Source organism: Lepidochelys kempii, chromosome 11, assembly GCF_965140285.1.
Source record: "Lepidochelys kempii isolate rLepKem1 chromosome 11, rLepKem1.hap1, whole genome shotgun sequence".
In the NCBI taxonomy this organism is placed as follows: Eukaryota; Metazoa; Chordata; order Testudines; family Cheloniidae; genus Lepidochelys; species Lepidochelys kempii.
The window spans coordinates 35,963,271-36,035,359 of record NC_136390.1 but is presented as its reverse complement, the minus strand read 5'-3'; the positions used below and the strand labels follow the sequence as shown (position 1 = coordinate 36,035,359).

Sequence of the window (72,089 nt, the reverse complement as noted above, 5' to 3'; positions counted from 1 at the left end):
CTCCATTTCTGACTGGCAGTCAGATACTAATATACTGAGTGACAGAAGTAACAGCTGCTCTTCCTTCAGGTTGACTGCTGACACGCAAATATCAGTAATTCATACCTTGCTATTTCCCCTCTGAGTCTCCAATTTTTAAAATTGTTTAGAAATAGAGACTTCAAATTTAGTGTAGGGGAATTACAAGACTTTTTTTTCTTAACCACAAAATTATATGCCCAGGCACTATATAATGGTATGAAGCAGGCTGAGTTGAAAAAGAAACATATGAACGTATTAAATAATTCAGTATAATAGAAATTTGGACTAAAAGTATCAAAAATTCAAAGTTCAAATTCTCTTGAATTAGGATAGGGCCCTTCTGCAAACACCAATATAATTCAGAGAAGATTTAGATGTAAAATGGTGCACTGTCTGTCGTCAAAGGGGTTATGATCTGATGTTCAATATAATGTAATAAGAGAGTATTAAACTGGTATTCTGAGGGAAGAATAATGCCCAGCTGGCCTACAGCAGCTCTAACCTGGACTGAGTCCATGATCAGTTTTTGGTTCTCAGCTTCTCCTTTTCCCTCTTCTGGGCTACCATGAGTGGCTGACTGGTCAGGGGAGGGAGCCATCCTGTGGTAGATGCTCCTCTAAAATCAGGCAGAGCCAGTTAAGTTCTTGTTCTGCTGTCCCAGGGGCTCCTGTAGACAAGCAGGCTATAATGCAGCCACAGCTACTCTCTTCTTTATCCTCTGAAATGCCACAGGTGGCCACTCCAGCAGTTGACTGAGCACTAATAGCCGGGGAGGGAAGAAAACAACTGCTCCTGGCATAGGCATTTCAGGAAGGGGTGGCTTATATCTCCTCTCTGCAGTGATAAGATGAGTTCCAATACTTAAGTTTAAAAGTGGCAGGGTGTGGCTCAGGGAGCACATTTTCAAGTCATAATTAAATATAGAATTTTTTTATTACTACATTCATCCTCAAGGGCCACAATTCAGAACCTTGAGAGCCACAAAGTGACCCTGGACTGCAGGCTGGATACCACTGATCTAAAAAGTTACTGATTTGTGCATACTTCAGCAAGCAAACCCCAGCATCAATACACCCAGACTACAAATGCCAGTGCTGAACCATATGTAAAACCATGCTGTAAAATTATCCTCAACTCACCAAGCACACACAGATCTCATGAAGGAAGATGCCTTCGAAAGTTCAGAGCCTGGAAACTTTTCTGCAGGTCATGAGGATCCCATCCAACCAAACAACTCCCTCTTCTTTATGCAAGGCTGCTGACTTGACTTTGTCATCCCTCACTGCTAAAAAACAAACACACAAACTGTAACCTTCCTGAATCCATGGCTGTAGGCCCCCCTTTAAAATCAGATACCTACCTGTTTGTGGGGACTTTACTCCTCCTAGTGGTTGCTGCCAGGAGTGGGGGCCCTCAGGCTCTCTCATTCCTTTCTACCCCAGCTGCTGCTGTGCTCAATAGTTCTCCATTCCGTCTTGTCAAACTGCATCAGCTCCAGCCCATGGGCTGCTGCATTTTTAAGGGAAGAAGACCAAACAGTCACTTTGACACTCCCGCACCTTTTGTGAGAACAGCAGCACATGCTCTTGTTCTGGAAGGAGGGCTGCTGGGTCTGGAGCTGCTCCCCTCCTTGCCCCCTCTCTCAGGAGCTGGTCCAGTGGGAAGAGATACATAGATCTCTCAGGGTTTCTATGAAACTGGGACAAACAGGGATGGCTTAATTAAAACCAATCAAAACAGCCCCTCTAAACTGGATAAATCCCAGGAAACCAAGACTTTTGATACCCCTAAAATAAAGCATTGTTTTGGGGAGAGGGCAGTTATAAAATATGTGGGATATGAAGGAGTAGTACACAGGCATTTCCTGCTACTGACAGTTGTTTTGTTGCTTACTGGTTCAAAACAAATACACAGCTACTATTTCTAAGTAAATGGATTAAAATGGCTTCTGTTAAGTTAACTGTCCTGAGCATGTGGGGTAAGCTCTGCCAATCATAGATTCAGAACCAATACCATGTGACCAATAACTAACCAATCCAGCTCAAAATTGTAAAAAAAGTCACAGAAAGATTGTGTTTATCCTCAGTCAGAGCAAAAAAAAACAAAAACATTTTCTCTAGGAAACATCATCATACATCTTTGAATTTTTGCTAGTTTATATATATTTTAATTTTAAGGTATTTTGCATACTTGGAAACAGTATTTGTTAGAAATATTTCAGCCATCTCTACTGACTGGTAATGGAATTACTACATTACACAGTTTAGGTGAGAAAACAAAACTATGACAACCTTATATTTTAAACATAAAAGTTAGGAAGTGCAAATTTATAACCTTAATTTTGCAGCAAGATAGTCTTTTGCATTTAATTTAAAAAAGCAAGAAAATGAAAGCAGAAAAGAAAAAAAACAATACATCATGAAATTGTGAGAACTACAGCTGCTCAACTCTACTTGTTTTAACACACAAAAGTCTACACTGTGAACCCAAAACTGCAGCTGAAGTCACACAAACACATTTTGGATCCCCATTAAAGTCAGTGATGCGCTATTCAGGTGCAAAGGCTTCCTAAGTGGATTCGCTTGCAGGACTGAGGCCAATAGAAGTACAAAACCCCTAGCTGTTACCCTATTATCTCTACCATAGCACACATATGCTGCAGGCAGTAACTATAACCTGACAGAAATGGAATATTTCACCTGCACAAAAGTGAAGATATATACACTGCAACCTAAATAGCTTGCACGATCTGAAACTTAGAGCATCAGCCAGTTTCCTTTTAACTCCCCAGAGTTTTGCCTTTGATATCTCCAGAGGCAGATTCGGCTCCTATGACTGAAGTTGGAGCGGCAGGGGAAGTTTAAATTTCAAACCTCGCAAACTCCCTCTTGAGAAACACTCACCAGTAAAGCCTCAGCTTCTAAAGTTTAACTGTTTTCTGTTTTTAAAGATGTGACCTAATAACTCAAATGAAAAAAAAATTGTTCCTGCTATTTTTATGATTAAAAAAAACCCAAATAGCCATTTGAACATAGCAAAGCAGCTGAAGTTGTAAGTTAAACAGAATTCCTGAGGATGTTATATACAAAAGTGATAAAGAGGGATCCATGGTGAAAACTTCTGAGAGTTTATTACAAGCAGTAAAGACTAAATAACACATAAGGAATATCTGGACAATTCACTGGACCAGATCCACAAAGGCATTTAGGCCCTTAACTTCTATTGAAATCAATAGGTCTGTGGATCTGTGACCAACAGCCTCTGAGCCATAATGGACTCTGCAATATAGCTCAAAGGAGAAGTAAAGCTACACAGGTGATTTTAGTTCAATTGTTTAGAATTCATCCACCAACTACTCACAAAAGAATAAAAGCTTCTATGAACAAAGCCCTAAAAAGCTTTCAAAACCTTAAGTAAACATTGGTCTCAAACCTTAAGTTCTTGTAAGCATCTTCCCTATTACTCTATTCACTCCTCTACCAGGGATCAGGGATCAGGTGCTTGTTGCTTATTAAGCTACTCAATTAAGCATTGCAGGCAGATTGCTTGCAGCTAGTAGCATTAGAAGGTTGCATTCCCCTGCCATCCCAAGACCCTTTGCAGGGGCATCTAATTGAGAAAGAAAGAGTTTTAACTCCATGTTGCCCAGGCACAATAATAGGGGTCCACCGATCTTGGCAGAGTCCCTTTACAATCAAAAGAGTTACAATATAGTTCTTACCATCTCACTGTTATCCTATCTGTGCAGCTTAATTAATTTACTGTTGAAAATTATGGTGGTTAGTGACAAGTTAAGGAACAAGGACTGACAAATTTGACTTTAAAATGCCATGTGATTTTAATTACACTTTCCCTATGAAAATACCCATTTATTTCTGTTTTATCCATTCACTTAGAGAAGCAGATCAGAAAGAAACAAGATCTCTTTCTTTTTATGTTTTTCAAGTTGTATCACATGCTTTTATTTCCCATGACTTATTTCCAGACATGGTTTTGTGGCTTATCTTTATCCCTTACATCTCTTTTATTTCATGCATATCTTCAAGCTTTCTAGAATACAGCTTCAGATTGATATTATGCAGACAACTTCAGTTTATTGATTTTTTTCCTCCTTTAGTGTTTTTTGTTTGTTTTTGTTTTAGTGAATGTAGTGCTTCTGAAAGATGACAGTCTGTTTGACAGGCCTGGGAAATGAAGTTCTCCAGCCACAAAATAGGTAAAGCACTAGTTGTAACAATGCAAGCTTCTCCATAATAGCCTGCCAATATGTCTCAACTATGATGACTCACAGGGAGGACCACCACAGGGGGTGAGAATAGTTCTGTTTCCATGCATCCCTTTAGTGGCATATTACTCTGCTGAGATAGCCAACAACCTGCCTACTCTTATGGGAAGGAGGATATTTGCATATAGACAGCTCCAGTATGAGAATATTAGAAAGCTCCAGACTCATATATATCAGATTTCCTAATCACTCAAAGCAGACAAGACAAACTGGTAGCTGTATAATGATAAATCCAGAGCTACTAAATTCCAGCCAGAGGCGGGAGAGAGAGACAGATTTATTTCCCCCCATTCTTGCCTCTTTAATTCTTCACAAAGATGACTGCTGGAGCAGCTCTGAAAGGATGAAGCAAGAGGGGCAAGACTAGACCAGGTGACAGGGAAGAAGGAGCTGTCAGGAAAAAGAAGAGGCTTATGGATGAGTGGTCTCTAGCATGAGATGCTCTTGCTTCACCGGGTGAGACTGGCATGCAGTTCAAGTGAAGCTATGGCTCTGGGTTCTCGTGACAGACTGAAGCCCCCACTATGCTTTGTTTCATAAGTGGTACACTCTGAGATCTCAGCTAGCTACGGCACATGGTAACTCTGAGAAAATAAGAATCTGAGACTTCCTTGTCCTTCTTCCAGGTCAAGAATTAAAGTGTCTGTGATATAATTGAAATAAAAACCCAATAACAAGAACAATGACCCCCTATTTCCTTTGATTATTCTCAACAAAGTATAGTTCAGTTTCTTGCAGGCTCCCACAAGTAGTTAACTAACTAGGTTTGTTTAGCTGTACATACCTTCATAGCACAGCTGGGGGAGCGGGGGAGAGAGTTTCCATATTCATAACTAGGGGTGGGAAAAATACCAGATACAGATTCAATTTGTATGCAGATCAACTGATAGTTAATGCATTCTGAATCACTCGCACATGGTTTTAAAAATATTAAGATAGTGATTTATCAGGTGATGTGTCTAGGTCACTATGCACTGTAATCGATCTCTGAAGATTTAAAAGTAACCAGTCAGGATTTGGAATGAGGGCTCAATTTTAATTCTGATTGGGACTCAATGATTCAAAAGAAGAACAATATTGTCCCGGAGTTTTTCTTGGTCTTTGATCCTAAACTTGCACAAACTGACTACAAAGTAGGCAAAACCATAATCACTTGGAGTAATCAATTGCTGGCCTACTCCATGTCAGAGGAACAAAAATGATTAAAGGAATTGAAAATATGACCTATGAGGGAAGATTGAAAACACTGGGTTTGTTTAGTCTGAAGAAGAGAAGACTAAGAGGGGACATGATAACAGTTTTCAAGTACATAAAAGGTTGTTACAAGGAGGAGGGAGAAAAATTGTTCTTCTTAACCTCTGAGGATAGGACAAGAAGCAATGGGCTTAAATTGCAGCAAGGGGGTTTAGGTTGGACATTAGGAAAAACTTCCTAACTGTCCGGGTGGTTAAGCACTGGAATAAATTGCCTAGGGAGGTGGTGGAATCTCCATCATTAAGGATTTTTTAGAGCAGGTTGGACAAACACCTGTCAGGGAATCTAGATAATACTTAATCCTGCCTTGAGTGCAAGGGACTGGACTAGATGACCTCTCGAGGTCTCTTCCAGTTCTATGATTTCTATGATGTCATCTATGCATAGAAACTAATTCCAAGGCTTGACAAGATACTATCATGTAGAATATAGACTATATCTATATTCCAGACAGTATAGTGTATGTAACATGCAAGTTAGCATTTTTATGAAAACCTAAACTTTTGAATGTTCTTACCATTGTTTTATTTTACAGTTGCTACTATAACAAACCTTTTCACCTTACTGTGAACTCTGTGTAACAATGAACAAACCAATGTACATATGACTGAAACAGGATACACGGAAGAGAACAGTTGTAATCAGAAAATAATAAATATTTATGTGACAAGTGTGTGGGAGACATTGCCTGGAGGGTTTCCTCTATGGTCATGAAGATGAAGCCAAAAGGGAACAATAGAAAAAATAACAAGTACAAATACAGAACTGGTGAAGAGATGACTAATGCTGGTAAGTACTGGTTTAAAATATCAACCTGAAATCTGTAAGATTCAACAGAGAACAGAACATAACGATTCACATAAGTAAGTACCACACTCAGTAAGTGAACCTCCAGATTGCAAGAGCTGCATGGCAAGAGCCTGGCTCAATTTATGTTCATGAAATGCCTCACAAATTTTTATCTAATTAATAGCAACAATAATATGTAATATAGATAATGTTTACATACTAGAAATTCTTGCAAAACTTTTCTTCACACGACAAATTACCTTATACGCCTAAAACAGATTTAAAATAAAATCACAGCATGTGTGTGGACAGCATGTGTTTGGGCCTATAAATTTACCCTGATTGTGAGCTCACGTCTAAAAAGTGAGTGTTGATGTCAAAAATTAGGCCTAATTGGTGAACAAAATAATGAGGGGATGTGCTATTCCACTCACCACTCCCTTTTGGGGTCCTTAAAGAGACTTTGGGGCCTAAAAATTGGCTCCTGGAGTGAGCTTCTCATGGCTACGGTTCCCACAGTATCTTGAGATCCTGGGCCTTCATCATCCTGATTCTGATTCGGGCCAGAGAAAGGAACCCAAAAGGAACCTGCCTCCTCTACAGGCTCTGGCTGAATCCCAAATACCACCTGCAATGTGAGACTTTGTCTCTCTCTCCCTACTTCCCATGTGTCCTTTTCCTTCTCTACCTTGTTTCTTCTCTTTCCTCTCTCTCTTGTTTCTTTTACTCTCAGAATCTGGCTTATACAGCCATGACTGCACATTTTGCAACACTCTTGTAAGCCTCTGACCAGAAAGAGGCCGCTAAAAGCAATCTCCAAACTATCTCCATACCTGATGATGGTATAAGTTTGCGAGGTCTCAGAGGGTATATCTACAGTTTATAAAAAAAACACATCAGCTGACTCAGGCTTGCGGGACCTGGCCTACAGGGCTATTAAATTGCAGTGTAGACATTTGGGCTCGGGTTGAAGCTTGGGCTCTGAAACATTGCAAGGGGGGAGGGTCCCAGAGCCCAGACTTCAGCCCAAGCCCAAACGTCTACATTACAATTTTATAACCCTGCAACCTGAGCCCAAATTACCTGATCCAGGCCAACAGCAGCTGTGCCATGTTTTATCACAGTGTAGAGATACTCACAGTGACTGATAAGACCACGTGTTGTGTCCGTGTTTTTCCATTAGTGAGGGTCAACTCCAGGCACGGAAGCTACATTTTCTGTCGTTGCTGTTCTTTTCTCTCCCCTCTTTGTGTTTGTCTTGTTTTGTCTTTGAGCCAATGAACAGGATCAGACTTTAACAATGACAGCAACAATGACTGCTCCAGCCTATCTCAACTAACCTCTCTTTTCCCCAAAAAGGGAAGTTATCTTTAACATCATCTGAGGGTATGTCTACACTGGCAGAGTTACATCTCCAGCAGTTACAGCGACGCTCAGAGAGCGCTGAAGGGAAACCGCTGTTGTGTGTTCACCCTATCAGCTGCCTGCACAATAGTGTCAGGTTTCAGAGTAGCAGCCGTGTTAGTCTGTATTCGCAAAAAGAAAAGGAGTACTAGTGGCACCTTAGAGACTAACCAATTTATTTGAGCATAAGCTTTAGCCGAAAGCTTATGCTCAAATAAATTGGTTAGTCTCTAAGGTGCCACTAGTACTCCTTTTCTTTTTGCACAATAGTGTGTTCACACTTGCTGCACTTGCAGTGGTATTTGGAGCAGTGCACTGTGGGAAACTATCCCACAGAGCATCTCTTCCTCTTTGACCACTAAAAATTGTGGGAAGGTGGAAGGGGTCGCAGGGCATCCTGGGTCCTGTCCCAATGCCCCGTGATGCACTGCTTCGTATCCCAGCAATCCCAGTACTTCCATCCGCATTTGGCGCTATCTTTCAACGGTTTGTGTACTGCGTGCTTTGCCTCTTTGGTCTGCAGAAATGAATCCCGCACTGTTGACCAATATGCTGCTTGCTCAACATATTGTCAGGAGTGGCAGTGGAGTTATTCCTTAAACTACAAAGGCAAGAGCAGTTCGACACTGATCTCGCCAAGCGTAGTAGCTACGACACAAGATTGCTTGTGGTATTCACAGAGGTACTGACCACAGTGGAACGCTGCTTTTGGGCTCAAAAAACAAGCACGGAGTAGTGAGATCACATCATCATGCACGTCTGGGATGATGAGCAGTGGCTGCAGAACTTTCAGATGAGGAAAGCCACATTCATGGGACTGTGTGATGAGCTCGCCCCAGTCCTGCGACGCAAGGACACAAGAATGAGAGCTGCCCTGTCATTGGAGAAGTGTGCGGTGATTGCACTGTGGAAGCTGGCTACTCCAGACTGCTACTAATCGGTTTCTAACCAGTTCGGAGTCGGAAAGTCAGCCGTTGGACTCATGTTGATGGAAGTGTGCAGGGCCATTAATTGCATCCTGTTCTGAAAGACTGTGACTCTGGGTAACGTGCGTGTCATTGTGGATGGCATTGTACAAATGGCTTCCCTAACTGCGGAGGGGCGATAGATGGCATGCATATTCCAATTCTGGCACAAGACCACCTAGCCACCGAGTACACTAATCAGAAGGGGTATTTCTCTATGGTTCTCCAGGTGCTTGTGTATCACTGTGGGCATTTCACAGACATTAACATAGGCTGGTCTGGAAAGGTGCATGACGTATGCATCTTTCGGAACACTGACCTGTTCAGGAAGCTGCAAGCAGGGACTTTCTTCCCGGACCAGAAGATCACTGTAGGGGAAGTCGAAATGCCCATTGTGATCCAGGGAGACTCTGCCTACCCCTTAATGCCATGGCTTATGAAGCCATACATGGGGCAACTTAATAGCAGCAAGGAGTGGTTCAACAACAGGCTGAGCAAGTGCAGAATGACTGAGTGTGCTTTTGGATGTTCAAAGGCCCGCTGGCGCTGCCTATATGGTGCTGCCTGAGGCTGGACCTGGCCAATGACAATATTCCTATGCTTATAGCCACATGCTGTACACTCCATAATATTTGTGAAGGGAAGGGTGAAAGTTTCACTCAGGGCTGGACCTGAGGCTCAGCAAATTTGAACAGCCAGAGAACAGGGCTATTAGAGGGGCACAGCATAGGACCATAAGGATCAGGGATGCCTTGAGGCAGCAATTTGAAGCTGAAATCCACTAATATTTGTTGCTGTGCTCGGGAGTACACTGCTTATAATGCTAGGAGGTGATTGTGATTGGTGCAGATGATGCACTATGAAGGTTTAAGAAAATTGCCTGTTGCTTTGTAGGGCTCTGTTTGCTTTCAATTAATGGAATAAAGATTGCTTTCAAATCAAAACAATTCTTTTATTAAAAATCAACAACCGGAAGAAAGAGACAAACAAAAAAACACATTAGTACTGTGGGGGATGGGGGAAGGGAGGGTCCCAGGGGGAGGTGGGGTCCCAGCATGATTAAAAATTTGTGTATGTCCAAGTATCATATGTAACCTTGTCCTTTGGAGTACAGTACAGCAGGTACTGTACTTCAGCAGGGCCAAACTGCAGAGCGATGGGTGTTGAGTGCAGTGGGTGCTGGGAGTCTGCAGGGCTGGAGTGTGACAGGATAGGGGTGGGATGCAGCAGGTACAGACTGGAGCCAGGAGGTTGATAAGAGTGCATTGGCAGTGTCTGCGGGCTGCACGGGAAAGAGTTTTGCAACAGTGGCTGCAGGGGAGGGTGGGCGCAGAGCTGCTCGGTTTATAGTTTAGTAGCACCTGGAGTGTGTCCGCTTGGCGCTCCATAACTTTTAAGAGCTGCTCCATGGCTTTGTTCTGGCATGCTGCATTCTCCTTTTAGTCCCTCTTCTCGCTGTCGTGCCACTCCTTCAATTCTTGTTTTTCAGCTGCGGAGAGCATCATGACATCTCTTTAGTTCTTCGTGGCCGCTTTCTAATTCTGCGCAGCTGTTTAGCCGGCGATAACAAAGAGGGAGGCTGGGCTCCCAAGGTCATCTCTGTGAAGCCAAAATGCAACATTTTACAGAAGCAGTATTGTTTGCAACACACAGACCACTGATTCAGTGATTTAAAACACAGCCACTATTCACATACCTGTCACTAACTGGCTGACCCCAGGCAAGCACACATGAGTCACAAGATCCCCAGAATGGTGAGTAACCACAGGGGCAGGGGAAATCAGTGTCCCAGGACCATACTGTACACTGGGAATGTGGCTCTTGAGGAGAGCCAGCACTTTAGGTGGGGCCTTATAATCATTACTATCCCCACATTTTCCACAGGCTGTGTTCATTATGGAAGATATCTCACTGCTGAGGGTGAGCAGGGAATCAAGGGAGGGTCTTCTCCAAGACTGCGGCTTCTGCCCTGGCCCTTATGTGGCTTGCCTGTGTGCAGCAATGATCCCCCCACCCCCAGTGATGGCAGAGTGGCGTGGGAAAGTTACCCTTAATAGGGCAAGAAATTAAGCAGCTTTGCCAAAGAACCTGCAGCAGCAGATTGCCCAGTATCTCCATGAGAGTTTCGTTGAGATCTCTGAGGCAGATTCCCGTGAAGTGAGGGAGTCAATCAACACCCTGTTCCACCGCTCAGACTAGGCATGTGGTGGTACGTGAATCATACAGAAACAAGCCTGCTTTCTGAACCCTCCTGCCCCCAACATCTCGCTTCAGCGATTCCCAAAATCAAAGCCACTTCCCAGCGGCCTCCTCTCCTGTTTGCGTTTCACCAAGCTCTGACACCTGTGACTGGCTAGCCTCCTCCGGGGTAGAGAAGAGCTCCTGGCTGCATGCATCTCTGACCTCCAAGTCATCCTCTGCCTCTGGGTCCCCCTCCACATCCTCATTCAAAATTTCCTCCTCCTGGCTCAGTCCACTCTTGACTGGCACGCGAGCCAAAGAAGTATCCACAGTGGCCTTTGCAGGTGGGGTCACCACCGAGTACCGTGTCCAGCTCTTTGTAGAACCGGCAGCTCATAGGCGCAGCACCAAAGCAGTGGTTTGCCTCCTGTGCCTTGTGATAGGCATTCCACAGCTCCTTCACTTTGACCCTGCACTGCAGTGTGTCCCAGTCATGGCCCTTTCTGTCATGCACCATGAAAACTGTCCGTACGTATCATAATTCTTATGGCTGGAGCGCAGCTGGGTCTGGACAGCCTCCTCTGCCCAAATGATGATGAGGTCCAGCAGCTCAGCATTGCTCCAAGCTGGGGATCACCTGGTGCGTGGAGCAGGCATGGCCACCTGGAAAGATGCACTGAGACCACTGCACGCCACGCCGAGCAAACAGGAAGGGGGCTTTCAAAATTCCCAAGGAATTTAAGGGATGGGGCTCACGGTTGGTCAGCTGAGGGCAGGGCAGTAGAGTTCAAACCAATGACCAGAGAGGTGAGAACAGGCATTGTGGGACACCTCCTGGAGGCCAATCTCAGTGCTGCAATTGACCAGGGTGTCTACATTGGCACTACGGCGCTGTAGCCCTGGTGCAGAAAGCTGTACATCAGGATCGTTTTTTTACAGTGCTGCAACTGTGCAGTTTCTGTGCACGAAGTGGCTTGGCAGTGTGTACCCCTGGGGAGTTACACCACAGAAAGCTGCTTTACTGCGCAGAAACTTGCCAGTGTAGACAAGGTCTAAGAGACTGTGAAAGATGGGTATGGAGGACGGTTGTTTCTAAAAACTCTCTCCAGCTTAAGGGAACACAGAATGTTGTTAAAATTAAAGCCTTATTTAATACTTTACATTTTAAATGTGATAACTGTTTTTTCCTTCTTTTCTCTATCTTTAATAAAAGCTTAAAAGGACTTGTAATGGTGTGTTTGCCATGGTACAAAGCAGGATGAAGTTTCTCTATACCAAAGCCATAACCTTGTTTAAAACTGTTTAATGGTAGACAGACACCTTTAACTCTTTGGGCCCATATATTCCATCTAAATTAAAAACAACAGGACTATTGTAGTGCCCATGAAACTCAAACAAAAAAGTTTTGTTAGAAAATGGAGTGCTGCTTACAAGTAGCTGCAGTACTTGGATCATTTATACGGTCTGGGGAGATATCGTCAAAGCCTGCTGTAAGCTTTACTGTACTGTATGCTTTAAAACAATTTATTTAAAACAGTTTTTTCTTCATTTCTTTGTTTGCAGATGATATAATTCATACAGTATAATGGGGACTCTTCTTACTGTACAAATGAAATGCTTATGCTGCTACCAAAAGAGAGAATTTCCTTTGCATCTCTGGCCTCTGAAGTTTCCTTTGCTGAGTCATGTCAGCTGACCAGTCACACTAGAATACATGTCAGATTCTGTCTTATCAGGGAGCTGAATGGAAACTTTTCAAGCAGCTCAACTAATGTGGTTAGGTTGTTGAACAAAAATGTTATATATTCTTTTTATATGGATTTAGTTATCCACATTACATCATGTGCACTACAAATATTTAAGAACAAAAATTATTGATGCACAACATATGTATTCTTTTAATCACTCTAGCTTGCCCTAGAAACAGAAAACATGATTAGAGTCTAAGTTTTTTTTCATACTGTGGAGAACAAATTAATGTCCTCTCTCTTTTTTTTTACTACTCAGTGAATGCTTTATGGTTTGTTGTCTCTCACATTTTCTTTTTCTAATCTAATTTATTCTTTCCCAGGCCTTATGGTTTGCAATCTACAAAACAGGGATCTTGATCCTACAGCCCTTGGAATACCCACAACATTAATTCTTGCCAGCATGTGACCCTTAATGTCATCAGTTTTGCCTCCAGTTATATTTTACAAGTTTGAAAATTATGTTTGTCATTATTATTCTGCACTGACTACTTCAGAGATGTTTACAGACAGGAGAAAAAACACACTGCAAAAATGTTTCAGTGGCAATACACACTGCTTGTTGTGTAAGACTGTAGTGACCACACTTAGGTCAGATAATGGAACTGAAAGGTAATGGAGACTAATGCTTCTGTGTGCTTTGCTCCATGATTGAGGCATGGTCCTTATCTTCATCTTTTAAAGAATTCATATCTTCTAAAGTTGCCGAGTCTCAACTCAGTTACACAGTACTGTACTATTACTTTTTTAAAATATCAGTTTGAAACTGGGGAGGATTGCTTAGAAAGTACATTGTACTGTTCTAGTATGAGATACGAGTACAAGGTGAGGTTTTGTAGAAAATGTTAAAGCACCTATCTTAATAGAAAAGAAGCTGGAAAAAAAAAAGATAGTTTGGAAGACAGGAGGTGGCCAAAAAAGAAAAGAACAAAATACCAGAGGAGGAAGCAGATATAGAAGGAAACACCATTAGAGAGAAAGTAAAAGATAGAAACAAAATACTATGGATGTGGCAAAGACTCTTATGATCTTAGAATTCTGCTTTTTTCTGAGACCTGTGTATACTTTGCAAATAAAAACTGTTACCCAAAAGGGCCATAGAATCTGAAGAAATAACTTTTTTCTATGATGATAAAGGACAATGATTTCTTTGCAGAATTGAAACTTTTAGTTCTATATTCCTCTGTATTTGTTGACTCTTTCCTCAACTGCTGAAATGGAAAATTCAGACTCTGTTGAATGCTCTGATAATTATCTTGTATTATCTTGTAGGCATGCATCTGATGAAGTGAGCTGTAGCTCACAAAAGTTTATGCTCAAATAAATTTGTTCGTCTCTAACATGCCACAAGTACTCCTTTTCTTTTTGCGGATAGAGATTAACAAGGCTGCTACTCTGAAACCTATCTTGTATATGTTAACTGTTATGATAACCAGCTGCTATCTGTCTCTGATAGAAATTTAACAGCCATGCTCTTACTTCAGTGAAGACATACTGCCTCTTGTTTAAAATATTTTGCATCTTCAATCTGAGGTACTCATCATGTTTGGCAAATTTTAATGAATTAAGCCTATAGATTAAGATTATTTAATGAACATCCCTGAGAAGTTGGTAACTATTATCATCCTCTACTTACAGATGGGTAAACTGAAGCACAGAGTGGTGATGTTATTTGCCCAAGCACACACAGGACATCTGCATAAGAGCCAGGAGTAGAGTCTATTCTAGTGTCTCATTCTTCTGGATTTGCTCCTGATTTACGCTATTGTGAAAGACCATCAGTCCCAAGCTCTCTGGATTGTTAGTTCAGGGCTTTGACCAAAAGACCACACTGCTTCCTACTGTTTTGTACTGAATTACTCACTACTTCCTAAAGCCCAGATAAGCCCTTCTGCTTACATAAGTGAAGGGGACGCTAATACGGCTGCTACTCTGAAACCTACCTAAATAGAACTCATCCTGAGTGCAGGGAAAGGGGAATAGTGCCTCAGTGGCAAAGTTGCCTTTTCCTGGGTCTCTGCACAAGCCTCTCTCCTGGACTCCCATGTGGAAGGAGCTTCACAAAGATATTGGGTGTAGAACTGCAGAAAGAGGAAGATGGGGGGTTTCTATGCAGACTTTCCACCCGGAATTAACATTACTTGAGGCCGTGTTAACTCCTCCAGAGTCCCTTCTGCAGTTACTATTAAGCAGGTAAACAGACACAAGGTCAGGGATATCATACTTTCTCTTGGAACCTTTCTGTTGGCAGGAGAGGGCCAGTGAATGAATCATCCATACAAGACAGCTGCACATCCATGGATTTGGGGCTCTCCTTAGATCATGCAGACGTACAACTTTGAAAGGTTTCATCTTGAATTAACAACATTGCCCCCACGCTCTACTCACCAGGAGTGACACTCCCTGGAAGTGAACGTCTTGGGGTATTCTGGCCATTCCAGAATCATCTGGTATCACTCTGTCATCAGTGAGATATCAAAAAACTTTCATCAGTGGTTTTCCTATTTTAATTCTATACTGAAAATATATTACCTTCCAAATGCTTGTGTATAACTCACTACAACCTCAGGCTTGTCAGTCAGTCCTATACACTCTCTCTCCAGCAACACATCACTTAGCTCAGAGGTGGGCAAACTATGGCCCGTGGGCCACATCCAGCCTGCTGGACCGTCCTGCCCAGCTCCTGAGCTCCTGGCCCTGGAGGGTAGTCCCCGCCCCTCCCACGCTGTCCCCCCTTCCCCACAGCTATGCCACTGTACGGGCAGCACTCTGGGCAGGGCAGCGCGTCTGGCTCCGGCCAGGCAGCGTGGGGGCCAGACATGCTGCTCTGAGCGGCCTGGTAAGGGGGCTGGGGGGTTGGATAAGGGGCAGAGGGTCCCAGGGGGGCAGTCGGGGACGGGGGGGTTGGATGGGGTGGAGGTTCGGGGGAGGGCAGGCAGGGGGCAGGAAGAGGGGGTGGATGGGGGCAGGGGCCAGGCTGTTTGGGGAGGCACAGCCTTCCCTAACTGGCCCTCCATACAGTTTCACACCCCGATGTGGCCCTTGGGCCAAAAAGTTTGCCCACCCCTGACTTAGCTCCTTCCCTGACCACCTAGAACTACAATTTCACTTTCCTATCACCTTATGTACCAGGGCCCAAGTAGAGCAACTACATTCGCTCACAAGATGTACTATTTTACTGCCAAATAATAAACGTAACTGTATATTGGAATTGCACTTATATTTGAAAAGAACCAGGAGGCTGAGATTCTAATTTCAACAGAGGGTGGTGACATGATTCCTCAAAATATGCTACATTTCCGAAAGTTAATAGGTCAGTGGAATTGTGATCTGTTTTTTCAAGCCTATCATCTGACTGAAGAAGTACAATCATCATGGGAAAAGGTCAACATTATAATCTATTAATTAAATCTGAAAGTGTACATTCCTGTCAGAAACACGAGTTAAATTGGCCAATTGTCACATTATCCTGGACTACTGCAGGACCTAAACACCCCTTTAATGTCAGTTCCCCTGTTAATAATAGCACCTGGGTTTGTTTTTTCTTCCTGCCTGCAGACTGAGATTCAATTATTTTTCTTGCATGGTGACAGCATGGTGCTTGCTACACACATTGTGAGCAAGTCAGATGTTAAACTACTTTATTTATTTATCATTATTTAACATCTATATTGTTTACACTCATTTATTTTCCCAAGAATTGGAGTTTATGGCTCTTCCAGTCTGCTGTACTTGGAAACAGCATCTATCAAAATCACATTGTTATTAATAAATACTGTTTTTCCAGGAATTTTGCTTCTATAGTTTTACTGTATCCTTAGTCAGGTTTTAATTTGATGTTTTCTTCTTCCAGGGACTTGCATGAATTATGGGATACTTAGTAGATGTTTTCTATACTAATTTGGCCTATTTTAGGAGAACAAAAGTAGCAATCCAATAACTATGTACATATACCTAATAAATTACATGAAGTAGCTAGAAAACTGCTGTTCATGAACAGATATGACCTTATAGCAGGTGTTAGTCACATCCTCTGTAGGTTTTCATTGTACTGTAGAGTTAAACAAAAGTTTTACAAATTCAGGGTTTCATAAATTCCCAGAAACACACAGAAGCCTAATTTCTGAGGGACCAGTGCAATGGTATTTCAAGTTAACGAAAATGGGAGCATGTGCCTTTCCAAACCCACTCCAAAACAACGTTGAATACTGTGGCTCAAAGGCTGCAATGAGCCCCACCTGGGCACAGGCACCTAGCCCCAGGAAGCTCATTGCAGGACCCAGCTCTTTATTATTATTTTCACTGGGGTTAAATCTAGGAACCAATATCAAGATAAAGGCCCTCTTGTATAAGGTTTTTGCACACTCATAGAATGACACAGTCCCTGCTCATGGGCTCTGATGCTCCAAAATGAGATGCAACTGTTGGCTTTAGCTCCTGTGAGCAGCACACCTGAACTTAATCGGATTTTGATTTCAAGAGGGCTCTGCACAGGCACATCCCTACACACTGGTCCAGATGCAGAAGCTGGGCTTAAAATGTTTTTTATAACTATTTGGAGATGCTCCGAACTTCCCAGAGTTGATCCCTGCACAGGGAGTATGGGGGCGGGCTATTCGTTTATTTTTACCTCTGAGGGAAATCCTGCAGGGGTGTGTGAAAACAACACACCTTGACTCTGGTCTACTCTTCTGCCTGTCTAGTTCTCCCACCGCTGTGTGCAGCCGCTGACCCTACCCTTTCTCCAGCTATTGCTCAGGCTTGTGCCCCCCCAAATCTGCCCCTTGTGCTGGGGGGAGTGTGAAGCTAAGGGTACAGGAAGCAGCTCTGCTTTCCTCATGGGTGGGCTCAGTCCCTCTGCACGCTAGCCCTGAAAGACCTGCGTTCTACTTCCCGCATGGACTTCCTGTATGACCTCAGGGCAATGCCTTAAAGAGAGTTTCAAAACCTTTTAGGCACCCAAAGATGCAGCTAAGCATCTAGTGGGGTTTACAAAGCACCTAACTTTCTAGGCACTTTTGAAAATCCCACTAGCTGCCTAAATACCTTTGAAAATCTGGCCTTTAGTCTGTGTGTGCCTCAGTGCCGCATCTGTACAATGGGGATAACAGCACTGCTCTATCTCACTGAGGGGCTGTGAGGAGAAATAGGTTAGACCTTGTGAGGCGCTCAGATACTAAGGTGATGGGTCCACATAACTGCTATGTGACTGGGAACTTCTTTTTACCACAGCCAGGGGTGAAAGTAACTGAGACCACCTACCAGGGCCGGGGGGCTCTGGCTCCTGGAGGGGGCAGGGCCGCGGGTGGAAGGGGTGGAGCTGGGGGGGGTCAGCATCCCCCAGCCAGCCCTTCCAGTCTGGCTGGCCCGCGCCCTTCAGGGCTCTTGTGTTGATTTAAAGGGCCCAGGGCTCCGGATGCCATTGCTGCTGTAGTGGCAGCGGTGTCCGGAGCCCCAGGCCCTTTTAAATCGCTGGCCCCAGGGCAGCTGCTCCCTTTGCTCCCCTCCGCGCCCGTTGGCGGCGGGGGCAAAAGGGGCAGGAACGTTAACGTGCCGCAGGGTCCTTTGCCGCGGCAGCACTTTAACGTTGCTGCGCCCCCCGCCGCCGACAGGGGGAGGGCGGCGCAGCAACATTAAAGCGCGGCGGCGGCAAAGGACCATCCTTAAAGCGCTGCTGTGGCAGCGCTTGAATGTCCCTGCCCCTGTTGGCGACCCCGCTGGTAGGGACCCTAGCGGCAGGGCCGCCGACAGGGGGAAGGGGCAGCGCTTTAAGGACAGTCCTGTGCCGCTGCGGCGCTTTAACGTTGCTGCCCCTTCCCCCGGCCCCTCCCGCCCCGTGGGTGGCCCCGCCGGTACAGCCCCTACCAGCAGGGTCACCAACAGGGCAGGCAAAAGGGGCAGGGGCATTAAAGCGCATTAATGTGGGCTGGGTACCGGCCGGGGCGGGTTCTCACCAGTACCCGGAACCGGCCCCTACCGGCCGCTTTCACCCCTGCCCACAGCTACCCCTGCCCTGGGTTTTGGCCCCTTCTTTTCACCTCCACCCCCCTTTCTGAATGTACCCTTGGCTCAGCGGGCTTGGCTGCATTGCCTCTCCGTCCCCTGGGTTCTGTTTTACAGCCGAAACTTCCAGAGCCTTAATTTACTCACCAGCCCTTCCCTATCTTAACCACCCTGCCTCTGTTTGTGGGCAAAACACCGACTCCCTGCCCCAGGCACCTCTCCCCGGCTGAATGGACATTTCACGCTGTCGCTCAGCGCTCCACCCCGGAGCTCACGCACCGCCCTACAACCCGGGGGGCGTCCGCACCTCCCGCGCGGCACGTGGCCTTGGAGCCCGCCGCGGGCCCGCAGCTCGGTGTCGCGGCTGCCGGCAGGCTCTGGGCCGGGCAGCCAGTCAGCGCAGTCAGGGGCGCCCTTGGGCAGCCGCAGACGGGACTCCCGGCAGGACCGCCGGCTGCTGCTCCTCCGGGAGCCTGGCTCCTCCGTCGCCCCGCGATGGAGCAGCACACCAGGCGGGAGCGCCCGCTGCCAAGCCCCGCTCACCAGGTACCGCGGGGAAGTTGGGGTCAGTGTCGCTGGCTTGCTACAAACTCACCCCCCGCCGCCCTTCTTTGCCGGCTGGAGGCAGGCAGCGCCGTTAGCTCAGCCTCCTGCAGACCAGAGTTTGCGGGTCGTGTTTCAAGTTGCTGGCTTTTGGAGACGCAGAACTTGAGGGGTACGGGCGGGGTGTGTGTATGTATGATTTGTGTGTGGGGGGGGGGTATTGCATGCAACAGTCTCACTCCCAACGCTTTGAAAGCCTCCTATTGTTGCTTGGCCTGGGAGCTCCGTGTCTGACAGCGAACTCTTTCCTTGGTGTGGACAGAAGAAACGAACCCAAGCCTGCTCTTCACCCAGCTACATTTCACGTTTAAAGTCCTTCACTTATTTATTTAAAGGCACTTTTCTGCATTTGCTTTGAACACGCTTTAAGACAGGAAATAAGCTTTGCAAAACTTTCCAGAAAGTGTACAAGCTCAGACACGATCTACTCGTTTATCTTTATGATTAAGGATTGGGAAAAGACTGTCAATGTCAATATTTAATTAGGTGTTGGCTTCACTAAACAGCTGTTTTAGTGCAAATGATGCTAGGAGAGGTAGTTATAAAAATAAAATGGAAAAGAGGAAAAGCTATAAAAATTGTTGCTAGCAACAGAACTGTTCGTAAATAGACTTTCAAAGTCTTCCGTGGGCAGTCACCAGAAATAACTGCTCCTGGTAATCTCTTTTCATCTCAGTGGCTCCACATGAGCAATATAGGGAAGGAAAGATAAAACACAGCAGCAGAAGTCAGGCGGCCTGAGATTTAATCCTGACTCCTCCCACCACACCGAAACACACACTTCTTTTGTCACCTGGAACAGCTCACAGGAGCTGTGGGGTGCTTGATGCGTCTGAAGATCAGTCGCTTAAGCCTTTGTTTTTCACATGAATATCTAAGGGGAGAAAATTCATTAAAGTTTCTGAGTGGCAGCCATGTTAGTCTGTATCCACAAAAAGAAAAGGAGTACTTGTGGCACCTTAGAGACTAACAAATTTATTTGACTATAAGTTTTTGTGAGCTACAGCTCACTTCATGGGATGTAAGAATCCCAAGACAAGAATAAGTTCCCATTTTATCCAACATGAAAATGCATGAAATGCGGTAAACATGTGATCAGAATAAACTCAGGTTATCAAGCGATTAAAAAATTAATCATGATTAATCACACTGTTAATAATAGAATACCATTTATTTAAATATTTTGGATGTTTTCCATATTTTCAAATATATTGATTTAAGTTACAACACATAGTGCTCACTTTATATTGATTTTTGATTAAAAATATTTTTACTGTAAAAAATATTTCAGTTCATCTAATACAAGTACTGTAGTGCAGTCTCTTTATCGTGAAAGTCGATTTACAAATGTAGAATTATGTACAAAAAATAACTGCAATCAAAAATAAAACAATGTAAAACTTTAGAGCCTTCAAGTCCATTCAGTCCTACTTCTTGTTCAGCCAATCACTCAGACAAAAGTGCCATCCATGTGAATGCCTGTTCTTACTTTCAGGTAGAGTGACCAGATGTCCTTATATTATTGGGACCATCCCAATATTAGGGCCTTTGTCTTATATAGGCAACTATCTCTCCTCCCTACTATTTCTTTTGTTTTTTACAATGTAAATATTTGTAATAAAAATAATATAAAGTGAGCACTGTACACTTTGTATTCTGTGTTATAATGAAAATCAATATATTTGAAAATGTAGAAAAACATCCAAAATATTTAATAAATTTCAGTTGGTATTCTATTATTGTTTAATAGTGTGATTAAAACTATGTTTAATCACAATTATTTTTGAGTTAATCGTGTGAGTTAATTGCGATTAATTGACAGCCCTAGAATAAACTATTAATTTAATATACTACATCCTGCTGTATCTGACACAAATTGATAACTTTTAAAGAATCAGATTTGTTGGACATACATCTCTTAACATGGGCTTTTCCTCTCCCATGTGTACCAAATACAGTCTAGCATTCTACTGATTTCTGAGATGCTTTATTGAGACTGTTGCCAAGACTGAAGGCCAGTTCTGCAATAGTAAAAATGTTAAAAAGGGTCATGTCCAGGCTAGTCCATCCATTTCCACAAAGCTTGACTATAAGGATTTATATTTAATGGATGCTTTACAGGGGTACCAATGCAGTCTGACGACAATCACTTGTTCTAAAGATTAGGTAGAAATTTGTATTTTGCATGTTAAGCAGCGATCTGGAAATGAGACAATAAAATTAAGAATGAATTTCTGACTTGTATAGTACAATTTTTTGAGTAAGCAAAAAATATTTTTGGTTCAAGAAATGGTGGAAAGAAACGTGCAAATACAAAGAATGCAAGAATGCAAAGAAACATGCAAATACCTAATACAAAAGAGAGAGCCTAAATTGTTCCAGTCCAGTGGAAGTGCTGATGGTGTACACTGCTGTCAACAGCAGGCAACTTTGAAGAATTGCATGTAGCCACTTAATTCTGTTGTGATGGTTTTACATTCTTGTCAGATTATGGCACTGCACAGATTCCTATGAAGTAAATCAATCTTTGGTTTATCAGTCATATTTAACTTTTTTTTAGTGGTGTTGGCTACAGGCATCTGAGCTGAATTATTTTTTGTATTGTCTCATGTGTAAGGCTGAGATTTAGTCATGGGCATTTTTAGTAAAAGTCAAGGACAGGTCACAGGTGATAAACAAAAATTCATGGCCCGTGACCTGTCCATGACTTGTACTATATACCCCTGACTAAATATTTGTTTTTCTGGGGGGCTCCAGGGGCACAGCTGCTGTTCTGGAGGGGGGCCTCCGGGGTGCCCGCTGGAACTGGGGGTGGGGGCGAACCTGCCAGCTTGAGACTGCCATGCTGCTGCCAGGGGGTGGCCTAGGACCACCGCAGCTGCTGCTGGCCGGGGGCGGCCCAGGACCTGTCCATCACAGGTTGCAGGGGGGCTGGTGTGTCTGGCTCCGGGGCCGCTCGAGCTGCTCGGGCAACCCTGGGGTCAGTCGCACCTGCTGGCTGTAGAAGTCACGGAGGTCCCAGAAAATCATGGAATCTGTGCCTTCCGTGACAGTCATACTCATGTATATATTTAGCAAGCTCCTACCTCTCTGAGATGGTGATTTCAGTATCATGGTGTGTACAAGCTAAATCATCATACTTTAATTCTGAATTGCCATTTTCTTCATTAAATTTATGTTCCTCCTTTTAATTACATATCACTGCATTTATTGATCTCCTGGTTGATGGGACTATATTTCCCTGGACAGTGTATTGCCTCTCTAAGAGAAGGATGTGCTTAGACTAATATGAACCTTCTAGAGCAGTGGTTCTCAAACTTTTGTACTGGTGACCCCTTTCACATAGCAAGCCCCTGAGTGTGACCCCCCTTATAAATTAAAAACACTTTTTTATATATTTAACACCATTATAAATGCTGGCTGCAAAGCGAAGTTTGGGGTGGAGGCTGACAGCTCACGACCCTCCATGTAATAATGTTCCTTGAGGGGTCCTGGCCCCCCCGTTTGAGAACCCCTGATCTAGTGGCTGAGAACATTATCTCTGCAAAACTACTGGCTACTGCAGTGAGAGTCTAAGCTTTGCCTTGAATTTGGGTCTTTCACATGGCAGTTTACTGGGGCAAGCCAATTTTATTAATATCAATTAGCTATTCACTGTGGTCTAAAACTTTGGTTGAGAAAGAAATTATTAGAAGCAGAAAAAAGTCAGCACTTCTTGAGTCAGCACTTCTTCAGATTCTGGTTTAAATTCTTGGAATTGAATCCATCTCTCTGATTTTCGTTCTGGGACTGATCCAAAATCAGAAGTGGCTTATTTTCTACTGCTTGGTCAGATGTGGCTGAAATCTTGGAAGAATACCTGATTGATTCCATGATATTTCATCCTTTGGGGGCCAAAATCTCACTGAGAACAGATCTTTGGCCATCATCCCACTTTTAAAGCTTATGTGGATCCAGACTCAACTGATATCTAGTCAGAACAAAACAAGCTGCAGAAGATTGATAAAGCATACTTCTGTAACTTAGTAAGACTCAAAACATGTCTGACATAATTGTTCTCCATTAGTCTAATATGTTTTTGTATAACACTAATATTCTCTTATTGGAATAGATAGAAACAGATGACAGAACGGCCTTGGTTTGTAAGCCTAGGACTAAAGGAGGAAACAGTGATCTCCCATCAGCTGGTTTTAATGTTATCAACTCTATCATAGGATCGGGAATAATAGGTAAATACACTTTTCTTCACTTTAGTCTAATCACCCTTTCATATATGTATAAATCTCCAGTTGTGTGAAAAACATGTTTTTCTCACATTATTTTACTGCTGTGACTATGGTATTATTATAATGTATTTGTATTGTGACAACATTACATTTGCCAAATGAAATCAGAGGCCCCATTGTGTTGAATAATGTGTAACCTTGTTAGCAGAGCCAGCAGAGAGATCAAGTACTGGGTGGACTTAAGACTGAACTACCCTTTGCCCTCAAAAATGATCCCTCTCAAGTCTGATGTATACATATAGGACAGTGCTGAGGAACTTTAAACTGTTTGTTCCTGTTTTGGGAATAAATAATAGACTTTTTTTTTTAACAGACTGCTTCCTTTACAACAAGATCACCACAAATAAATAGAAAGTATTTAAAAAGGCTTTTCTCTAATCTTTTGTTTGTTTCATTATTCACAGGACTGCCTTATTCAATGAAGCAAGCTGGTTTTCCATTAGGAATATTGCTTTTAGTTGGTGTTGCCTATATCACAGGTACCATGAAAGCAGTTGCTCTATTAAAGTGACAATGTAACTAGTCTTGCAAAAATTAGCTTCAGTTGAACTTCATAATAACTAAATAAGAATGTCTGTGAATCAAAACTTTATATTAAAGGAAGAGGGTTTTTTTTTTTTTACTTACCTCATTAATCTTCTGAGCAGATTAGCAAGAGTGGAGAATTATGCTGTACAATATTTAAAGCTGTTTATTGTGGGAGATTCATTATGCGGGAAGTCTAGTTTCCTAGACTAGGGTATGATAGTGCGAGATATAAATAAGGGTTATTCTTACAAATCACTTGTTTGTATTAAAAAGTTTCTATGCTAAATAAGGCCCTGATCCTCAAGTGAGTTGTACACCATTTGTATTCCAAAATCACAGCATTGATTAAAACTTATTAGTTTCAACTAATAAGTTAAAAATAAGTTGTTATATGATAATTTCAACAAAAATTGACCTAAATTCCCATAGGTTTCATTCATAAAGGGCCAAATTGCAGAATTCCATGATAAGCATTTACTTACCTAAGTAAACCATACTGGCTTCAATGGGACTCTTTTTGTAAGTTCTCCATGTGAATATGCCTTGTGACCAGCCTTTTTAACCTGATCCCCAAACATGCTGTGGCACATAAATTTAAGTGGGTAAAGGAATCTTTAAAATATTTAGGAATAAATATTGTGGAGAAACAAAAATCTTTTTAAGACAAATTACCCTCTAACATTGAATAAAATAATAGAACTTGGAAGAATGGAACAAATATGAAATTCTTGGATAGGTAGAGTAGTCTAGGTGAAGATGCAGTTATTGTCCACCAGAAGTTTTTATATTTGTTTCAGTTCATCCCTCTTGGTATCCTTGATACACCACTAAAACATGGTAGGATGCACTATTAAAATTCATATGGAAACATAAAACACAAAAGGGTGAGTTCTAAAGTTCTGTAAAACAACTACAAAATTGTGTGGATTAGTTTTCCCTCATTTGACTTATTATAATTACGCATCACAATCAAAAGACACAATCAACTGGGTAAACAATAGACAATCTAAACACTGTGTAAACTTCAAACAAGACTGGAGCCCAAATATAACTATTCATAATAATTGTTGGGTTAAACAGAAATTTAAGTCACCCCCAAAATATTACCCATTCATCCAGGCCACCTTAGCACATTTTTAAAATTCCTGTACCAAAGGCCGTCTCCCTAGCTACTTTAATTAATAATCAGGAATTTATCCCTAGGAAATATCAAAATAACTATTTGTTGTAGGGAAGAGCTGAGATTACTCAATTCAGACACCTGTTCCTAGGTCCTGATTTGAAACCATATCAGGAAACTGAATAGTATTCTCATGGTAGGAAAAAGACCTTGAAAAACTCTGTAACAGCAACATTTGGTGACTCCCACCATAACAATAATATCTCAGAGGTCAATGGCCCAACATTAGTAGTTTGAGGCTGAATCTTTGCCCTATTCCGCATCTTTGGCACCACTTAAGCTGTGCAAAGGAAGCAGAAACGTACCAACAGTTCTCAGCTGGCAAAGCAGTGGCAGGCAGTTTAGAAGGCGTAGGGGTGGAACTGATTTAGGCTGAAGAGTATGGCTCTATTTATAATCAAATACAAATTTTCTTCTGACTATAGTCACCATTAATGGTCAGAACTTAAGAGATTCAAATGCCACAGGATGGACACCACTGTTCTAGCTGGAAGTGGTTTTTTTCATGAATTCCACAATTTTTGTTGCGCTGTTGATAATTATAAAACAACATGCCAATAGAATTCTGCTTCTAAATGGAAAAATATACCACAGAATACTTTTAAGGTGGGCATTGTTATCAAATAAAAAAATTACACAAGAAGAGAGAATTTTGTTTAGCAAAAAGGACTGTTGTAGTAAGCATACGCTGCAGGAAGACCATTTCTAACAACAACAACAACAAATGTAAAGTTACAGATTAGTATGTGTAGTAGCAGATTTTGAAAGATGTCTTCTTGAATCACTCTAGTGGATTGGAAGCCATGATTAAAAAAGATAGTGTTTTTATAGTGTTAATTAATAATTTTAGGATATAAATCATGATTTAATGTTCATAACTGATTTTTGGGTAAGAATCCAAAAGGCGCTTTAATCATTACCATACATGAGCACTTCACAATCTATCAATTATGTGTTGTACATGGTAGTTTTCAGCAAACTTTTCTTGAAAGGGTTAGTGTCAAGTGTATCTCATGCCATGAATATCTGTGAAATGAAATCTTCATTTAAAAAAAAAAAACATCTGTAAGTACACTATGAGAGATAAGTGTTACGTTAGTATACTGAAAACATAGCCATAAGGAAGCATCTCTTTACAGAAGTACAATGTAGTATAACAAGCAGTGAATCATCCTTGATGCTATAAGCCATAACAAACAGAAAATTCACCCCTGTATCAATAAAAATCATGGTTACAGTAGTACTTTTGCACTGTACTAATATGTTTATAGGGTATATTTCTGTGGCTTACAAATACTACATAAAGGGGCCATAAAGTCAGGATTTGGCCCAAAGGCAACATGTTTATACTACTGAATACCAAGAATTTTCATTATGTCTGATGGCCAACCCCCCCCCCCCCCCATTTTAATGGAATTTTTGGTTGCATGCACAAAGACCAGGAATTTAAAAAAAAATCCTATGACTGACTGACTCAGCTCCCTTGCATATCTGAGTATATAGTATTTTGCATTACTGCATAGAGTCATATGTCCAAAACCTGAGAGTTTGTGTGCCTCAGCATTCTGGCATATTAAGGATTGGGCCCTTAATGTGTTCTGTGCAAGTAACCATGATACAGTTACTGTGGTGGGAAATATACTTCTGAATTTATTGACTTCTAATGTTGCTTAAAATCCCCCATAAAGTATATTAATATAGTTTTGTGCATTTAATGTCCTTGTTTTAAAATGATATGATTGGTAAATATATTGTCACTAAACAATGTTAACTGTTTTTTTAATTGTTTTCTGTGGCTTCTTTTCTTTTCTTTTTTTAATTTTAATTACTAAGAACAATTCTGCACTTTTCCATCTCTAAGTTCTATGATTCTAAGATCCATTGCTATAATTTCTTGTACAGGGCAGCTCAGAATACAGAATAATTAATGTTGTGCATCCCTGAATATCTGCAAGGGGGCTGTTTGCTACCAGTTATAATGGATGTGTGTATATTTTACGTGAATTCCACATGCTTAAGGGAATCTCTCTGGATTCTGTGTCCTTATTAACATGTCATACAAATTCCCTATTTAATCATTGTGAAGAATTAATAAAGGATATGTGAAATGTTATTGAATTAGGCACTTATCTGTTGGCATTTTATAACTATACTAAGCAGTGTTTCAAACAAGCCCTGCAGTTTTAACATCTGCCAGGAGATGATAAATACTGATGCTGTTCGCTGAAAGGAACAGCTACTAGCTACTAGAGCATATTGCACGTAGACAACAGACAGATTGAAACCTGAATAGAAATGGGATGGCAAGGCAAGGCAGAATTACCTGGCAAAACTTATCAGCACTAGGGCAGTAACTTCTGCATTGTAGCTCGTCCTCACCAGAATATCTCAGCATTGCCAACCATTGGTGCTGGAACTAGGGGTGCTGCTCCACCCCCTGACTTGAAGTAGTAATAACAAACACCAAATACATGGTTTCCATCAGCAGAACCCCATTATAAAAATTGTTCCAGCAGTCTACTGTAGCTAATTCTTAGTGTTAGTTCAAGCTATGCTTTGGTAAAGGTGCCAAAGTATACTTCAGAAATGGTTGAGGTTTGGTCTGGAAGTAATTCTATCAGTATTATTAATTCTTTCCTGAAGTGGTATTGTCTTGGATAAGAGCATAATTCATTTTCATGTGCATTCAATCCCTGGTCTCTGTGATAAAATAAATCTTCGTGTATAAACGTTATTTGTGTCTAGTAAAATGAATATAAAAGACAAAACATAAATATAGAAATTAAGTAAAAAGTAAAGGTGAATTAAAAACAGGTCATTCTCACACACACCCCAAAGCCCCCAAACTAAAGCACAACCCATCAACTAGTAGTGGATTAAAATAATCCAGAGCTCTAGCCAAACCCACACATAGGGTTCCTGTGTTTCTCCACTCTTCAAGATAAGGTGACATATGCCATCTGCATAAGAGCCCTTTGGAATGGTGGGGGAAACCTGGTGCCAGTCTTCAGGTGGGTTGCGGGTTCTCTCCTGCCTGACCTGCATTCTGTCTTTGGGCAGGCTAGAGAGCAGAGGAAGTCTAGTTTGCTGCTGCTGTTCCTTTTCAGGGGACTTAGGACTTTGCTCCTCTATGAGCCCACCAGTCTTTCTCTTCAGGTGGGCTGTGGTCTGTCCACCAGGAGGGAGATCTCAGCCCTCACAGAGATGGCAAGAGAGTCCTCCCCTACAGGCTAGCAGGCCCTGGGGGCTTTTCTCTCACCCCAATAGAGGAATATGTGCAGGAGGGGGAGATTATAAAGTCCTCTACTTCACAGGTGTATGTTGGCAAGGCCCCTCCCCACATACAGGGCCCAATGCTCTAGGAAAGGGTTCAAAGCCAGACAAGCAGCAGCCATCCTGAGAAGATGGAGGCCCAGATCCACATGACATAGTAGTGGGATGTGGGCCCCATCTTTCCTGCCCATCGAATAAGCAGTGGTGGTAGGAGTGGCAGCTAGGTTTCTTCACTGGCTGCCAGAACAGGAAGAGCTGCAGTGGTGGGCTGGGGAGGAGGGAAACCCCAACATGCCAAATAGGTAGTTGCAGTTGCAACTGAAAGGATCGGGTATCTTGCATCTGTTGGTGATTGGGAAAGAGCAACAGCTTAGTGGGAAAGCTTGAGGACCCTGGCACAGATAGTTTTAGAAATGGTTCATACTGTTTGTATTTAGTAACACGTTTGCTGGGTTTTTTTGTTAATCACTATATCAATTATTTAATGAGAGAAGTGCCCTTTTAAAAAAATATGGTGGGGCACTTGTAGGGGCCTGTAAGCAGTATACATTGCTGTATTAGGAAACAGGCACATTGTCTGGGGCTGCTACCCATAATGCTGTGCTACTGGATAGTTTTTTGACCTTGGGCCCTCTGGTCCTAAAAGCATGAGTCTGTACTGCCTGGGCTAAAAGACCTTGCTCTGTTCGCCAAGGCTGTAGCAGGCTCACCAACTTCTATAGGTGTTGTAACCACTACTAGAGAGGGAGAAAGGGTGGGTTACATAGTCCCTGGGCAGGAAAGATGGGCTTCCAATTCTCTTTGGATTCTCAGGGATCTCTGACAGTTGGAATGCCACAACCATAGGCCTGCAAATCCCTCTCTTTCCAGAGGATGATAGCTGGGCATATACACACACTGAACCACAGTGTTTTCCTTTCCCTTCCCCTTCCTGTTGACTATAGTTGCTTCAGTTAATGATTGCTTTCTTTGCCTTTTTTTTTTAAATACTTTGCAAACTATTTCTTCAGAACATAGAAAAATTACGGTCTCAAATATTACTTCTATATTATTTTAACAGATTATTCCATTATATTACTGATTAAAGGAGGAAACCTCTCTAGTACGAACAGCTACCAGGAACTGGTCAATAAATCATATGGTTTTATAGGATACCTAATTCTCTCAACACTACAGTTTTTATATCCATTTATTGGTAAGATCATTATAAAGTTATATATTGTAAACTTATAATTAATGATCCTTTTTGAATTACCAGAGGGAGATACTGTTGAAGTTAAAAATACTTAGAAATGGACCCATGAAAAGAGTTAGTTTGTTTTTCATTATTTTGGCAAGGAAAATGGAAATATTGCCTATCCTTAGGCAATTTTTTCATGACTCTCACGAAAAACCCAAGAAAATAAATCCTTTTAATAAACAACATCTTTATAGAACAATCAAAAGCTTCAGAGTTTGTCTTGTAATATTTGCTTACTTGAAATAAGAAAACATGCTAATATGTATTTAATCAGGTTATCATATACATTCTAAAAAGTGAAATCCTGGCTCGATTAAAGTCACTGGCCACACTTCCATTGAATTCAGTAGGGCCAGGATTTCACTCTAGTTATATTTGAATCTTGTGCTTTCAAGGGCCAGTGATAGGTCCGGGTGTGTTGGAAAGAACACATATGTGAGACTACTGCCTCAATATATGGTTCTTTATCTTTTTTTTTAAATGTAAAAATCTGTTCTATTGACCATGGCCAAGATTTTCCAAAGTGAGTAGTAATTTCAGGTGCTTCCATTTTTGGGTGTTCAACATGAGGTACATTAAAGGGGTCTGAAATCCACAGAGTGGGTGATCAGCCCTTTCTGGAAATCAGGCCCCTTTAACATGTCAAGTTGGGCATTCAAAAATAGAGGCACCCAGAATCACTAGTTACTTTGGAAAACTTTGGCCCATAATCTTTCTGTATGGAAAATAATAGTTGCTTTATCAGAGAAAATAGAGGAGCATAATAAAGACCATGGAAGTAACCTGCAAAGACTTAGTAACTTAAGCACATGTGTATCTTGAGCCGTTCCACTGAGTCCAACAGAACTGTCACAGTAGTAAAGTTAAGTATATGCATAAGTGTTTGTAGGATTTGTGTGTGATAAATGAATGGAGATAGAGTAATAAAGACCACATGTGTGTATTTTTTCTAGTTCAGAAATGTGTGTGTGTAAATTTGGACCCCAATCCTTCAGTCCTTATTCAGGTTCCTAATAAAGTCAATGGATGCCTAAGTGAGGAGCCCTGTATTTTAGCTTTCTCTTTGCATTATCGTTTTTAGTCCCTCTGCCATTATATTGGATAGAGTTCAGTGACTCTGCACTAGTGCTAGGGAATCTTTAACTTACTGCCTCTGTCCGGCTCTCACTTATCTAGACACACATCACCACATAGTGAATAGCAGCTGCCATTTAAAATGTGTGTTTCTGTAAGAGCTACTTGAAGTAATCTTGGTATCTTCCTATCTTTAAATCTGAGACACTGTGGAACTGGATCACTGCAGATGGACAAATGTTCAGTTTTAGTGGCACTCACTGTGTCTTGTAAAATCAACTACTGTTCTTGAACAAGTATGGACAATAGCTGATTTTACAAGTTACAGTAAGTGGTGATACAGCACCATGCATTTGGCATCCCATGGAACTGGCTATAAAAATAAAACAAGAACTGTTGAATGCACATAATTTGGTTTTTCTAGTAGAAACTAGAAGTTGAAAGTGGTCTGACTGTCCGTGAATCACTGCTGAAAGCAGAGGCAATTATAAAAGCCTTTTTTCCCTTTTGAAGTAAGTGTCCTTGGGCACAAAACTCAACTGTCTTGCTCATCTGTCTGGGTCCCTTTCAAGTCCTCACATCTATTACTTAATGCTCCTAGTTTTGCTTCTGTAACTCTTGATTTAACTTTTAAAACAAACATGAAAGGAGATCTGTGAAGAGCAGCTGAATGCAGCAGGGAGATCAGAAAATCAGCCAAAAAAGAGGCAGCCAGGATGGGGGGCAAGGGTTTCAGCTGCATGCAATCTAAAAGTCTGTAATATATGTTTGGGCCTTTATATCATATCTGATGTGTATTAAAGCAATCTTTCTTTTTTAAAGCTATGATTAGTTACAACATAATAGCAGGAGACACTTTGACTAAAGTTTTTCAAACAATTCCTGGAGGTAAGTGGTTATATAACATTTTTTGGGGTGAGATTAACTAGGTAGAGTGTCAGTCTAAAGCAGTTGCGGCCCACAATGTGTTACCTGGGCTGCAGGGGCCAGATGGCAGGGCAGCAGCAGCCCGGACACCAACCCCGGACTCCCGCTGCATGGGGCCGGGCGGCTGCCCTGGAGGTTGGGGGCTGGGCAGCAGCTCCAGACTGCCGACCCTGGCTTGGAGCCCCAGACCCCGGACCCTGCAGGACCCCTGGTGCTTGCCGCGTGGGGAAGACTGGCAGCCCCAACACACTACGCCGGGGCAGGTGGAAACCCAGACCCCACCACACGGGCTCCCTTTAGCACACACAGCTGTGTGCTAATTGAGCTACATGCGGCCCAGGCCACAGGTAGAGAACCACTGTCTAAAGTAAATATGGCCCTTGTTTCCTCCAAGAATTACCTATTGTACAGTCTCCTAATAATCTAAAAGAACCTTATTTATATATTTTTAATATCTACATGTGCTTCTCCTGCACTCTACAGCTCCAGTCCTACTACCTGATGGTAGTAGATTCCTGTGCCAAGTCATATGATTTCAGGGTCATGGCTTAAGCCGGTGCAGTGCATATCCTGCACTCAGGGACTTAATGGTATCAGCTATGATAATCATCCAGAACTGTTGTTCCTCTGTTGATCAATGTTAGATTGTATGCAAATTGTTTCTTTAATGTCTGTTTAAACAATAAAATTTCTACATAGCTGAACATGTATTACAAATGTACCACTTAGGACATTCTCTAATATGATAAATCCAAAATATTGTGGCCCCGTTAAAAGATTTTTTAAAAATAAAATATCCTCTGATACACAGGAAAAAAATCTGACTTACCAGCATGAGTGTTAAAACAATACCAACCTATTCAACTGAGCAAACTACCAATAATAAAACCAGGGTTCACTTGGAGCCACACATCAAATTCTGTCTGCTGCCATATGAAAGCAAAGAGTAAATGGGCCAAGACACACTCTTGGGTTTGTTCTTGACTGATGGATTACCCAGCTGAAACTTTGATGTTGCTTCAGACCTCACGTTGGAGGGCTAGATTTTTCTGTTGTAAGCTATATATGTGCAGGTAGGATGGGATTTTCAAAACCACTGAGTTTTAGCCTAACTGGGTTCTACTGAAGTCAGTGGTAAAACTCTACTGATTTCAGTGGGAGTAGTTTGGCCAACACTGAGCACTTTCTAAAATCCCACCCATGATGGATGTTTATAATATATCTATGCACGTTGGGTCGGAATTGCATAGTTAGATGCACACAATACTGTACGTATGTTGGCATGTACTCAACTTATTCTCACAAAATCCCTGTGAGCATGCACTGGGCAGGTGTACCTATCCTAAGGCCAGGTAATGCCTAACCTTGACATCTGTAGGAGTTTCCTTGATTTCAGTTTTGGGGCACGGTCTAAAGTACATTGCTACTAGGGTTTCAAATCTAACTTATCTGTTCCTTACATCCATTTCTTAAAGAAATCTAAATATATAATTTTTTTCTTTGTTTTAGTTGGTCCAGATAACTTACTTACTTACCGCCAAGTCATTATTCTGTGTATTACCATCATCTTTACCCTGCCTATGTCTCTCTATCGTGACATAGCAAAACTGGCAAAGGTAAATCATAATGCCAATGAATATCTTGGTTCAATTATATCAAATCTTTGTTTTAAATGCAGCTTATTATATTTTTAGAGAATGTCCAGTTACACTGCCAACAGTTTTTTACAGCACAGTAAAGCACATGATAGGCTAAAATCTTCTTTTGCAAAACACATCTCTATTCTGTTCTCCCTTCTTTCGTGTATTCCCTGTTGTTTCCATTGGGATTTCATGGCATGTTTCACTGCCCATTTAAATCATTGGAGACTTTCCATTGACTTAAATGGATATTGAACCTTCAGTGCATTTTAGGAGAGTAGAATACATTTGAAGAGTCCTATTGTGTGAATTTAACATTATGACTGAATAGTTCTGGTGCTGATGGACTTGTTCTGAAGTCCTAAGTACAACAGAATACAAGCCAATAACATCATGTTAGCTGAGAGATTAAATTATTACTTCCCTCCTAAAGAAACCACACATCAAATTTAGGGCCCGATGTGGTAGTACCTTACTGCCCCAACTAAGTACATCAATTTCAGTGGGAATACTTATGCTGCATGTTACTATACAAAGTGGGAAAAGAGATCACAATATGGTCCTTAATGAATGTAAAGGGACTTATCACACTTGCATGTTAAACATTTTGAACAAGCACTTTAAATTCATGATAACTTGATTGAATGAAAATGAAATATACTTACAGTAAATGTTGAAATGATGGAATTATTAGCAGTATAAAACAGCTCAACATTCTGTAATTTCATTAAATTATAATTTTCTATAGAAGAAGACCTAAATAGTTTAATGAGCAAACATTCCCTCTTAGAATGAATAAAATCTCATTTATTGTAAATATCACCTTTGTTGCTTGGATTGCTTGCAAATATTGCTAATTTTTAAAAGTATTAAAAACAAATTCTAGTTCTTTTAATGTGGAACTTTCAACAAAATGAACTTTCTTCACTGTGCTCTGAAATCAGTCTTAGATTAACTTGAATTTTTGATTGCTTTCTTCACAGGCATGGATTGCTTATATTGAAATGAATTTTAATTTGTAATGAAAGAGTAGAACATTTTGGTGGCTTGCCTAGAGTATTAATCAGCTCCTCTCCTTACTAAGGCCACTCAACTGATTGAAGTAAGGTGAATTTGGTGGGCTGCATTTGGCTCTAAGACCAATGCTGCAAACTGCAACCCTTTTTATGCCCGGGGGCGACCACAATCTGGTTTGCAGCTACTTAATCTTACATCATCATCTCCCCCTAAGAATGTAGCTCAAATCATTTGTATAATGATGACAGCTGGGAAGCAATAGTAGCCAATCAGGGCAAATTTTTACTCCAGTTATTCAGTCTCATCTCTGCAGGTGGACACTTATGTCCTTGCTTATCAGAATGCAAAATTAATGCCTATGTATATTAAATGTCTTTACAATTGCATGCTTTATAACACCTCAAGCGTAAAACATTTATAGATGTCTCATGTGTCCTAAAAGATATAAAGCCAAATTCAGACCAGCTGTCAGCAGATGCAACTTCACTGACTTCCATGAAATTGTACTTGCTTACATCTGGGTAGAATCTGTCTGATGTTTCATAATTTCAAATCATGTTGTGTTATACAACTACCCAAATACGGGAAAACATTGCTGTTCACAGGAAGGGACTAGCCAGCCTGCATTCTCAAAATACAAGGGCAGGGAGCCATATATGCTGCTACACAAATATTGGTCTGTCGACAAAAATAAATAAATAAATAAAAATCCTGGACCTTCATAATTGCATTTGCCATTTACTCATAAATAAGCTTTTTTTTAATGATAGCTACAGTGGGTCTGCACTCACAATTCTAAATGAAATAAGGGGGAACCAGAGATGCCCAGCATTTCTGCAAACAAGATTCTTTGTAGTAGCAGTGGACTAAAGGCTCAATTGGTCATAAAGCTGTTAAAAGACAATGACAGCAAATAAAACATGGAAATCTTGGAATGCTTCTTTAAAAACAAAGACCTGCTTCTATGGAAAGGCAGACACTTAAAAATGTAGTTATGCTATTAATTTCACTTTTTTGAAGAAAGTTTTCAAATAGAGTAATACATTGCTAAAACTACTGAAATTCTGACCAGGGAACTGATAAAACATTTGGATTGTAATTTGCAGGTATCTTTTATTTCTCTGATTTTAACCACTGTAATCCTGGTCATTGTGATGATAAGGACAACAACCCTTGGCCCACTAGTGTAAGTATTTTTTTTATCACTTCTGGCTGCCACAGAGTGAACTTTATTATTTATTATTTAATTTATGAACTTTATTATTTATTATTTTGCATTTGTATGTGTAGAACTAAAACACCAAGTCTTGTCTCTTTTAAGGATTGGAAATAACATACATTTTACTAATAGCAAAATGAAAAGTTGTTTTAAACCTGCCATTCAGGTCTATTGAAATTAGAATTTATGATATAGGGAAAAGGAAGGGATGCAGCTACGTATGTGGTGTTTTAAATTCTTCTGTAGTTTACTCACATTATGGCTGACATCTCATCCCTAACTCACCTACATTGTGCAGCTGTCTCCTGGGATTAGAACATTTTACACATGGCATGCAAGATCGCCCACTATTGCAGCAGGTTCCATCGACAAAAAAGAAAGATTGTGCCTGGTTCAAGGAGGGGCATTCTTTTTCTTCCATTTCCTGAGCAAGGGACCATTACAGTAGCAGTTGTGTGTTTGGAAGAGCATAGGGACTGCTTCCATTTTGCATCTGGGCGTGTGAATTACTCCAAAGGGGAAAGTATGGCCATAGTCATGCTCTGTTCTAGTACTAGTCTAGGTAGCAAGCCAACTGTATAAAGGATGCTCAGTGGGCATATTCCCCGCACATGGTGGAGTGTTGGCAGAGAAATCATGGCTCCTAAGACACAATTATTCCAGAATTCCTCCCGGAATGGTGCATGAGTGCAAAAGGAAGTCAGTGCCTTAATGGCCTAATCCGGTTCAAAGTAGTATGGATTGAGGATGGTGTTTCAGTCTTAAAATTCTGTATTCTTGCTCATCTTTGTGCTACAGCACACCCTTAATGCTGTGTTGCATGTTTTTTGGGTTAATATGTAATGGTTTAAAATTATTAGATTAAATCTACTTTTTCATAAGGATGTGTTGCTTGTACATACTATCTCAGATATTTTATTTCTTCTCATTCTCTCCTTCGAAGACAGTAATTTCAGAAATGATGACTCTGAGAGTAGATGTCCTTGAAATGTCATGTCTAACTGTTTTTCACATAGGGGACGGTTAAGTTGGAACTGATGTTAAATTAAATTAATGTAATTAATATTGACATTTCACTGTTCATTAAAACAATTATTTCAAATTCCAGAACTGGAAAACAAATAGGGGAAAACAAAAAAAGGTTGACCTATACAGTAAATAAAAACAGCATTACATCATTCTCAGCTGAATGAGCAGGCAGAAATTGCAGTCCAGCACTCTACTGCACTTCGAGTAATACTTGGCATTGCAGTGTTCCAGATGGTTCACTGCATGCATTTGTTGTGGTAATCATTTTTGTAATTCTGCTACAGCAAGGTGTTTGTGGCTCTAATGCTTCTTCTTCATAAACCCAAACATTTGATTTATCTGTAGTTAAATTAACGGTGTCCTCAGTGAAATTGCCATAGTAAGGAAACGTATAATTAATTTTTTATCCATTGGGTTTGTTTATGCAGTATTTTCAGTGTTTGTATGTGAAGTAGCTTCATACACCATAGAGCTGTTAGCATAACTGTTTGAACATTGCTTCACATAACCATTTATTTGTCTTGTTTGATCACTGTCTGATAATTAAGCCAATCATAGGGCATATTTTTTTTAGTGTTGGCACAGTAGCTAGAATGGCAGTCTTGTTTCTGAAAATGTGACAAATGTACATGGGAATGATCCATAAAAGATGATCCATTCAGCACTGTGTGTGTTTTTCCTTGTTTTGCTTCAGTGGAATGATCTCGTAAGCTGTGCTTTCTCACAGAGCTTGTTAAATGCATATTTGAAAGAGAGATTTCTAACTCCCCTGTCAAAAATGAAGTAATATATTAGGGCTACTGATGATGACCTTGTTACTATGGTAACACTATCGGAATAGGATATTGTAAAGCATGGGGCATTGTTCAGGGTTTTTTTTAAATTAAAAAAACAACGATTTTTTTAAAAGTGATTTTGGTATTTTATGGTAGATTACTTTGAGGCTTCTTTGAGACACTTTTTTTTTTTTTTTACTCTTCTCCTTTCAAAATCTAATCTAATAAAGAGACTAACTTTTCTAGAAGCCCCATATACCCTTTTCTGGTATCTATTTCTAGTTGTGTATTTAGAATGAGACATATTTTCATTGTGTAAACCTTTTCATTTTCAGTTAGTATTCTCTCCTCTTAATGAGGAAATGAGACAATAGCAATACAAATGTAAGGTAACTAATGTGCTTCACATCCTTTTATTACAACAAATGAACCAAGTAAATAATGAATAGTCCTATTGGCTTTAGTGGGACTACATGGGTAAGGCCTACTCTGTGTGTATAAGACTTTGCAAAATTAGGCCTGTGAAGACTGACCCTAAGCCTGGAATGAATTAAAATTTCAAAATTATTTATTCTGAAGGGAAACAAGGGAGACTAGTTTGCTCCCACATCACCTTGCACAAAACCAAAATATGGTGCTTGCCAATGGTACATGTCTTTGTAGGAGAGCGTGCTGCCATTGCCTGAAGCCATTGGCCTGTGTTGGGACACCTGATTGGCTAGACTTATTTTATAGGTTGACCCTAACATTAGGTTACAGTATACCATGGAGCTCTTTCTTTTCTCCAGTGCACAACCATTGAGTACATCTTCCTGCTGCCCTCCCCTGCATGCTTTTTCAAAGTGATGCTTGGCTTCTGCAATATTATGTGCCTGTAGGTACACTAGTGTTAGTGGTGCAGTGTAACAGCATCCTTCCTGGAGACACTGCCTTCTTTAATAGCCCAACAGGGTCCCTTCTCGGTACCGTTGGTTAGTGTTCTTTCAGCAGCCCTCGCCTGGGCTCAGTCTTCAACCAGACCAGCGGGGCCCATCATGATACCCTTGCCTGGTCTGGCTAAGTTCTGGGCTCAGTCCCCTGGGATCAACTTGTCTGCAGTGATCTGTCCAAGGTCCTGCTGCTCTTCCAGCCAGGCATCCAGTTCTCCCTCTTCAAGCTCCAAGCAGCAACTGACTGCTCTGCTGCTGCTGTTTCCTTTTATGTGGCCCTTCTGGTCCCTGATTGGTTGCTCCAGCAGTCCCTCTGATTGGCTGCTCCCTTGCAGCCACTCTAGGCTGCCTGGAGGACTTCACCTCTGCTCTTTTTTGGAGTGAGCAGAGGCAGGGCCATAAGACCTCTAACAGAGGGCCTTCGGACTAGTCCACCCCATCACATGCAGGTTTTAATTTTCTTCTTACAGGAGTACACTGTGACTTCCCTGATTTTTTTATGCATAGCTTTTGCAATGGTGCTAGTGCAGGGTTTATTTATATGACAAGATCTCAAACTTCATGCCTCTTATTGATGGGTGTGTGATCAAATAGATCATCTAGGTCAGTGGTGGGTAATCTGTGGCCTGCAGGCTGCACGCGGCCCATCAGGGTAATCCGCTGGCAGGCCTCCAGACTGTTTGTTTACATTTGCATGGCCGCCCGCAGTTCCCAGTGGCTGCTGTTTGCCATTCCCGGCCAATGGGAGCTGCGGGAAGCGGTGGCCAGCACGTCCTTGTGGCCCGTGCTGCTTCCCGCAGCTTCCATTGGCTGGGAACGGTGAACCGCGGCTACTGGGAGCTACGGGTGGCTGTGCAAATGTAAACAAAGTGTCTGGCAACCCGCCAGTGGATTACCCTGACAGGCCACGTGTAGCCCGTGGGCTGCAGGTTGCCCACCACTGATCTAGGTACTTACTAGTGGATGAGGGCCATATATCCCCATTTTACAGTCAGGGACCTGAGGTAGAAGCTACATTAAATGATATGCCCAAAACCACAGAGAATGTGTCTGCCTGAGCTGCGAATTGAACCCAGGTCTCTTGAGTTCCATTTCAATATCCCATCTGCTAAAGGGGCGTGAATGGGAATAGTCTTTCTGTCTTGCAACATTGAAGAGATGGGGCACATGTTTCTCTTTGCAGAATGGATATCAAATCATCCACTACTTGAACAGATGGGCATCAGTCCAAGTTTGGGAAGAATAAGTGTCTTTCTGAGTGAGAAGGGGTGGTGATACCGGTATGGTGCTCGCAGTGTATCAGTACAGCAGGTCTTGATTAACATAGAAATGAGCCAGAAGCCAGTACAAGGAATGAGAGAATTCCATCTTTCTAAGCTACTAGCATGATTAGACCTTGGGTTTACAGAGGTTTATCAGATTCAAGTTAAATAAACTTGTGGCTTTTAAAAAAAATTCATCCATTTTCAACAAATAGTGTGTTTGTGTCCTCATTTGAGCTTGCCTTCACCATGTTAGATTTTATTTATATTGCATCTCTTATTCTGGCTTTTAAAGCAGCAACTATGGACTTCCTTCCTTGTTCGATGAAGTGAGCTGTAGCTCACGAAAGCTTATGCTCAAATAAATTTGTTAGTCTCTAAGGTGCCACAAGTCCTCCTTTTCTTTTTCCTTGTCTTGTGACAGTTCGACCTCCTTCGCCACCAGTGTCTTTGGATGGATGCTTTGGCTTCTGAATTCTGTTTGGCTCTTAGAGGGTTTTCTATTCCCTTTGCCTTTAAAGAGGGGACTGGGAAAGTAAGCCAGATCTCTCTAATATATCTTGGGGGACCCAAAATATATTTTTAACTTAGTCTGACTTTTTTTCTTTTAAATCCTTTTTATATTCCTATAAGCTTGTCGTGTATTTTTCTTTATTGTTGATGTAACTGAGAAAATTTTAAAGTCTCACTGGTTAGCTTAAGCTTTAAATTGTCTATTCAGGTGTCCTTAGGGTACAGTCAAAGTGGGCCAAGAGGCAGACCTAAAGTAAACCTTTTTGCCTCACTTATTTCATTTGAAATGCAATTTTCTTGTATTGTATATAACTCTCCTGGGAGGTTCTTCTGGAAGGCTTGTAGTAATTTAGCATTGTTCAGTTCCAAACAATGCTTTAGTGTTAATGTTCAGTTCATCTAAAAACTAAGATATCTGGTTTTTTTGTGTGTGGGACTGAGGGAGTGGGACTGAGGGGGAAATTATTTTTTTTGGAAGGCTTCAGAAATAATTTATATTTGCATCAGGATATTTTTTGGTTTGACTTTTTTTTTCCCTTATGGCATAAGTAGAGTCAAGGCATTATATATTTTTTTCAGTTTTGCTTTCATTGCATGTCACCTATATAAATAAATAATCACTGCAGTCTGAAGCTGATAGTTAGTGTAGCTGTTAAGAACATCCAGTGTGCAACCTCCAGTTTTTGCCCTCATTACATTTGAGAGGTTGTGGAGTAAAAAAAAAAAAGACTGTTTCTCCCTCATTTTACTTTCACCTGCTTATACCGGGTTAATTTTTTAACACATTCAAAAACAACAATGGGTTACGATTATCTCATCTTCAGAATGTAACAGTCTTCAAACAAATTAATATTGCATCAAGCTATTTCATGTCTTAAGGATGAAATTATGAATAAACATTGATAGAAAAGGGATAATTAGTAATGCCATTTATACAGGCAGAGCATTTTAATGTTTTTTTAAAAAGAATACCATTATGTCAGTGCCTGCATAATAAATAAATCACCACAAAAATTTTGAGAGCAACCTCTAAAGATTGCACATAAATGTAGCTGTGAGAGAATTCTGCATCTGGCAGCTGATCAGTGATGAAACAGTAAGTGTTCAAGAAAACAACATGAAAGTAGGAATAATCCTTAATAATCATGTAATAACCAAAGTAACTTTACCATATAGTGAAATCCAAAAGTAAAAACAAAGACACTCTATATTTATAGCACTGCTAAATAGTTCATTGAGAAAGAGTGGGGAAATACACCAATTATTTTCAAGTAGGGCCATGCCAGAACTTTAGATGATGTCACTTAATATTAGTTATTTATTTTCCTTGATGGTCAGAAAGACCTCTGTCAATTAGAAATTAAAGGCTAACCTGAGCATTATTAATTTAGCTTTCATAATGTTGACTCAGATTAAATTCAGTGGCTACAGTTTTTGAAATAGTTTAATCGAGAGCATAAAACTAACATTCCACACTCCCTATTTCATTCTACAGTTTTGCTACAAAACAGAAACTGAATTCCACAATTTAAGTCTATAAATTTAGAAGTCAAACCTGAATTACATCTGCTGTTGGGTGCTCCATTAGAAGAGTCATCTTGATAATTGCCAATCTTCACCTTAATATAACAGTTTTATCACCGATCTCCCATTCAAGAAGATGGAAGTCTTTTGCTCTTTGCAAAACATGCAGCTCATCTGATACAAAAGTGTGACTCCTGTTCCTCTTTTGTAAATGCTTTTTCATTTCAATGAGCTCTCTATACCTGCTGCGTGTGGCTGGGCTGAAATCAGAGATAACCTTGCTCCCTCCATATTCTGAAAAGCCAGGCTCGCTGTCTCTTATTTGACAGAGTACAATGTTACAGACAGAATGATTTCCCTCCACAGTGGATTTTGTGATGGAGACTTTAACTTTTTAATAACAAAAAGAGACCCAGATCATATTGTGACCAAACAATTTTGTCTGGGTCTGACTCCAGAGCTTTATGTGATGCACCTTCCACCACAACAGCATTTGTAGCCTTTCTGTTCCTGGACTACAAACAGTGGGGATTCCCCAGCATTCTTTACATTAGCCAGCACCTTTATTGTGATATACATTCTATTGGTATCATGGAGACTGAATACAGTCCTACTTTCTTTATCTGGGAAACATACGTCTCAGGCCACACACCTCACTATAATAAGCAATTAGAATTACTTGCCAATTCTGTCTTGCTGTAGGCTTCATTTAATTTGTGGCCTCTTAATTGTTGGTTGGGTTAGTAACCTCCCTTAGAATCATAGAATCATAGAATAGAATCATAGAATATCAGGGTTGGAAGGGACCCCAGAAGGTCATCTAGTCCAACCCCCTGCTCAAAGCAGGACCAATTCCCAGTTAAATCATCCCAGCCAGGGCTTTGTCAAGCCTGACCTTAAAAACCTCTAAGGAAGGAGATTCTACCACCTCCCTAGGTAACGCATTCCAGTGTTTCACCACCCTCTTAGTGAAAAAGTTTTTCCTAATATCCAATCTAAACCTCCCCCACTGCAACTTGAGACCATTACTCCTCGTTCTGTCATCTGCTACCATTGAGAACAGTCTAGAGCCATCCTCTTTGGAACCCCCTTTCAGGTAGTTGAAAGCAGCTATCAAATCCCCCCTCATTCTTCTCTTCTGCAGGCTAAACAATCCCAGCTCCCTCAGCCTGTCCTCATAAGTCATGTGTTCCAGACCCCTAATCATTTTTGTTGCCCTTAGCTGGACTCTCTCCAATTTATCCACATCCTTCTTGAAGTGTGGGGCCCAAAACTGGACACAGTACTCCAGATGAGGCCTCACCAATGTCGAATAGAGGGGAACGATCACGTCCCTCGATCTGCTCGCTATGCCCCTACTTATACATCCCAAAATGCCATTGGCCTTCTTGGCAACAAGGGCACACTGCTGACTCATATCCAGCTTCTCGTCCACTGTCCCCCCTAGGTCCTTTTCCGCAGAACTGCTGCCTAGCCATTCGGTCCCTAGTCTGTAGCTGTGCATTGGGTTCTTCCGTCCTAAGTGCAGGACCCTGCACTTATCCTTATTGAACCTCATCAGATTTCTTTTGGCCCAATCCTCCAATTTGTCTAGGTCCTTCTGTATCCTATCCCTCCCCTCCAGCGTATCTACCACTCCTCCCAGTTTAGTATCATCCGCAAATTTGCTGAGAGTGCAATCCACACCATCCTCCAGATCATTTATGAAGATATTGAATAAAACCGGCCCCAGGACCGACCCTTGGGGCACTCCACTTGATACCGGCTGCCAACTAGACATGGAGCCATTGATCACTACCCGTTGAGCCCGACAATCTAGCCAGCTTTCTACCCACCTTATAGTGCATTCATCCAGCCCATACTTCCTTAACTTGCTGACAAGAATACTATGGGAGACCGTGTCAAAAGCTTTGCTAAAGTCAAGAAACAATACATCCACTGCTTTCCCAATACAATACATCCACTGCTTAGGATCTCTTTCAGTTTAATCCTCTCCTATTTTTGCTGCAGGTATCAGGGCTAAATGGCCCCCTACATTTTTCCTTGCTGCTCTTCTTACAACTTGTACTCTTGCTTGATGCATCTGTCGTCCTTCATGTTCCACCTCCCTCCTGTCCTGGCTGTCAGACAGCCTTTTCTCCTTGTGATTGTTGTTACTTTTAGTGTTTCTCTATGCTAGCTTCCGTGGCCTTTCACTTCAATTTCCATTTAAGCCCCTCCACTCTTTCTTTCAAAGAAGAAACTATTTAACGTATTGGATGCCAGACTCCATGTTTCTAAAACTAAACTAGCTTTTTACTAAGAGAACTATTTTTCAAGGCATTGTATCTGCAGCTATCCTTATGCACACAGACTGACTTCTTGGTGCTCTTCAAAACTCTTCCAACTTGTCCTCCCTTTAAGTTCCATGAAGGTTGCTAAAACCTGCATAGTTTTCATCCCCCACTGAGATAGAGGGAATGAATGTAAGAGGTGGAATTAGAATTCCAGAGCTCCTGGCTTTCAATCTGTCAATGCACTAGACATCACAATTAGTGTTTGCTTATACAGCTCAGTGTTTTTGTACTGCTACTGAGTTTCTGCTTTTTAAACTCCAGTTCAGGAATAGATTGACGAATGTGTCCCAAAAGGGACAGACATCATAATGCTTCCTATGAAAACAGAAAAATCAACTTAATTGAGTGATACATTCTTTCCATTCCTAATTTACATGTTAAGGAAAATGTTAAGGGATATAATATATATAATTTTGAATGTGTGATATTGCGTTGTATGGATACTATGTGGAAATTAGGTAGTGCAAACTGTGGTTATTAAGTTCTCTTCCAGTACTGAGAGGTTTGGTGGTTTACTCTAAGAATATAGGATAGGATACGCTTCCTGAGTACAGTTAGGTTTAAGGATTTTACTTTTGTGCAGTTATTCCCAAATAGCACAATCTCAGTTTGGTGTCACATATCCAGACTAGATGATTATGTTTCAGTTAGAGCAGTTAGTGTTTCATGTCATTAATACACAGTCCAGTTATTAACAGCAGGTACTCAGTCTCTCATAGGTGCTGGAACTAGGAGTGCTGAGGGTGCGGTAGCACCCCATGGTTTGAAGTAACTTCCAGCATGTACACGGTTTACAGTTTGGTTCAGTGGCTCTCAGCACCCCCACTATACAAATTGTTCCAGCACTCCTGCAGACTCTTGAGTATTCTTACTTTTAAAAGATTGACTCTTTAGACATCTCTATTCAGAACCCGTAACTGAAGTTCAGAATTACAGGAGTTTTACATAGTTGTAAAAAACTCTATTTAATTTAAAAATGTTCATGCAAAGAAATGCATGTGGTGATGAAGGCCTTTTACAGCCATTTTCAAATCAGCTTGAGCTTTACAATAATTTTTAAATGTTAAAATTAAAACCATTATTTTCTTTTTCTGGTTGCATTTTAAATGCTCAGTTAACTCATAAGATATTATAGAAATATAACCTGTCTCACAATTCAGGGCAACTGCCCCTCTATTCCCCTCAGGCTTATTTCCAACAAAGGCACCCTCCCTCAGATTTTGCTGTTGTCTCTCCACTCTCCCTTCTGACTGGGGTATTTCCAGGCTGCACAGTTCCCTGCCTTAACTGTGTTATTCCCAGCACAGAGAGGTTACCCCAGGACACCTTCTTGCTTTCTCTTTAGTTAAGAGGTGAATTGCTACAGAGGTACAACATAGCACTTCCTGTGCAAGCCTACTTTAGTCTTAAGGTAAAAAGTATTACAGAGAAAATGTATTAAAAACAATAAAAGAACCAACACACAGTGATGAGCTGCCAAAATCTTAACAACCGGTTCCCTACTCACCCCACGAGGAGGTCATGTCCCCCCCCCACCCCGAAACCCCTGCCCCATCCATCCCCCTCGGCTGTCCCCTGACTGACCTCAGAACCAGACAGGAGGGTCTCGTGGGACACCGTAGTGGGTGCCCACCCTGCCCCTAAGAGCCAGAGGGACCTGCCGGGGGGCGAGGTAGGGAGTCCTGGCATTGCTTACCGGGGGCAGCTCCCAGGAAGCATCCGGCAGGTCCCTCTGGCTCCTAGGGGCAGGGTAGCGTAGCTGGGGGGGAGCAGGGGGAGTGGCCGCTCCCCCCACTGATCACATCAAAAGTGGTGCCTTAGGCACCAACTCCATGGGTGCTCGGGGGCTGGTTGTCCCTCGAGGAACAATTGGTTCTAAAAGGGCTTCTAAATTTAACAACCGGTTCTAGCGAACCGGTGAAAATTGGCTCCAGGTCACCACTGCCTACACACATGCTAATAAGTTTACCAGCGCTAACCCTAACCCTAGCATGGATTCTGGCAGGAACAGTCCTTCAAACCCTCACCCAAGGCTTATTCCTTGTGATTACTGGTTTATCATAGCTTTAGCTCAGAACAAGCACCCAGACCCTCCAACCCTACCCTAAGGATTGGGGTCCTCCATGGACCATTTTGCTGAATCAGGAAGAAGGCCCTAACCCAGTTTAAAACCAGGCTATTTATCCAAGACCCCTTGCTTTGTCTGTTAGTCCATGGAGAATCTAGTTTGAGCTCATACATGTTCACTTTTCCAGGGCTGGGTTTCTCTGGAGATATTACAATCTGAGTGAATTTGCCTACTCACCCACTGCAGTTCTCCCATTTACCGTTCCCCTGGAAATACATACAATTTCACAACAACACATATGCAATTTTATTTTTAATACACTTGACCCAAAGGTATTAATCCTATTCAATAACATTTAATTTAAGTCAATAAAGTCCATTCAGGATATTGCAGGAAATTGTCAGTCTGTCACAACCTACCATTAATATTATAATGGAAAGGGTTTTAGGATCATAAATCTTGGTTAGAAAGATTTCACAAATTCTTTTTGAGTACACAATTCTGTCAAAGGATAATATAAATTAGTTTTCTCCATGTCTGTGTACTGAAAAAAATATGACCTCCAGTTGCAATAGAACTAAATTGTTACAATGCTATCGTGGTTTAGTTTTAAATATTGTTAATCCATTTCCATTTCAATATGTTAGAGTGCTTTAATAAATGTACCATATTTAATAAACTGGCCAGCAATGAATAGCTATGTCTAATTTAATTGCTGGTGTCCCTGATTTGAAATTGTCAGTGTTGAACAAAGGATGAAACTGATTCAATTTTTTTAAAAAAGAATTATGTTTTATATTTGTACAAATCAAAATTCTCTTAGATTAACATATATCAATGAAAATAAAGCCCAACTAAAGCCTCATCTGTTTTTCTCCCCACCACTAAGGCATGCATTTAGACAGAATATAGGCATTAATTTTTCAATAGCTTGGCTTTAGTTGGTATATCTTAGCTTCAGTTGTGGTGGCTGTTTTTAAATAATTGATAAATTTTGTGATTATCTTTTATTTGTTTCATGAGCGTGTATCTGATGGCAAGGAACAGAGCAACCATGTTCCCAGTAATCTTGCTCCTACCTTATCTCCAATATACCTCATCCTGACCTGAAATACTATTGCAGTTAAGGTCCTGAGTTTTTCTCCTGTTCAGAGAGAACCAATCAGGCTTAATAGCGTAGCAGTTCTGTGATGTGTCGCTGTATTAATTTAGATGGAATAAAGGCACCCGAAGAGTCAAAAGTGTTAACAAGACCTTGTCTCTGTCCAACATTAAACAGTTTTTAACAAGATTTGGGGTTTGTATATAGAGACCAAACACACCATTAAAAATCCTTTTAATCCTTCATTAAAGATACAGAAAAGAAGGAAAAACAGAGCATTTGAAATGTAAAGTATTAAATAAAGCCTTCATTGTAATAATGGCCCTTTAACCTTTAGCTGGAGAGAGTTTTTAGAAGGGAAAAAACTCTCAACTGACAATGTCTCAGATAGTAATTTGTGTCCTTTTTTGGGGGAGGAGTTGAGATAGGCTGGAGCTGCTGCAGTTCCTGCTGCTGTTAAAGTCTGATTTCATTTCCTTAAAGACAAAACAAGATGAACACATGCAAGAGGGGACAGAACAGAAAAACAGAGATAGAAAATGCACCTTCTGTCTCTGGTATTGACTTTCACTTGCAATCTGACTGCTGGAAAAACACAGGCACAACACACAGTCTTATCAGCTACTGTGAAACCTGGCAAATTTGTACCAGCATCTGGCTGTTACAGGACATTGCTTTTAGCTGTCTTTCTGGTCACAGGCTTACAGCAGTATTGCAGAATATGCAGTCTTGGCTGCCTAAGGCAGACTTTTATTAAACAGAAGGCAAAAGAAGATTGGAAAAAAAAATTAAGGTGGGGAAGGAAAAGGAAACATTGGGGCGGGGAAGGGGAGAGAGTCTCACATCCCAGGTGGTGTGAAGCCAGTAGAAGTGGCAATGTCACCTGGGTCTCTCTCTCTGGCCCGTTCTGGTCAGGACAGCTCTCAGGATCAGGATGAGAAAGGCCTGGGGCCCCAGGAGATGGTGGGTCTGGCAGCCATGATGGCGAAGCTTGCTCTAGTACTGAGATTCTCAACCTTTTTCTTTCTGAGACATCCCATCCCGCCCCAACAAGCTATAAAAACTCCACGGCTCACCTGTGCCACAATAACTGATTTTCTGCATACAAAAGTCAGGGCCAGTGTTAGGGGGTAGCAAGCAGGGCAGTTGCCCGGGGCCCCTGCAAAGCTACATTGCTCAGGCCTGAGCTTCAGCCCTGGGTGGCAGGACCCAGGGCTTCAGACCCATGCAGTGGGCTTTGGCTTTCTGCCCTGGGCCCCAGTGAGTCTAACGCTGACTCTGCTTAGCAGGCCCCTTGAAACCAGGTTGTGAGCCCTGGACCGCGAGTTGAGAACTACTGCTCTAGGAGACAATTTTTCTCCCTAAGTCTTTCTTTAAGGAATCAAAAAGGGAGTAGTGGGTGAGCCCATTCCCTCATGATTTTGTCCACCATGGCCTAATTTCTGACACACCAGTTTTCGCTCATTGATTTTTGGTCTCAGTGTTCTTGTTTACAGGCATGATCTTAATATAGTCCTTGAATTATACTAATAGGCCTCAGAACCCAGTACTGCTACTACTCATATCAATAAATACATTTATTTGTTTACATTTGAAAGCCATTTCTTTACTTCTCTTATGTATACTATCTGCTTATTTTTATAATAGATTATTGCTCACTTAAGCTATGTCTGCCTCAGGCTAACGTCTTGCCATTCCTTTATGAGCAGTGCAGCCCCAGCAGTGGTAGCAGTTGTGGAAGCACAAATGCAGATAGAGCACGGGTGCTTTTGCTGTTCTGTTATCTCAGCCCACTCAGAGCAGGTAGTAGTAAAGCTGGGGGAGAGTTCCCCAAACAAGCTAATATAAACAAGGATATAAAGGCTGGAATATGCTTAGCCTCCTTCGTCCACAGAACTTCCTTTTTCTCTCAACCTCAACTGTTCTTCTTCCCAGTTCTCAGCTGAAAAAACAATCTGAAATCCTTAAAAAAACCCCAGTACTGTAGTAAAGACTGTACGCTGTCCCTGTGAACCAAGAGCTCAGCTTGAGCCAGTTCTAATAAAATATGTATATAGGTCTTGATAGAGAACAGAATTTCAACATATACTTACAGTTAAGAATATGCTTAAAACCCTTTCACTTCAAGTTTAAGTGCTGTCATGAATAGGGATACTTTTCTGAATCAGGGCCAAATATGCAGCTGGATCTAATAAGCCATATTTCTAAGATGGAAAATGAAGATTTTACTATTTGGTCGATATGAATTTAATAGTAAAGGAATATAATTTATAAATTACCCCAGCATTTTTATATAGAGAGGCTGGAATAATCAGGTCAATGCTGTTATTAAAATCTGTTCTTAGGGAAAGCCCGACACCTCTCAAGAAATCGGAAGATAATGAATGGGGAGGAGAGAATGAACAAAAAAAATTAAATAAATCTGTTTTGAAAGGGTTTAAAAGTTTGGCAGCAATAATATCTAAAGTGCCAAGGAAAGTGTGGCTTGAAAGAGCTGACTTAGTAACAGAGAGGGGGAGAGAGAGACAGAGGTGGTGTGATGGTTGTGACATGCTGTTTTGCAGTGAAGGAAGAGTACAGCAGCTGAGGCAGCAGGTGGCAGCAGCTTCCCCTCAAAACAAAGTGGAAATTGAAGCAAGCAAAATTAGCAGCAGCTAGCTGTATGGCAGCATTCTCCACTGTAATGCCATTTTGTCTGTTCTGTAGAACTTCTGTAAAAGAAGTGCTCAGTTGGCATACAGCTGCCATCTGGTATGTGAACAGATTGCATCTTAGAAAAAGGGTGTTCTTGCTTCTCCGTTTCCCCAGAGTGTGCATCAATGTATATGGAGCATCTAAATTCATTTTACAGGATGGAATTTCATGTATCAAACTCTGGATCTGATTTAACAAAGTTTGTTGCCAATTTTTGTTTCTGGGCCTTAATCTAAGCTGCGTTCTGCCATCATTCCCTGAGTATATTTTAAAATGGAGATTGACAGCTGTTTAGACTGTCAAGACTCTGTATAATAAGATGATAAAATTATGCACAATTTAAAAAATACATAAATCAAAATGGTAACTGCAGCCCAGAGACAACAGGTCAGACATGAATTCATGTAGTGGAAACTGTTCTGTTTGACTGTTGATTATTTCAGTACATACACTTAGGGTTTGCCTCCATGGGGACTTATTCGTGAGGTGAATTTAACTCCCTATGCAGACCCTTCTACCAGAATAAAAGAGTGCATTTTTGTTTGTTTTAGCTTATGTTGCTTTGGAAGCAGTTCAAGCTAAACTGAAAAAAGTACCCTTATTCCTGAATAAGAGTGTTCACATGGGGAGTTATATCAATTTAGCTATTGCAGTTTAACTGTGTAAGTATATCTGGAAAAATCTCATGTTTTGACAAGCCCCTAGAATGAAATGTAATTCCTCTGCATAAAATTGGAGTAAATTTAGGGGAGAAGTGGCAGTGTATAAGGGGAGGAGGGACCAAAAATCCACCAGAATCTACCAACCAGGGCTCCAGCAGTTCTCCTTTGTCCCAGCTGGCTGCTGCTTTGGCATACGGTCACTGCAGTTCTTCCACACCACTTGTGTGGGGTTGATTGGAGACACATAATACGGAATCCCTTGGCTCCTTCCTTATCCTACCCTAAACTCCTCCACATGCAGGACTGTTCTAGTTGTACTTCCCCAGAGCCCTGTGGTAAGAAACAAATTTAAGGATGTGCTAAACCTTCCGTACCAGAGGGAATATCATTCCCTGAAGAACAGACCTATTTGGGACAGTGGGTTGCACAAATGTGAACGAGGGCAGAATTTGTCCCACTTGGACTAAAGCCCTAGGAACAAATGTGGAGATCCCATTGAAATCCTCAGGATCTACATGTGCAGATCCAGAGGAAAAATCTGCCCCTTAATATTCAGAGTAGAGATCTAAGGTGTTATTTGGTTAACCTGACCCCATATGGGGTCAGCACCATGGCCTTCACTGTCCTGATTGCCATTTCCAGGTGTGTCACTTCTTTGGATGTGGTAATTTTTTTTTTTTTAAGTTTCAATACCAGAACTATTCATTAAAAGTTCTGGCACATCATTGCCATAAGCACTCCCAGAAATGATATTTTTATAAATACAAGGGGGGAAAGGGATATCTCTGAATGACAAGCATTTTATTACCAAAGCATCATGATCTAATGTGCAAAGGAGTTTTTTTCAGAAGGATCTGCCTAGTCTTACTGTGTTATATGTAGTATTTTAAAATAATTTTAATCATCGATCACCTTTAGGGGACTTTCAGTTAAAACTAATTTCTGTTTTAGACCCAAAACAGAGTCTGCCTGGATATTTGCAAAGTCTAATGCAATACAAGCCATTGGGGTGATGTCATTTGGTAAGTGTGTGTGTGTGTGTCTGAACATCTCTTCTCAATCTGCAGTCAGCCCTAATGGTTTAAATAATTTTACTTTACGATTGGACCTGCATGGCATATGCATTTTCCTTTTAAGTTTTTACCATAGTGTTAAGCTGGTTTAGGCAAAATTAGAGCTAGCCCTAATCTTTTTCCATTAGCCAGAATTAAACCTTTATTCAGGTTTGGATAAATATCCTCTGATATGCATAGTCCCCACTCTAACTTCTATTCCCACTGTTCTGATATCCCTCTGTAGGCTCTAGTGTGCTGATACTCTGGGGTCTTCCTATTGTTTGTTACTGCACAACATGCCTGTCGTCCCAGAGTGGGAAATGTCACATCCTCTGGATTTTTTCATCTGTACATTCTGGGGCACAGTTAACAGAGAAGCCCCAGACAGGATCAAGTGGTAGTTTAGGCTCCAGAAATCTAAGTAGTTGTTGTGGGTCATGGTGTAAACCTGAGGGGAGCACCAGAAGGAGGCACTGGACATTGAAGTGGAATTGTGAGCAGGAAGCTGTGTCTGGGGTTGGCAGGGGAGAGCCAGGTGGCATTGTAGGGGATGAGAAGTCAGAATCATACGGCTGAGTGGAAGGCGGAGACCCACGTAGAATGAGATAAATATCCAAAATGTGAAGTCATTTGATGTTTGCCATGCACTGCATCCTTCATTTGTATTTATAATAATGAATTGATTTAAACTGTGCTATATTTTCCTGCCCTGGAGTCCACAAGCTTAGCATGGTACAAAATTGTTATTTTTAATGAAACGTATGTTTGTTTTTTAATTGCCATGTGTGTTTCAGCATTCGTTTGCCATCATAACAGCTTTTTAATCTATGGCTCTTTGGAAGAACCCACTCTGAGTAACTGGTCTCGCATCACTCATGTGTCTGTCTCACTCGCTCTGTTTATCAGTGTGCTGTTTGCTGTATGTGGATATGTGACATTTACCGGTTACACAGAAGGTAAGATACTCTACACATCTATTTTTAAGGCTTGGCCTTCTGACACTTTCCACCCTTTTTGTTTGAGTTCAGTTAACTCCCTGCAGGATAGAGAGAAGAGGAAATGCCAAGCTGATCATTGTCTTTTTATTTATACTTGAAAAGGAATGTCTGGGATTTATCCTTCTTACTTAATAGTCAAAAAATATGGGAGTGGGGTGAGAAGCCAGCCCAGGGCCTATGCGCTTGTGGAAGATGGTGTAGACCCAGGAGCAGAGCCCTGCTGGTGGAAAGTCCACACCAAGGAGAAACATTAGCACAAAACTGCTTCCTTTTGTTGGAAGGATTGCATGGATTAGTAAAGCACAAAAATAAACAGAACTGCCCAGGAGTAGAGCATGGCCAGAGTGGATGGGGAAATATGATGAGTACATATAAAAGCTTAAATAGTTTCCACACATCCCCTCAACACGCTCTGCTGGCAGTGCTCTTATAGTGGCTAACAGAGCTGTTTCCCATGCGCCCAGCAGAATTTTGACGGAGTAGAGCAATGATACTTCCATCATCTGCACTCCTTCAGGATGAAATTGCCCTGGAGTGCAAGTGGTTAAGGTGCCACTAACTGGTATGACTGACACACACAAATCTCTGTGGAAGTTGCTGAGGGGGAAAAGAGACATTCTGAGAGAGTGAAGGGAGGGGAAGTCAGCTTCCCTTCTAGTAGCGAGGAGAGAGGGAGGTTGGTGTGTGCAGGGAGCAACTTTCTGTCTAGTATTCCTAAAAACATACCGTCTTTTGCCTTGAGGATCCTCTATCTAAATAGGGTTTAAATTTTTCATTTTTCACAACTCAGGTATGTACTTTCTTTGAAACTGCAGCCTAGATTATTAATGTCAGAAATGTACCATAGGGTTCTCGCTGTCTTTGAAACAGATTTCACTCTCTCTCTGTCTTTGGGAATGAATGGGAAGAAGGAGGTAAGCAGTAAGGGAGGAAGAAATTTGTTAAATACATCATTGTTTCTCAAGTCAGCCAAACAATTTTAGAGACATTTCTTCAGTGGTTTCACAATTCTTTTACGGTCCAGTTTAAAGCTGTAAGAGAAGGTTTATCATCTCATCTTTTTGTGGCAGACAGCAGCATTTAGCTATGCTTGGAGCAGGGGATTTTCACTCCCTTCCTCCCCCTCCTCCCCACATTTGTTTATCCAGGAAAGCAATGTACTCTAGTCATTGCTTATACCCATCTTTCTAGCTGGACTGGCTGAGTACAGAATGACTAAAAATATATATTTCAGGACTGGGAAAATCATACTTCTCATTTTGTCTGTGTGTGTGTGTGTGTGTATATATATATATATAAATACTATACACTATAGTATATTATACACTAATTCCATCTCATCATCCATCTTTTTCACCAGTTCCCTCAATCTCTTCTTTCTCCAGAACAAATCTGGTTGTTTCTTGAGCTCTACTGGACTCCTAAAAGTAGCAAGTCATATATAGTATAATGGAAATCAGAGGTGGAAATCACCCGGTAGGCCATGTAGGTATAGTCTTAAGATTTGTTCATGTTCCATGGTAAATTAGTCATTCAGCCTGAACTCGATCCCATGGTCACCTTTCCCCAGGTCCTTTGCTATAATCACTAGGTAAGGTGTTTACTTGAATTGTATAGCAGTATAGTAGTAAACTGATGCAAAAGGAATTACCAGTTAATAATCCATATGTTTACATAGGGCTTTGAATGTTTGAAATCCCCCAGTATAGTGTTGCAGCTGAGATTAGATCCTGTAATATGATACACAGGAACTTCAGCTCTCTAGCTGTACCCATCTAGTCTTCCTTATGTGATTGTTCTTGTCCTAAGAATAACAAAAAGGAAATCTGTTTGTTTTAACCAAATGTTTTTCTTTCTAAAACTGTGTCACATACCGATTAAAAAAACAAACAAACACCAGAAGCACCTTTACAAAGTCATCTAAAAAAGAAAGCTGCAAAAAATAGGATGACAATAGGCTTAACCCTGTAATATGTGTATGATAGATACGTAAATACTCAAGTGGAAATGATCTTGAGAACACAAGAAATAATAGAAAATGCTGTTACTGTTGGGGTAGTGAAAGTTAATTTTGAATGTAATTTGTGATTATCTAATCATCATTTTCTGATTTATGTCTCCAAAAGTGGGTCACAAAATCTCAAGTTTTTGTGTACAGTTATTCTGGTGATTTATCTATTTGCATAAGTGTAAATGTCAACTAATAATTAGCCACAGTTGTCATTAATTTGAAATAATTTAATTTTTCACTGTTCTCTAGGAGATATATTTGAAAACTATTGCAGAGACGATGATCTTGCTACATTTGGAAGGTTTTGCTATGGAGTCACTATAATCCTGACTTTCCCCATTGAATGTTTTGTGACTAGAGAAGTGAGACATTTATCTCTTTTTCCATGATGTTTTAATCATATGATTAATCTGTAAATTATATGGAGAGATCTGTCCTAATTGCAATTATTGACTAATCTTATGTAAATATCAATACCTAATGGTCTGGTGCATGCTAGCTATAGCATTTAGTGGGCTTTTTCTTGTGATTTCTTAAACTTAATATTGTTTTCTTGAATATTGCTGCTTAAATTCTCAGTATGGTGTAATGGAACTGGCATGTAGTGAACTCCAGTGTGGTGACTCACAAAGTATAGTATGCAGGAGATGGTTGCAACTGATTGGGGCAGCGGATTTATAGTGAAGTAGAGGGAAAGTCCTGGAATGTTTCACTGTACTGTAATTGATTAATGGGAAATCTGTAGGAAATCTTTTCTTTTCATAAATGACTTCATGGTAAGAAGGTTTCACTGTGTTTATCAGGTGAATGAGAAGAGCACCACTATGTCTTGAAAATATAGCAAAGTCAAATATTGGGTTTTTTTGCATAATTTTAATATGAAACAATGTCTGGAAAAGGAGGGACACCTCTCACTGAAGTCAAGAATTTGAGATGGTTGAGAGCCATAACATTCTCACTGTTCCTTTTAGTTGCATTATAAATCATAGCATATAGAATTTAAAACATGCTGCTTGTTAAAATAAATAAAGGGCCAAAGTAAAGTTGCAAACTGTGTTTTCATTTCAGGTAATTGCCAATGTGTTTTTCAGTGGGACCCTTACTACCATTCTCCATGTTGCTGTGACAGTAATTGTTGTTGCTGTAGCCACAAGCATATCTTTAGTGTATGATTGCCTTGGAATAGTTTTAGAGCTGAACGTAAGTGAACGTAATGCTCCATTATTTACTAATCACTCTTTAATATAAATGAAATTCTGAAAAATGACCGTATTCTTTTAAATGTAACATAGTGTAGTGTTAACAGTGTCACAGAAGGAAAGGAATTATTTACCTCCTCAGAAGTTAAGATAAAAGAACAATGTCCTGAAGCTAAGGAAGAAAAGTTCAGGCTGGATAGTCAGAGGACTTTCATAACCTTCAAGAGTAAATCTACAGTGAAATAGACTTATCAAAGGATGTGGCTGATGGCTATGGGCCATGACTACCAGTAGTTAAGTACAAATTAGATAAGACAGTGGAGTATAACGGGACCTGTTAAAATGTTGACACTCGTTAGGAAATTGTTAGAGTTACTGTAGTATTACAGGTATCTCACATTGAGTCACTACATCCTCTAGCCATGGCCCTGCCCCAGGTAGTGCTGCTGACTTTTGAGCCTGGATTTCTGTCAGGCTCCTGGCAGAAGGGCAGTTGCAGCCAATTTCTTCCACTACTATTGGACTTTCCTTTGCACTTGAGCCACCACCACCGTCTTCACTATGGGAAGGCCAGAGTGTGGGGGATCCAAAAATGACCTCATAGGAGGGAAAATATATCTCTTGCAAAGTGCCATCCCTAAGACTCTGATACTGCCTCAAATTGAAGGCAGAGGCTCCAAAACCGGGAATTCAGTTTAAAGACAGATACTAAGGTTTTTCTTGTCTTTAATACTTACACAACACAAAGTGTTAAAGACTGTGTAACAGAGTAGCTTGCCCATTAAGTGAAACTGGCCTCAGCACTCTTGTTCCAGGCCAAGTGTTCCCAGATGGGCCAATTAAGAGGGCAGGGCAGCATTTGGGGACCAATAAGAGTCCTGGTGAGATCTAATGAGAATCAGAGCAGACTAAGTGAATCAGGAGCAAGGTAGGAGAAGACAACTGCCAAAGAAAGGAGGTGCTTCCTGGGAGAAGGCTAAAGGTAGGAGAGCAGCAAGAGGGATTTGCTGGCTGGTGTCTCCAAGCCAAAGAGCTAGGAACAGATGGCTGAAAGGAGGAGGAGGAGGAGGAGGAGCAGCAGCAGAGGGAGTTGCCTGCTGACCCTAAGCCAGAGCCAAGGGCCAGAGAAGGCTGAAAGAAGGGAGAGCAGTGGAGGGGCTTACCCACTGGCATCTCCTTGTTGGAGAGCTGGACCAGAGGAACGATAAAAGGAGAATACTCCCAGCAGAGAGGCTGGGGGAGTCCCTGCTGGAAGGAGCAGGGTTTCACCCCAGAAGGAAGAGGAGTTTTATTTACATTGGGGTGATATGGACTATGTTTTGGGATATATTATGGAATACTTACACCATGTTTGTAAATAAATTGTTTGGGACTAGAAGATAAACTTGCATGGAGTTACTGAGGACTCAAAAGTGTGGGGTCTTTTTTGTTTTGTTTTTGTTTTGAAATAATCTTCCATATAAGTAAGGGTTCCATAAATATTATAATGTTGTCCCTTTTAGCCCATGTAGTTAGCCAATATCTGAGTCCTTGCCAGGTTGTTTCCATTGGGAGAAGAAGCTGAGAGATGAGTTTGGTATCTCTTTGTGTACATTTTTGTAAATAAACAAGATTACATCAAAGTCCTGTTTCCCTGAACATAGAAACAAACAGGAAGCAGTTTCCTTGTTCAGAAAGCCTAGTCTGCCTTCTCATTGAGTATTATGCCTAAAAGAATTTGTGTCTCTTGACTTCCTCCCAAGCACTATGATCACCACCGCTTCAATTGCTGTCAGCTCACTTTCTCCCTGCTTTCTGCTTCTTTTAATCCAAACACAGATATAGCTGCCAATAAATCAATTCCCTGTGTTTGCAGTCAGACTCTAGGAAAACCCCGTGGGCACAGGGTGTAGCTTCTAGGCCTTGCCATGGTTGTCCATAACTTGGGCAATTGCTTCTGTTGTTTCAGCTATCACTAAGCAAAAGGGCCATTTAATTGCTCCATCATGTAGCCTGAATGAAGGGTGCATAGTACACCCATCAACTTCTACTTGGTCTGTAACTGATGACTGCCAATAACACTTCCCAGCATGACAATATAAGTAACAAGAAAATACAGATGAATTAAACAAAGACACATTAACGTATGGATTTACTTCACACCCTGCACTCTCCATAATCAACAAATTTATGGGTTGCATTAACTGAAATTAATGCAAACTACTCATAAAGTGTGTGTAAGAAAGTGACAAGTTCCAAAATCATGCACAGAAATGCAGAGCTCTCTGATAGCAAATGATGCATGGCTGCAACAATATTTTAGCCTGCATTGGTGCTTTATTAAGAAAATACTTCATCACACGCTTAACTCCGTACCTATCCAGGACAGCACTTAAGCATGTGCTAGACGTTTAGTTAGTTTCCTTAAAAGTTCAGCACGTGTCATAAATGTAAAGGGAAGGTAACCACCTTTCTGTATACAGTGCTATAAAATCCCTCCTGGCCAGAGGCAAAACCCTTTCACCTGTAAAGGGTTAAGAAGCTAAGGTAACCTCGTTGGCACCTGACCCAAAATGACAAATGAGGAGACAAGATACTTTCAGATCTGGAGAGGGGGCGGGGAACAAAGGGTTTTTCTGCCTGTGTGATGCTTTTGGTGGGAACAGATCAGGAATGCAAGCCTTACAACTCCTGTAAAGTTAGTAAGTAATCTAGCTAGAAAATGGGTTAGATTTTCTTTGGTTTAATGGCTTGTAAAATAAGCTGTGCTGGAGGGAATGTATATTTATGTCTTTTTGTAACTTAAGGTTTTGCCTAGAGGGATTCTCTGTGTTTTGAATCTGATTACCCTGTAAGTATTTACCATCCTGATTTTACAGAGGTGATTCTTTCCCCTTTTCTTTAAATAAAATTCTTCTTTTAAGAACATGATAGATTTTTCATTGTTCTTAAGATCCAAGGGTTTGGGTCTGTGTTCACCTGTACCAATTGGTGAGGATTATTATCAAGTCTTCCCCAGGAAAGGGGGTGTAGGGCTTGGGGGGGATATTTTGTGGGAAGACGTCTCCAAGTGGTATCTTTCCCTGTTCTTTGTTTAAAATGCTTGGTGGTGACAGCATACTGTTCCAGTACAAGGCAAAGTTTGTACCTTGGGGAAGTTTTCAACCTAAGCTGGTAAGAATAAGCTTAGGGGGTCTTTCATGCAGGTCCCCACATCTGTACCCTAGAGTTCAGAATAGGGAAGGAACCTTGACAACATGCATAACTGTTGTCCTGAACAGGGATGGTTTCCTGACTCAGGGTCTGTGTTTGGAGGCATTGCTCAACAATATTATTCTGAGCAGCTGCTAGGAGCAAGTTAAACTGCTGCATTGATGTTTATCATGCACAGGGAGCTTTTCTTTGTTTTACTGAAAGGTAAAAACTTTAAGGAAATCCAAGTAGGTGTTTTGTGATAGTGCATGAAAGAACTATAAGGATTAATGAATAATACTGCCCCTTTACATTTTTTCTAAAAGCCTGTGAGGAAATGTTCCTAAATATTTCATATGATAAAATATTTCAAAGCTATTCAAAATGTGGGATATACTGTACTTCTGGAGCTGACATTTTTCATGTAATTTTGGCTTAATAGAAAGCAAGTTAATGTAGGGTAAAATTTCACCCTGTTACAGTAAAATGAGTAAGTTGTAACTGTTTCCTTCATCCTGAGACATTTCAAATTATAGTGCAGATTCCTTTGCAATCTATTTGGGTTTTGATGATTGAAACCACCCTGAAGAAAAGCTACTATTCTAGTTTCATTTCATAGGAAACTTTTTGCACAGATCTAATTACAACCATTTAACTATAAACTAATTATAAATGTTTGTTTTGTGCTGGAGATGTGAATATGTGCGCTTATGGGTTTTTTTGTTTCCTCCTCCCAGGGGATTCTCAGTGCTACGCCACTTGTTTTTATCATCCCAACAGCATGTTATCTGAAGCTGTCTGAAGAGAGATGGAACCATTCAGATAACCTCATATCCGGCCTGATTCTTACTGTTGGTGTGTTAGTGATGACAGTTGGATTTGTTATGACTATCTTGCATCCCCAAGAATGTAGCCATGGAAAAGAAATGTTCTACTGCTTCCCTCATAATGCCTCTCTTTACAACAGTACACTTCCGCCTTTTTAGCTAACTTGCCAGTTCTGAGTCTAAAGGGCCTGTCAGTCAGTCCATACTACTTTAAGTATGACTGGGACAGAGTCCTCTTATGTTTTCATACTGACTAAGAATCTTAAACTGTACAACTATATTTGTGTATCGTGTTTTATGCTATTGTCTTTTTCTAGATGAGAATTAAGCTTTGACTTTTAAGATTGTGAAATGCTTTAAAGTGCATTACATCAAACCTGACTATTCAGTAGAGCCTCACTAAATTGGATGAATAACTCAAAAATCAATGCTAAGGATGTAATTTTGCAAATTAGCAAATTAGTAATCAAATACAATTAAAAAACATAAATTAGGCATCTCAAAGCCCTGGTCTACACTAGGACTTTAGGTCAAATTTAGCAGCGTTAAATCGATGTAAACCTGCACCCGTCCACACGATGAAGCCCTTTATTTCGACTTAATGGGCTCTTAAAATCGATTTCCTTACTCCACCCCGACAAGTGGATTAGCGCTTACATCGGCCTTGCTGGGTCGAATTTGGGGTACTGTGGACACAATTCGACGGTATTGGCCTCCGGGAGCTATCCCAGAGTGCTCCATTGTGACTGCTCTGGACAGCACTCTTAACTCAGATGCACGATTGTTTGCCGTTGCTCTGATGCAGGGAGGGGCGGCTGACGACATGGCTTACAGGGTTGTCTTACAGGGAGTTAAAATCAACAAAGGGGGTGGCTTTACATCAAGGAGTATTTCAGGCAGGACTTCGCGGAGGGTTCCAATAAGAAATGGTGCACCTAAGTTATTGTTCTTATTGGAACAAGGAGGTTAGTCTGGCCTCTGATTGATACATGGCTAGATTTATCTCGCTGCACCTTCACTGTGAGTGACTGGAGTGTGACCTAGAGGAATGAGTCCCCTAGACGGGGGCGGGCGGAGGGTTTGCAAATGAGTACAAAACAAATCTGGTCTATTTCTTGTTTTGATACACTCCATCTATCTTTTACATCTTTGGCTGGCAGCAGACGGTGCAGAAGGACTGCATGCCATCCACATCTCATGGCTGCTCGGCAGAAGATAGTACAATAGGACTGCTAGCCAGCCTCATCTCTTACCTGCCCGGCAGAAGATGATGCAATAGGACTGCTAGCAATCCGTATCACCTGCCTGCTCACCATAAGATGGTTCAATAGGACTGACTGCAGGACTAAAGAGAATGACCTGGTCAAGTCACTCCAAATTTAGTCCCTGCGCCCATGTCTGCCCAGGCACTCCTGATCGACCTCACAGAGGTGACCAGGAGCACCTCGGACATGACGATGACGGCTACCAGTCCTATTGCACCGTCTGCTGCCACAAGGCAATGGGTTGCTGCTGCTGTGTAGCAATGCAGTACCACGTCTACCACCACCCAGGAGACATACGGTGACGGTTACCTGAGCGGGCTCCGTGCTTGCCGTGGTATGGCATCTGCACAGGTAACTCAGGGAAAAAAGGCGCGAAACGATAGTCTGCCCTTGCTTTCACGGAGGGAGGGAAGGAACGGGGGCCTGACGATATGTACCCAGAACCACCCGCGACAATGTTTTAGCCCCATCAGGCATTGGGATCTCAACCCAGAATTCCAATGGGCAGCGGAGACTGCGGGAACTCTGGGATAGCTACCCACAGTGCAACACTCCGGAAGTCGACTCTAGCCTCGGTACTGTGGAAGCGCTCCGCTGAGTTAATGCACTTAGAGCATTTTCTGTGGGGACACACACACTTGAATATATAAAACCAATTTCTAAAAAACCGACTTCCATAAATTCAACCTAATTTCGTAGTGTAGACATATCCAAAGTGTACTTTCTCTAGTCCTTTAACAAATGGAGTTTTAGTTTTAATTACTTTTGGTAACTCTTCACAGAATACTAGTAAACGTACTCTAGTATATTTTCTAAAAGCTCTGAAACTATATTATTAAGAGACCTAACCATAGCACTCTGCTATTAAATTTTTGCTGAGAAGTGGGGATAGCCCTGTGAATGTTGTCTGTGATTTGTAGTGTATCTAGTGTATTAGAGTGAAAATCACCTTCGGGCAGAGGACCAATTCAAATGCAAGACTTGTGCATTTAAATACTCAAAATAGGGTTTAAGTGGGATTTTTGTTGTGCCCAGACTGTGTTGGTTCTCTATTGAATAGTGAATTACAAGGTTGTTTGCTGTGTTTTTATTAAAAGGATTTTATATGAATAAAATAGCATTGGTATTTTTTAAGATGACTCGAAGAGATAGCCTGCTTTTAAAACCATCACTATGAGATTGACAGAATAGAAATTGTAATTTACAGGAATCATAACTTACCTTAAATTAATAAGTGAACTTATTGCTTATGAAACCTGATGGTGATAATGCTGTAGTTTCAGCAGGTGCTGTCTGATCTTCCCCATGGAGTTCTGCTAGTGAACTGAAATCTCAAATTCCATGTCTCTCTTCAGTACATTCCATTTGTTCAGCAGAACTCTACCCTGTCTGAAACAAATGGCAGAATCCTATAAATGCCCAAGCGCACTTCCACTTAGAGGGTTTATATCAAGGTCGATAGAAGACTAGTCAACTAAGAATTCACTTGTAAATAATGTGAAGGATGAGCCTGGCTCCCCATTTTATTGCTGAGCACTTGTGTTTTCCATCCAGATCAAATAGTTTGATCACCTTCTTGGCTCAATCTGTGTTTTCATTATCTTAAGGTCTTTATGCTACCTCAGCCAGAGATGCTTTGATACTGCTCAACACTTTCAAACCTCAATGCATAAGTTAGGTTTTGAAATCCATATCTAGACAGCTAAACAGGAGTGGTCTGATTTTCAGAATTGCTGAGCCCACCTGCAAGTCCCATTGACTTCAAAAGAAAACCAGGTGACTTCTGATCAGGATGTAGGACCTAATTTAGGCATCCAGGTTTGAAGATTTTGCCCACTGTCCTTATTGCTTGAAAAACAATTTCAATCAAAACTTTTAACCCACAAGTTTACTATTATGGTAGAAGGCACTAGATGTTGTTACACATAGTTTTTTACAAGTTGTTTTTCTTATTGTGTGAGCACTGTTCAGTCTCTGAAGAAATCTTTATACTGTAGTTAATTTTGTAATGTAGCTTCTTTGTGGGGAAGGTGGGAAGCTGTTGAAAGAATCAGGGGAGTTTACACACTGCCTTAAGCTCCCTACCCAGAGTTGATTTTTAGGACAGAATTACTCCATGAGAGCCAGGTATTGGTGTTTTGGCTGAAATTACTGAAGAGAGGAATTGCCTGCATGCTTTTGTGACCTACCTCTATTCCTGGACTGCTGTATAGAGTGGAAATAAATAAGTTGCACTAAGAAAATACACATCCCCAGTGTTGCTCAACTTGAAAGGCCCTGACTTCTGCTATCTCTTGGCAAAGAATGACTTTATGTATCTTAGCAGTTTAGATTCTGCCCTATTGCTAAATTTGTATCTGATTTTGTTTAGACTTTTCAATAAAAGGAACGTTCTCTGTTTTGTCATCTTGATTCCCTCAGCACCCAATTCATTATACTCAGGTAGTTATTGCCTGCTTTGTATTCCCTCAGCCTACTGCTGATGAAAAGCTTTTAAGTCAGCAGTTATCGGTATTTATTAATCTTTCTATCATTTTTGTGTGCTCAGTTATTCTTTGCTTGCCTGAAGAATTTAATAGCTTCAGTTTAAAAAGAACTGATGGGGAGAATACATACCCATATTCCATTTCTGATTTGCTTGTTCATGTATCCAGTCAACAGATTGCTGGATATGATGCTGCCGTGGTATCCTGTTTAATTTAATGGTGTCCTGATGACACTGTGCTAATATGATATGAGACTTAATGTATTTAAAATTTACAAAAAGTAGAAAATAAATAGCTTTGTGATGCTTAGCAAGTTGACCAGTAAAAACTGTTAAATGTCCATGTTGGTAACAAAACTACAAAAAGTCTTCCCCTCTTACCGCCCCCCCCCCCCGCCAATAAAGGGGCATATTACTGTGTACAGCACAGTTTTTACTTTAGAAAAAGAATATATCTGAAGTTGAGGTTCTCCCAGGCATAAAAATACGAAGCAAGGAAAGTCAGATGATATGGATGCCATAATTTAAAATTAAGTACTGTTCTGCTAATAGCTTTACACAAACTACAATTCCTTCTTTTCCTACACTATACACTTATCTGTATCGAAGCTGTGCAAGTCATGAAATACTGTGACCCATGAATTCAGATTAGTAAAAGGGGCATTATTACCACCTTTGACCCAAAATGTCACACTGCATAATGTTATCAACTGACAATACAGAATATTGATATGATGTGATTTAACACAAGGGAGAATTATGAAATAGATTCCTGCAGTAATCCTGCAACATGCTGAACACCTTTGGTAAGGTACTAAGTGCTCTCCACTTCAATTGACATCTGCTTATTGTAGGATTGGGGCCATCAGTCATTTCCCTAAAGTCACTGCAGAAATTCTGTAGTATAGTCTATCTGCAGTTAATATGGATACCAGTTACAGGGTGGGGGACCCTGTTCTGGAAAGCAATGAGTCTGAAAAAGTTTTGGGGTCATGGTGAATAATCAGCTGAACATGAGCTCCCAGTCTGATGCTGCCCTCAAAAGGCTAATGCAATCCTTGAATGCATGAACAGGGAAATTTCTGTGTGAGTAGAGAAGGTTTTTTCTTCTGTGTTTGGTACTGGTGTGACCATTGCTGGAATACTGTGTCCACTTCTGGTGTCAACAGTTCAAGAAGGATGTTGACATGTAGAGGATTCAGAGAATAACCACAGGAATGATTTGAAGGATTAGAAAATATGCCTTTTAGTAATAGAGCCGAGAACCTCTATTTATTTAGCTTAACAGAGAAGGTTAAAGGATGACTTGATTACAGTCTATAAGTATCTACATGGGAACAAATATTTATGGCGCTCTTCAGTCTAGCAGAAAAAGGTATAACATGATCCAAGGGCTGGTAGCTGAAACTAGGTAAACTCAGACTGGAAATAAGGTGTACATTTTTAACAGTGAAGGTAATTAACTACTGGAACAGCTTTGGTAAATTATCCATCACTAGCAATTTTTAAATCAAGATTGGATTTTTAAAAATATATGCTCTAGGAATTATTTTGGAGAAATTCTACAGCCTACATTCTACAGGAGGTCAGATTAGATTACCACAATAGTCCTTTCTGGTCTTGGTATCTATTTATATGGTCCTCTCCGAGCCATGTCCAAATCATGCTAAATTTCTTGCATGTTTCCAAGATTTGACGTCTCCTCTCTGATTAAGCTGCAGAAACTTTCATCCAAGCCTTGCTCATTTTGTGGTTTAACTACTACAACCTGTTCCTTTCCAACCTCAACTATTGTCACTTTGCCCCACTCAAGTCCATTGAAAATGTTGCTGTCACTCTGATCATCTCACTAGCCACTTCCTGTCACACCAGCGACACTCGCTGTCTTCTACCACATCACACACAAACATTTTGTGCTTGACTTCAAAGTTTTTCCCAATCAAGCCTTACTCTACCTATCTGTTTTAGCTGACTGTGAGGTAATCTTTGGTCTGCCAAAAATACCAGCCTTGGTTACCAACTTCTCCCTCTCTGCTGCTTCACAGGTGTAAGGAAATCTCCCTGCCAAAACATGCAAAGCTACCGCAGTATCAATTCCCAGTGCTTAGTAGTAACATTGCACAAGGAGACTAATTTAATCCATACTCAAATGCTAACGCAATTAGCTTACAATTAAATTTATCCAGCAATGAAAGGAATACCACTTAATAGTTAATTATTAGTTTTCTTTTGTTCTATAAGGCAGTACCTTTCTGATGAGCTGGTCAGCTTTGCCAGAAGCATAGAGAAGGATTTTGTAATGTGTGCAGAATAAACATGAACCACAAAAATGTCCGTATGGTTACTTGGTTTGTTTTTTTTAAACCCTACCAGCACAAACCAGTAGTATCTGCTACAAAATTGCATGAAGGGTAGTCAACTCTACAGTTTTAGAGAAATGGGTATTTCCATCCAGTTATTAAATGAAATCAGGTTAACACAGTTTGGAGAATGGATAAATTTTTAGCTCATTATATTTCAATGCCCCAAGGCAAACATCCAGTTCCTCTAATGGGTATTGTGGTGTCTCATCTGAGAGACCTGGTCTGCTGGACCATGTATGTATTGTCAGTATAAATGTCTGGTAGTATGTGAAATATGTTGTCAAACTTTGTCTAATAGAGATTAATTCAATGTAAAGTTAAAGATCAAGTTTAAGATCTTTGTGTTCCTCCAGTATTGTATACAGAATGGTTTCAGGTAAGTGGAAAACTACAATCTATCTTTGACAGAATCCAACTGTGGCCTCAGTCCAGTAGGGTCCTGATCATCCTCAACTCCAGTTGACTTCATCAGCAAATGTGAGGGTACACAGGGTTGTGAAACAGGTTTGTAGGTCCAGATCCTGAAAGTTATTTAGGAGATACGCTGGAGGGGAGGGATAGGATACAGAAGGACCTAGACAAATTGGAGGATTGGGCCAAAAGAAATCTGATGAGGTTCAATAAGGATAAGTGCAGGGTCCTGCACTTAGGACGGAAGAACCCTATGCACAGCTACAGACTAGGGACCGAATGGCTAGGCAGCAGTTCTGCGGAAAAGGACCTAGGGGGGACAGTGGACGAGAAGCTGGATATGAGTCAGCAGTGTGCCCTTGTTGCCAAGAAGGCCAATGGCATTTTGGGATGTATAAGTAGGGGCATAGCGAGCAGATCGAGGGACGTGATCGTCCCCCTCTATTCGACATTGGTGAGGCCTCATCTGGAGTACTGTGTCCAGTTTTGGGCCCCACACTTCAAGAAGGATGTGGATAAATTGGAGAGAGTCCAGTGAAGGGCAACAAAAATGATTAGGGGTCTGGAACACATGAGTTATGAGGAGAGGCTGAGGGAACTGGGATTGTTTAGCCTGCAGAAGAGAAGAATGAGGGGGGATTTGATAGCTGCTTTCAACTACCTGAAAGGGGGTTCCAAAGAGGATGGCTGTAGACTGTTCTCAATGGTAGCAGATGACAGAACGAGGAGTAATGGTCTCAAGTTGCAGTGGGGGAGGTTTAGATTGGATATTAGGAAAAACTTTTTCACTAAGAGGGTGGTGAAACACTGGAATGCGTTACCTAGGGAGGTGGTAGAATCTCCTTCCTTAGAGGTTTTTAAGGTCAGGCTTGACAAAGCCCTGGCTGGGATGATTTAACTGGGAATTGGTCCTGCTTCGAGCAGGGGGTTGGACTAGATGACCTTCTGGGGTCCCTTCCAACCCTGATATTCTATGATTCTATGAACATAGCTCTCATTGATTTCCATGGAAGTTAGTAGCCTAAATACCATTAATGATCTGGGCTATAGCCTCTTTCACTATTGGATACCTTTTATGAATGATAGATTAGCTTGTTCTGTCCATTGGGAATAGATAATGAAACTAAGTCACTTTGGAATTAACTAAATACTAAATTTCTGGGCTTAAGTGTATCACTCTTTGAATGGTTCATAAATGTTTCCTTTTATTACCAAGGTGATTCAGTCTATGTGCATAATGCATATATTCTTAATTTATACAGTACATTATATTACAGTAATTGCCAGTTGCCATCTAGACATATGTATGTTGGCACTATGGGCACTTTTCCTGTAATGCTGATACATTATTAAATTCAACCAGAATTCCTTTCATGTATCAACTTCATGTAATATTTGAAAAGATTTTGTATTGATTTTACAATTCTGGGATTCATCATTTTAATGTTTTTGCTGTGAAGAACTGTACAGTTACTGAATTATACATGGACAATTTGACATAGAATGTACTTCTTTATGAAGCATTTAATATCCTCTGAAAAGAATGGAGATCAAAGTAATATTGCTTATGATACCATTGCCATTTGCAGTCTTATCCATTTTTTGTGATTTCAGTACACACAAAGGACCTGAATCACAGGTGCATGGAAATCTCACTGAGCTAATGGGGTACCATGCAGGGGTTCTTTACAGGGTCTGGCCCAATTCATTTAAACTGTACCATTACAATTGATGGGAGTTTTTCTATTGATTTCAATGAGCACAGGATGCATATGGAGAGGTGGTGAAAGGTGACTTGTATCTAATCGCTGGGATCTCAGTATTTACCCATTTGAAATCTTTTCCACCGAGACTGATGCTGAGTTGCTGTATGATGCTGTGGGTTAGAGACAGAACCCAGGTCAAGCAACTAGCTGTAATCCTCAGACGTGACTCTTAAAAAGTTTGGTGCCTGGTTTACTTTATGTTACAGAATCATTACTTAGGACTTGGTTAGACGACTTTATTTGTGGGGTGCAAGGAGTAATACTAAGTGTCTAGCAAGGCATTCCTCCTTTCAACAATCTTTGTCCCATGCTACCATTATAGATCATTTTAAAAATCTCTAAATAAAAATCTATAAACTCTGTGACTGCACTGGGTTCTGCTGGCCACATATCAGCACAGAGTTTGCTCTGTTATCAATTTGTCTTCCCAAAACCTCTCATCAAACAACTCTTAGATTTATTTTCCCCTGTCTTTTGCTAGCCTGTAATGATGCACAGTGATTTTGTGGCAAAAGCATCAGGTTGCAGTGTTGAATTACTCACTATGGAAAAGTATATTTCAGAAAATGAGAGGCACTCATTCATGTTATTTTCCATCAGTTTATTGTTTTGCCTTAGGATTGTAATATTATACAGTATACAAATTCAATGCAAGTTCCCTATGGTTCTGTCACAGCTTTAGTCTCTTGTATACACATTACTTTAGTTCCTGAGGGTCTTCCAGTATTCATTAAAACTAATTGTAAGGAAAATTGAAGTTTCTAGTTACTCATGAAAAAACACCAATAATATGTGACAGCAGAGATTCTAGGGTCCTGCATAGGACTGCAGGGATTGTCAGCAGAATAGCCCTAATGAAAGTGCTAGACTTCTGCTGACTCATCCTGTCAGGTGGGTCCTATTAGCTCCAGTCTAAGAGATCTGAGCCTTTAGTATGCCTTTTTCAGGAGGAGGGAACTATCTCCAGGGTAAGAAGGGTCTTACAGGGAAAATTCTAAAAAAGACCCCCAAACCCAGGAGGAAACTTAGGGTGAAGTTGCTGGTGGTGTTTGTTAAATGAAGACAAAACCCAGGAAGAGGATAAATTCAGATCATGAACAATATGTGTATATTCTGTTTGGAGCAGGGTAAGCATTCCATCTTCTTGCGCTAGGCTATCAGCTGCAGCTCATGTAACTGGCAGAAGTGTGAACCCAGAGCTCACTGTAGGGCATAACCATGATCTACTGTTTTTGATCTCATATCTAAGTTCCAATACATGATAAAATGCAGAACTCAGCCAGCAATCCAACACCGTCACTGTTCAGTGAGCACCATTATGTGGTATGCAATGGCAAAAGCTTTGTGAAACACCTTGAAGAAAGAGGAAGGACCGGGTCTGTATGTGTTATGGGAGGCACTTGATCTTCCACCCTGGAGGAGCTCTGTGCCTCCTGGATGTGCAGCGGAAGTATGCCTGCTGAATCACCCCTTGGGTGGTGCCTTCCAAGGTCAAAAAGACTAGCTGGGGTGTGAAGAATGGAAAAGCTTTGTCCTTCCTTGTTGCTTTTATGCAGCTAATGCTCATTGTTGTGCCCCCCACAGAGAGAGACTGGATGTTGTGAATAGGTACAAAATGAGAGAGGCTCCTTGCACTCCTCCTTCCACCACCATTTCCCATCCCCACTCACCCATGCAAGGGTTCTGGTTCTGAACACAATGCAATAATACAACACTCAATGTGAGAAGCAATGACACCATGAAAATAAAACCAGCAAACACCCCCACCAGAGTCCTCAAAAAAAATGCGGCTTGCATGGTCCAGAGAATTCACTCCAACTAGCCAGAGCTGACAAAACTAGAGAGACTGAGGGCAGGTCTACACAAGAAGCACTACAGTGATGCAGCTGTGCCACTGTAGCGCATCTCTGTGAAGATGCTGTATGGTGATGGGAAAGCAATAAGTTACTGCGTCACAGACGGTCCCTCTTGCTTTTACTGCTAACAGTGGTTCAAACATTTTTTTTAAAAGGACGGGGGAGGTCTTCATGCTTTGTGTGCTGTGCTTTGCAGCTTAGCTGAAGAGGAAGCAGTCATCAAAACCCTAACAGATAGAGCAAAAAGGATTAGCACGTATTCATTTTTTGTAGCATACTGAGAAAGGCAATACATTTGCTTAAGCACAGGATATTGCTGTATACTGACCACTGCACAAAATGTATTCAAATACAGTACTGGCTGTCATGGCTCTGTGGAAACCTAATTAGTAATTAAGGAAGGTATGGAGGGGGATCACATGATGGCTGTCTGATTGCTGACCTCCTCCTCACAGAATTCATTTGAAATTATGACTTTTTGGACAAATTGACAAGTAGCTTCTGTCATAAAAGCTAAAACTAATTGCCTGGATAAAAATGGAACAATTAAAGAGGGATTACAGGGAGAAAAGGTACATGACTACTGGGCTGTATATTTAAAGCACTTCCCTTAATGCTGGGCACTAAAAGCTTGCCCTTACCCTAACCTTGGTGCACTGTAGATATTAAATGAACAAGTGCTTCCAATCAACACCAAGGAATAGCTTGCAGGCTCTAATCAGTCCTGGCTAGAAGGGTCTGTCAGATGCTGCCTTGCTTACAGCATTATCTACCATGGAACAGATGGAGAAACTAACAGGAGCAACTGGAAAAGATACAATAATATCTGGACAGGTAGGAAGGATGTACATACCCCAGAAATGTAATTATATACATTCACTACTTTTCCCATAGCCATCTCTCTATTTTATCTTTTCACAAAGGACTGTCTTATAAAGCTGGAACACAGAAACCTAGTGATATCAATGGGCAACGGGTTCACCGTTCTTTACAAGCAACTCCTGTCTCACACCTGACAAACTCAGTGCACCTAATACACTGTTTTTTTGGTCTTTGTCCAGGAAGGGTAGTATGTGAGGTCTCTACTGATAGCTTGTAGCTTATCAATACTTATAATAATTCTGAGATGTGTGTATGGGTAGTATTTAAAGAATAATGTAACTATATTGAAAACTATGCCTTATAGTCTTGGAAGGAAAGTGAGTCACCAGGGAATGATATTTCTCAGTAATAGCCCATTCAAGAGGGAGGGAGTTGTTTCCCATCCCTGGCCAGCTGATTATGTCAGTACCGGGTTTACAATGGCACCAGTGGTGCCAGGCCCATGCATGGAATGGCCCTGGCCTGGCCCGTTACACTTGTGCTGCGCCCCAAGGCCCTGCCTGCCGTTGACTCCTCTCCAATCCCTGGCTCCTCTCCCCCGCCCACCGCTAGACTCCTCTCAGCCAGCCAGCCCAGTGCTTCTCTCTGCCCTCTGGCCCCACCCCCGGCTCCTCTCCCCCATGGCCCCACCACTGCTCATTCCTCTCGGCCTGCTAGCTGAGGGCTCGCCTCCACCAGGCCTGCTGGGGGTAGGGGGGGCAAAGGGGGCAATTGCCCAGGGGTCCAGGCAATTTAAAAGGGCCTGGGGCTCCCAGCTGATGCCATTGCTACCACAGCAGTGGTGGCCAGGAGCCCCGGGCCCTTTTAAATTGCCCGGGCAGGCCGCAGGGCTTGCGGGGTGATACCGGCAGCAGCAAAGGCAGCCAGGCAGGCAGGCATGTGGAAGCCCTGGCTGGGCCAGAAGAGCACGCCCAGCAGCGCAGCCGGCAGCTCGCTGGGCACCAGCCAATGCAGGCGCAGCGCCACCCCGTGTCAGGTGGACCTTTCTAAGGGGACCATTGACTGTTCTGCCCTGGGGAGAGCCATCCCTAGGGTATGGCATATCGGAGTGACCGCTCCGGACTCCATGCTTTGGGGGACCCGCGGCCCGGTGCGATTGGCCAGCACGATCGGTCCCGGAAGTGACCCTTTTGTCACTTCAGCCTCGGGCCCCGCACCACCTAAGGACAGTTCTGGCCTTGGGGCCTTGAATTGCTGTTGGTGGGCCTGTCCTCTGCCCCCGCCATTGGCAGGCAGCAAGGTAATGCATTGCTCAACTGTCCATAGTT

At 41.4% G+C, this 72,089-nt stretch overlaps 1 protein-coding gene across 4 annotated transcripts; it reads left to right on the top strand.

Moving 5' to 3' along the window:
• Positions 1-18,858: 18,858 nt before the first annotated feature.
• SLC38A11 (solute carrier family 38 member 11) lies at positions 18,859-62,192 on the top strand. Of its 4 annotated transcripts, none has more exons than XM_073305664.2 (12): positions 18,859-19,215; positions 23,365-23,482; positions 23,944-24,018; positions 29,581-29,715; positions 31,657-31,722; positions 33,271-33,377; positions 35,525-35,604; positions 51,484-51,554; positions 52,382-52,543; positions 54,846-54,958; positions 55,665-55,796; positions 59,704-62,192. In XM_073305664.2, the coding sequence occupies exons 3-12, from the start codon at positions 23,958-23,960 to the stop codon at positions 59,950-59,952; spliced, it is 1,176 nt and encodes a 391-aa protein (XP_073161765.1). In that variant the 5' UTR covers positions 18,859-19,215; positions 23,365-23,482; positions 23,944-23,957; the 3' UTR covers positions 59,953-62,192. The 4 variants fall into 4 exon arrangements, with proteins under 4 accessions (XP_073161765.1, XP_073161761.1, XP_073161763.1 ...); XM_073305660.1 differs by having other exon boundaries at positions 19,049-19,196; XM_073305662.1 differs by lacking the exon at positions 52,382-52,543 and having other exon boundaries at positions 19,049-19,196.
• The last annotated feature ends 9,897 nt before the right edge of the window (positions 62,193-72,089 follow it).

What these genes read in the sequence shown, in the direction of transcription:
- SLC38A11 (XM_073305660.1), top strand. Translation starts at nt 19,146, where the DNA reads ATGGAGCAGCACACCAGGCGGGAGCGCCCGCTGCCAAGCCCCGCTCAC. An exon ending in TTTTCAAACAATTCCTGGAG is followed by an intron (nt 31,723 to 33,270) that starts GTAAGTGGTTAT and finishes TCTTTGTTTTAG; the next exon opens with TTGGTCCAGATAACTTACTT. An exon ending in GAATAGTTTTAGAGCTGAAC is followed by an intron (nt 55,797 to 59,703) that starts GTAAGTGAACGT and finishes TCCTCCTCCCAG; the next exon opens with GGGATTCTCAGTGCTACGCC.